General features: G+C 29.8%; 8 protein-coding genes and 1 pseudogene across 23 annotated transcripts; 5 read left to right on the plus strand and 4 right to left on the minus strand.

The window, feature by feature from the left end:
- Positions 1-3,798: 3,798 nt before the first annotated feature.
- LOC111279613 (putative disease resistance protein At1g61300) lies at positions 3,799-9,212 on the minus strand. Its single transcript, XM_089756207.1, has 4 exons — positions 8,905-9,212; positions 4,988-7,822; positions 4,274-4,439; positions 3,799-4,164 (listed from the first exon to the last, which is right to left on the minus strand). The coding sequence occupies exon 2, from the start codon at positions 7,808-7,810 to the stop codon at positions 5,057-5,059; it is 2,754 nt and encodes a 917-aa protein (XP_089612333.1). The 5' UTR covers positions 7,811-7,822; positions 8,905-9,212; the 3' UTR covers positions 3,799-4,164; positions 4,274-4,439; positions 4,988-5,056.
- Positions 9,213-10,863: 1,651 nt separating this feature from the next.
- On the minus strand, positions 10,864-16,318 carry LOC111279614 (disease resistance protein RPS5-like). The gene is made up of 4 exons (XM_089756208.1): positions 15,912-16,318; positions 12,054-14,847; positions 11,340-11,505; positions 10,864-11,230 (listed from the first exon to the last, which is right to left on the minus strand). Exon 2 carries the CDS (start codon positions 14,833-14,835, stop codon positions 12,871-12,873), a length of 1,965 nt encoding a protein of 654 aa, XP_089612334.1. The 5' UTR covers positions 14,836-14,847; positions 15,912-16,318; the 3' UTR covers positions 10,864-11,230; positions 11,340-11,505; positions 12,054-12,870.
- Positions 16,319-16,466: 148 nt separating this feature from the next.
- Positions 16,467-18,956, minus strand: LOC149510932 (uncharacterized). Of its 3 annotated transcripts, none has more exons than XM_089756209.1 (4): positions 18,647-18,955; positions 18,055-18,123; positions 17,337-17,388; positions 16,467-16,762 (listed from the first exon to the last, which is right to left on the minus strand). In XM_089756209.1, exons 1-4 carry the CDS (start codon positions 18,788-18,790, stop codon positions 16,557-16,559), a joined length of 471 nt encoding a protein of 156 aa, XP_089612335.1. In that variant the 5' UTR covers positions 18,791-18,955; the 3' UTR covers positions 16,467-16,556. The 3 variants fall into 3 exon arrangements, with proteins under 3 accessions (XP_089612335.1, XP_089612336.1, XP_089612337.1); XM_089756210.1 differs by having other exon boundaries at positions 18,055-18,105; positions 18,647-18,953; XM_089756211.1 differs by lacking the exon at positions 18,055-18,123 and having other exon boundaries at positions 18,647-18,956.
- Positions 18,957-23,985: 5,029 nt separating this feature from the next.
- Positions 23,986-25,746, plus strand: LOC111279787 (large ribosomal subunit protein eL38). The gene is made up of 3 exons (XM_022866841.2): positions 23,986-24,117; positions 25,184-25,367; positions 25,518-25,746. The coding sequence occupies exons 1-3, from the start codon at positions 24,115-24,117 to the stop codon at positions 25,538-25,540; spliced, it is 210 nt and encodes a 69-aa protein (XP_022722576.1). The 5' UTR covers positions 23,986-24,114; the 3' UTR covers positions 25,541-25,746.
- A 998-nt stretch (positions 25,747-26,744) lies between these two features.
- Positions 26,745-30,027, plus strand: LOC111280164 (protein TRIGALACTOSYLDIACYLGLYCEROL 2, chloroplastic-like). 5 transcript variants are annotated; one of them, XM_022867351.2, is made up of 7 exons: positions 26,841-27,038; positions 27,495-27,557; positions 27,649-28,148; positions 28,229-28,558; positions 29,109-29,224; positions 29,339-29,429; positions 29,546-30,027. In XM_022867351.2, the coding sequence occupies exons 3-7, from the start codon at positions 27,672-27,674 to the stop codon at positions 29,636-29,638; spliced, it is 1,107 nt and encodes a 368-aa protein (XP_022723086.2). In that variant the 5' UTR covers positions 26,841-27,038; positions 27,495-27,557; positions 27,649-27,671; the 3' UTR covers positions 29,639-30,027. The 5 variants fall into 5 exon arrangements, with proteins under 5 accessions (XP_089612753.1, XP_022723087.2, XP_089612752.1 ...); XM_089756627.1 differs by having other exon boundaries at positions 26,745-27,038; positions 27,495-28,148; positions 28,229-28,423; positions 29,342-29,429; XM_022867352.2 differs by having other exon boundaries at positions 26,783-27,038; positions 27,495-28,148; positions 28,229-28,423.
- A 3,177-nt stretch (positions 30,028-33,204) lies between these two features.
- On the plus strand, positions 33,205-38,514 carry LOC111279427 (protein CORTICAL MICROTUBULE DISORDERING 2-like). Of its 9 annotated transcripts, none has more exons than XM_089756091.1 (7): positions 33,209-33,317; positions 33,402-33,455; positions 34,138-34,270; positions 34,370-35,163; positions 35,669-35,977; positions 36,316-36,407; positions 37,361-38,514. In XM_089756091.1, exons 3-7 carry the CDS (start codon positions 34,201-34,203, stop codon positions 38,250-38,252), a joined length of 2,157 nt encoding a protein of 718 aa, XP_089612217.1. In that variant the 5' UTR covers positions 33,209-33,317; positions 33,402-33,455; positions 34,138-34,200; the 3' UTR covers positions 38,253-38,514. The 9 variants fall into 9 exon arrangements, with proteins under 9 accessions (XP_089612212.1, XP_089612217.1, XP_089612219.1 ...); XM_089756093.1 differs by having other exon boundaries at positions 33,408-33,455; positions 34,363-35,163; XM_089756086.1 differs by having other exon boundaries at positions 33,205-33,317; positions 33,408-33,455; positions 34,138-35,163.
- Positions 38,515-39,098: 584 nt separating this feature from the next.
- Positions 39,099-45,624, plus strand: LOC111279247 (calreticulin-3-like). Of its 2 annotated transcripts, XM_022866221.2 has the most exons (14): positions 39,099-39,346; positions 39,655-39,762; positions 40,752-40,944; positions 41,367-41,625; positions 41,889-41,945; positions 42,040-42,087; positions 42,335-42,421; positions 42,497-42,554; positions 42,947-43,014; positions 43,964-44,059; positions 44,142-44,198; positions 44,293-44,379; positions 44,926-44,958; positions 45,343-45,624. In XM_022866221.2, exons 1-14 carry the CDS (start codon positions 39,235-39,237, stop codon positions 45,352-45,354), a joined length of 1,275 nt encoding a protein of 424 aa, XP_022721956.2. In that variant the 5' UTR covers positions 39,099-39,234; the 3' UTR covers positions 45,355-45,624. The 2 variants fall into 2 exon arrangements, with proteins under 2 accessions (XP_022721956.2, XP_089612222.1); XM_089756096.1 differs by lacking the exon at positions 41,889-41,945 and having other exon boundaries at positions 39,127-39,346.
- Positions 45,625-49,030: 3,406 nt separating this feature from the next.
- Positions 49,031-53,756, plus strand: LOC111280150 (putative hydroxyacylglutathione hydrolase 2, chloroplastic). Its single transcript, XM_022867336.2, has 8 exons — positions 49,031-49,186; positions 50,260-50,442; positions 51,399-51,602; positions 52,170-52,293; positions 52,449-52,549; positions 52,639-52,713; positions 52,806-52,904; positions 53,467-53,756. The coding sequence occupies exons 1-8, from the start codon at positions 49,133-49,135 to the stop codon at positions 53,611-53,613; spliced, it is 987 nt and encodes a 328-aa protein (XP_022723071.2). The 5' UTR covers positions 49,031-49,132; the 3' UTR covers positions 53,614-53,756.
- An 11,259-nt stretch (positions 53,757-65,015) lies between these two features.
- LOC111279428 (cysteine--tRNA ligase, chloroplastic/mitochondrial-like) overlaps positions 65,016-70,438 on the minus strand; it is a 10,509-nt pseudogene continuing 5,086 nt past the window's right edge.

The raw sequence follows: 70,438 nt of genomic DNA on the forward strand, positions 1-70,438 counted from the left end.
TTAATTTTGATTGAGTTTGAAAAAATTTTAAGATCCAAAATTTCGGATCAAACCTGGACATGTATATAAGTTATTAATATCAAGTATGAGTCCTGACCAAACCCAACTCGGGTCGACCCAAGAACACCTCTAGTGACATGTTGTTAAATGGATGAACATGCAATAAATTAAATTAAAAATTCAAAGATGAAAATAAAATATTACAAAAAAATATGACTAATAATTAGGGTTTAATGAAATAATATTGGAGTTAAGTTGATACAACAAAAAAAAACCTAATGCACATGAGACTTGAAAACTTGGCTCAAAGTTTAGTTCAGTTTACTTCTACATTCGTACCTAACTCAAAAAGGTTATCAAAATTTTCATATTCAAGCTGGAATAGTTGCTTAATTTTTTCATATATTTTATATGCTACATGAGTGATTATACTCTTAAATATATTTTAAAAAAGAAAAATTATCTTATCCATCGTTAGTGAATTCTTTTCTACATTCTACAAATATGGTTAGTATGTGTTAGGATTAACTCAAAATTCATAAGAGTTTTGTATGAAATTAACTAAATATTACTTGATGAATAAAAAAACTTGTAAAAAAAAAAAGAAATTCTTGGTAAACAAGTTTTTATACTTATAAATAATGGAAGTTATAGGATTAGATATAAGAGATGTAATAGAATTATAAGGTTTTGTTGTGCAAATAACTCATAGGACTAGAGTAGATTTGAGAGAATCCTTATGAGTATGTATATTCATGAGTAGATTAGAGGCAAACGAGAGGATTCATATGATGTAGTGATTGTTATGTTTGTGAGTAGATTAGAGAAAAATAAGATGGTCCATTCAGGTATGATGAGTCACATAAGTATGGTAAACCACATAGATATGTGTTTATTTGAATTGATAATACTCTATAAGAATAAAAGAGAATGAGATTATCCATATTTATTGATTATGAGTGAGTATTGATTATTTGATATGTTTGTAATTATTTACAATTAATAAATTTTTTTTCTTATCCATAGACATAAACCAGTTTAATTAGACCAAGTTAAATTATTGTCTCTAATATAATTGATTAATTGTTTGATTATACTTCCATTGATTTGAGTATTTAATTGATTGACAAACTTTTTATCTAATAATTAAAATCAAAATTATCGTGATCCTAACAATAGAATATCAAAACACTCAAAATTGACATTGTTTGATTATTCAAGATAATTATTACTAAGCTCACTTTGAGAACAAACAATACCAAACAGCTTGTGATTAAGCCTGCACCACGGCAACCTGCACTTAGCAACTTTTAATTAGTAAACAAATCCCACCTTTCTTATTTCTTAATTTGTAGCATATGGTATAAATCTGTTTATAACAATCATTTTTCATTCCATATCTAAACATCGGTATCCTCTCCTATATTTTGGCACTTACATATGAGGAAGTTTAATAACATATAAATTTGATATTGTGAATCTTAACCCAGTCTTGAATTGTTTTCAATAATTTCTTTTTAATTGCAAGAACTGATTTTTTTAATTAAAAATAATAATTTGAACACAACTCTTTTAAGTGAAAGATGCATGCAATAGAAAAATTCTCATCCCAACATGTTTCCTTCACCGTTGTTCCATAGGTTTAGTTTATGATCGTTTTTCTAAAGACAAAAGTGGGATATAGGAAGAAAACTTCCAACATACTCCCTATATCCCTACCTCATACAAATGTATATTTATATATATATATATATATATATATATATATACATGTATGTATTGAAATTTGAATAATTAATTCTTTTATACATGTTTATAGGGAAATAAATTATTTTGAAAACTCTTTTATTTAGTGACTTTTTATACATGATATGATCAATACGACCGAGGATAAAATCTCGTTTAATTTTAATGCTATATGTAATCCTTTCCAAGTCTTAAATTTAAACCCTAAACTTGATATGTTCTTAAATAGAACCATTGAACAATCTTGAAGATAATCCAAACTTATATATCCAATGAAGAAATCCAATATCACCCTCTTGGAAGTTAATGTTAAACCAGAAGTGTTTGTTTTAAAGATGATCATGAACACATATATCAGATAAAAGAGGGAAAAATTGACATAAAGAAAAAGGAAGGAGGGAGGGGGGCAAGAAGAGACCTTGGTGGCAAACATAAGAATAGCAACTAAATCCCATATGTTTGCCGCTGTGTCTGTCTAGTCATGACTTGAATAGCATATTTTTTGGCTTTAGTTACCATTCTTGTGTTCTTACTTTGCTCCAACATTAAGTAGTGGAAAACAACTTTTCTAGATTTAGATAAGACCCTTTTCCTGTGATTCTTTGCTCATCATTTCCCCAATTATGAATTTCTTTTTTGCATAATTTTTCCTCCTAATTCACACAAAATTTGTGAAAAAAGAAAAACAAAAAAAATGTCAGAGCAATATTAAAAGCAACAATTGTCCTTTGATTAATTCTTAATAAAAAGCACCTTATTCGGTTAATATTTTTCTTCCAGATGCTATGGAGGACCCTATAATAAATTATTTTTAGACTTAATTTAAAGATTAATATGTGAAAAGGTCACTAAACCATTTCTAGTACATGGACTTTTTATATATTTGTAATCATACGTTTGTCTTTTGCTTTTGAAGAAAATTCACTATATGTAATATGGATCTTTTTGTTTTACCAACTTGCTTAATTGAGTACTTTTTTATGAAATGGAAACTTAATTCTAAATTTTTAATGTACATAACAGTGTGATCAAATACAATCATCTTAAAAAATTCAGGAAATAAAATATATATATATATATATATTAAATGTAAAAGTAAGGAATGGAAGGAGAATGATTGTGGATGGCAAAACTAAGAAAAGAAACGAGAATGGAAGGAGAAGAGACAACAAGAGTTAGGATTATTTGATACTTCTGAAAATCTTGACTAAAATAGAAAGAAAACAAGTATGTTTGGAGCAATGAAAAGATTGAAGGAGAAGTGTAAGCTTGTAGCAACTATGGGTTTTAGATTCCAGAAACGAGGAAGGTGACAGCTATTGCTTCTAAGGTCAAAATTGTTTAATTCAACTGCTCTAAATCATAAACAACATCGATGTCTGGCTTGGTTGTGAATCGAATTTGACTGTATATGTTTCTTTATTGTTTAAGGTAGGATACATGTGTTGGGAATAACCGCGAATCGATTAGTGGTACCATCATTTGAGGGCGATTATAGTAACCACTAATTAAATTAACTCCGGATTTTGTATTGTTTATATTAATCATTTATGTGATTTTTTACCAGGCCAAAAGTTACTCGATGATCACATTTCCAGGATGGTTACATGAACACTTTTCTGTCAGGAAAGCTTTATGAGGGAAATTGCTAGGTTCAATGGTTTTAGAGAAAAAAAAAAAAAAAACATCTTAAAAAAAATTGTAAGTCAGAAACTGGTTTTATATTTTATCAAAGACAATGGTGCTTTTCCCAACTCTTATGGATTATTTATTAAGCTTCAACATGACATTTTAACAAATTGCTGGCAATTGGCGGGGATTCCTTTGGGAATTTTTTTTCCTTTTTTTTTTTGTTTTACATTTAATGCACTTCAGGCAATGGTTGGCAAAATGAGCTGTATTTCACGAAATTGCAATTGAAAATAAAATGAAAAATTCTTCTTTAGGAATGACAGCTAAGCCATCCTTTACATTCTTTCTGATTTTTTTTCCTTCAAAAAATGAGTGAAAAGGAAAACCTAAAAATAAATTTTCAATAAAAGAACTACAGACTTGAAAAAAACAAAAGTTAACCATAGTTTTAAATTCCTTAGAGAAGAGTTAAGAAACAAATTTGTAACAGACATGGAAAGAATCTCATAGCATAAAACTCCAAATTCTCACAACCATACTAAAAAATTCACTCAAGTGGCAAAACCAAGAAATAAAAGAGAGAGACAAGCTGAAGTACATAGCCAAATTTACAACAATAAACAGCTGAAGTAGTAAAATGAGCTGAGGAACAGAGTACACAATTGGCTACTGCTTCTTGAATCATATATCTAGTAATCTTCTCATTCCTCCACACATCTTAATACCGTAGAAAGTTGAAGATCTTGGCACCAAATAATACTTGGCTTGCTAAGATGTCTAGGAAAACTGCAAAAGACAAAAACAGAGAAGCTTGAAATTAACATATAAGAAAGGGAAAAAGGAGACAGATGAACTATTAACAGTAAAAAAATAAGCTTTGATTTGAATTTTATACCTTAGTGTTTAGGCCTTTCAATAAATGGTTAACCAATCCTACATGAACGCCTCCAACGGCAACGTGGCATTGGGAGTCCGACTCCAACAACAGCAATCTGTCCTTCAGATGCATGAAGACTTGTTTCAAAATGTAGGGATCACTCCTTCGCCTTTGCTGCTTATCTCTAACGTTTCAAACAAATCATCATTGGTGTGATAAGAGAGAACAAAGGAATTCGTAAGAAAGAAATATACGAAAATGGGAAGGGAAAAGTGAGATGAAGATTAAATGGGAGGTGTCAAATTTAAATCATGCATGGACTACGGATTCGAGTCATATACACATGGTTTCATCAGACCGTATGATTCTCCAGATCTATATCAAGGAGGTTTTACATGAAGAATTTGCCTCAGCATGTTCTATTCGATGCAAAATAGGGAGAATTTGGTTTTGCATGATAAACACAGATAGAATTATTCATATTTTTTCATCCTTTTACACGGATGAAACCAAGCAGACAGCAAGCAAACATTACAATAGGAACAGCAAAAGCAAAAGATAATTCAGAGTAACTTGTGTAATCGTGTTACTTAGCCTAAGACTATCAGGAATTGCCACAAAACACCTGATGATTAATTTTCTGAAAAGAAAAATCTTTCATTAAGGTGCTTTAAAACAGAGGTCATTGTTAAGTAACATAGGTAGAAATAAACGTGGGATTGAATTGTATACCGTTATCATCCGGTATTTAACCAGATAATTTAATTGATATCAGGCATCTGAACGTGCAGGAATCCACTTTCATTGCACCTTATCATAGTACTCCACGAATGGATCCAATAGAGATATGGCATAGGAATGGTCCCACTCCATGTTTTCCCACAATTCTTGTCCTATCTGGATTTTTTGGAGAGAAGGTGGAGGAGATGGTCGGTCATCTTCAAGCAGGGGAAGATATAGAGGGATCCTCTTTAATTTTGGACAATAGTATATCTGAACTCGTTCAACAGAATCACAAACCAATGCTCCATTTGCACCACAAATGCTCTTCAATTTTGGTAGTTCACACAATAACAATTTCCTTAACTTGGGAAGAGCAAGTTTGATACTATTGCTGCTATCAGTTCCTTCTTCCTCCAATTCTGACTCTGATGCTATTATTTCCTTCATTTCCTTACAATATGAAACATATAACTGTACCAAATTTTGGAGATTTTGCAGTACACAGTCAGAAGAGAACAACTTCTTTATTCTTTTACAATCACTTATATTAATCTCTTTAAGACCCGAAAAAGGACCATATGGCACTGGGATAAACCATGAGAAAACTGGTTGTTCTTCACAAAACAAAGCAATGCAGCAATTAATACTCAATTGTTGAATATTGGAGGGAAGCTTAGCACCATTTCTGTAGATCTGACAACGATTTAATTCAATGCATTTTTTATAATTGAAATCACAGGTTAATAATTTACCACCAACACAAATGTAGTATTCACGAGGCCCGTGTGTTTGTCCATGCAAAGCTTGAACATAACTGCTCAGCTCCTTCAAGTCGTAAAACCTCCCTTCGAAAATTTCCAACTTTCTTAGTCGGCCTATCTCATCAGCTCTGGCGAATGTTTGACTTCTTTCAAAACGTTTATGTCCCACAAAGTGCTGAAGGCGTGAGAACTTTGATAATATTCCATCCGGTACCTTTGATATACCCGTGTCACTCAAATTAAGATATTTGAGATTTACCAACCTTTCCATCCCATGAGGGAGATTCTTTATTTTTGTTCCTTCAAGGTTCAACTTCTTCAAAGCTAGAAGTTTCGAGAAAGATGGCATATCCTCTAAAAATACACATTTGAAGAGCAACAATGAAATGAGGGTTTCCAAATCAGAGATGGAATTTGGCAGGCTTTTAATAGGATTCAAAGAAAGATCAAGAATCTTGAGTCCGTGCATTTGCTCAAAGAAACTCTCTGGAATACTCGTTATATAGGACGAAGGCAGCAATAAGGTTGTGAGCATATGACATTTTGGTGGCAGCATTTCTGGTGGAATTTGTATTCCCGAATTCTTCATCAGTGAAACCTTGTCTAGATCTTCAGCCCATTCTAGCAAATCTGGTATCTCTTTCAATTGCATGCCTGCTCTTACCAAGAATCTCGGTTTTAAACTCGTGATGCATAATGCCATGTCCCTCACAAGGTCATGTAGCTTCACAAAAGTTCCACTAGATTTCACAATATTTTCTAGCAAGCAATTGTTAATGAGTTTATTTAAAATGGTATGCCCTCTGTCAGTCTCTTCTTGCATGCTATCCAGTTCTTCCACAATCCCCTCAGCAGTCCAAAGTTCTATCAGCTTATTTGTACAGATTTCAGAATCTTCAGGATATAATGCACAACAGAGGAAGCATTGCTTGAATGTTTCATCTTCTAAACGGTCGTAGCTGAATTGGAGTTGTTGCAATACCTTCTCATCTGACTTGTTTACACTTTTTGCATGTCTATTCAATTCATTGAGTGCATTCCTCCATTCATGAATGTTAAGTACGCCCTTCATACTGCTTGCTACTGTAACAATAGCCAAAGGCAAACCAGCACATTGCTCAACAACAGATTCCACAATGGACAATATATTTGGATGGTCCAAAATATCTTGACCTACTTTTTGCAAGAACAAGCTTCGTGCATCTTGTATTGGAAGAGTAGGCATTCTAACTACTTGACAATTCAAATAGTGACAAATGTGCCTCAACCGGGTTGTTATCACTAACTTACTCCCAGCAGAAGGCTCAGGGATTCCAACTTCTTCAAGAGATAAATTGTCCCATAGATCATCCAAGATTAACACATACTTGCCTTTTCGAGCCAACATTTCATATAGCTCCCCTGATCTTCTTGTTTCATCATCATTAGAAAGAGATACATTCATTGCACTTGCAATGTCATTTTGTAATTTGGCAATGTTCGTCTCTTTTGATACAGTGACCCATATCAAAGGGTTGAACTTGAACCTCTCATTTTCTTTTAAAAGTTGGTTGTTAATATGCTTCATGATGGTTGTTTTACCCACTCCTCCCATTCCCCAAACTCCAATCTTCGAAACATCATCATCCATCAAATATGCCAAAATTTCTTTCTTAAGGTTCTCTGCAACTTCTCCACATAAGTTGCTTGTCGACAAAACCTGTCCAATCCATTGAGGATCGTCAATAACCAAACCATCATAACTCTTTCCTTGTTGAAGAAGTTCTTCAACTTCTTGTATCCTTTTTAAAACTTTTTCTCCAAGGAATCCACGTGAGAGAAGACTGCTTCCTCTAACTTCGTTTTCAAGATCATTAAGTATTTCACCATTGATCCGTTCAACATTTTGAAACCAAATCTCAACTTCTTTCTTGAGTTTCTTTCTTGGTTGCAGCTCTACACTCTTTTTTGATTCATTGTCTTCCTTCACGGCATTTAGGACAACCAATTTTCTCTTCAGGATAACCAAATTCTGATCGTGATTGCAGAGATTGTCCAAGAGTGTGAAAATCGTGTTTGCCAAAAAGTCCATTGCCGCAAGTACCTACATAGCACCCCATATGTACATTAGAATGCTTTGTTTGGTCCATACACTCCTTAAGAGGACTTCTATCAACAGATTTATCAAGTAAAGAAGCACATCCTCGTTTTACAAAAAGTTTGCTATCAGAAGTTTGACCATAAAGATATATTGTTAGTCCTATAAGGGAAATTTTTTCCCTTAGGAAATTAACAAGAAAAAAAAGAGGAAGAAATAATGCCAAAATAGACTACAAAAGCCATAAGCTAAAACACTATGTCTCAAAGTTCAGAAAAACAAATTGACTTGCAGTGAGATCTCTTCAAAACAGATATGATGAGCAACTTCTACCTTTCTATGGTCTTTTCAAGTTTCAAATTTGTTATTTTGGAATTAGATAGCTCTATACAAAGTTCTAACTTTTCATGTTTTACACATTTCTATTTGTCCCTTCACTGAATTAGAGTAAAATGGAGAAACTGCCTAATCATTTGGATGTCAACAGAAAAAAAATCTGTAGTTAACTCCATTTGTCACACTGAATTAAACTATTTGCTCAAAGATGGGCAGATATAACGCTCATCATAGGGCTGGTTTTCAAGGATTTCTTATTTGTAATCCAAACTTTTTAAGATTAACATTCAGATTTCATGACAATGGCTAAGTATTTTGGTCTAATTCTATAGCCTTTTATCTAATGCTGCTTGATCTTAATATCATGCGCCTAATGAGACCATGGAAAGCATGTGAAAAATATTTTTAACAAGTGAAAACAGAAACAATCATAAAGAATTTTGTCAAAAGCTAGGTAGTTTTACAAAAAGGGCCCGTCCAAAAAGTGGCAGAGAAATATGTCATTAGAAGTATAAGGATCATGTGCCAAATGAGACCATAGAAGCATGCCAATGAGTGAAAATGCAGATAATGGAAAAGCTTTATTTAGTACGGTTAATAAGTCAACATTATAGGGACAGAAACAAAACAAATAACACAACAAAATAGGAAAATTATATAAGAATAGATGCTTGAAAGAAAACCAAGCAAACAAATTAAATCCTAGCAATCAATCAGAATCAAAGAACCAAAGAAAGGGAAGAAAAAGTTACCTAACTTGACTGGCTGACACTTCTTGAGAGATTAGAATTGAAAAGAAAGCAGTGAACAAAGGCCCAAAAACCGACGAACCAGCAAGCTTCCTTGCAAATCCTTAAATAGATAAAAGCAGTGAAGAAAAGACTAAAACCCTGGTTGAAGAAGTGTATGGAGCAGAGAACAGTGAATCAACTACTGGTAGGAGGCTATGCAAATCTGTGTTAGCAACTTGATTGATATTAACTCAAGGAAAAAGACGAGGGTGGGATTTGGGAAGATGAAAAGAAAGTGCTAAGGGTAGTGCAAAGAAAAGCAAGAGAAAAATGAACCAAAATTATAAGTCAATTATTATGGTCTTCGTGCTACTTCCATGGTGGGTGCCACAAGGGCATGATTAAAGCAAATAGCAGACTTTGTTGAATTTTTTGTGCTATTGAACATTTTGTTAGCACGTCCAGGTTAAAAGCTAGTCAGTGCTAGTCAGTGCTAGTCACTGTCTTCACACTGACTTTTTTATTTCCAGTCCTTTCTTTTTTTTCCTCAAATTGCTAAAAGCCTCAAATTGACATTTGAATACCCCTTGGAAGGAGTACAAATGATTGAAGAATTTGTGAAAAAAGAAAAACAAAAAAAAAATGTAAAAGCAATATTTAAAGCAACAATCGTCCTTTGATTAATTCCTAATTAAAAAAAACACCTTATTTGGTTAATATTTTTCTTGCAGATGCTATGGAGGACCCTATAATAAATTATTTTTAGACTTTAATTTAAAGATTAATATGTGAAAAGGTCACTAAACCATATCTAGCACATGGACTTTTTATATATTTGTTTATATTTGTAATCATACTTTTGGCTTTGCCTTTTGAACAAAATTCACTACATATAATATGGATCTTTTTGTTTTACCATCTTGCTTAATTGAGTACTTTTTTTATGAAATGGAAATTTAATTCTAAATTTTTAATGTACATAACAGTGTGATCAAATACAATCATCTTAAAATATTCAGGAAATAAAAAAATATATTAAATCTAAAAGTAAGGAATGGAAGGAGAAGAGACAACAAGAGTTAGGATTATTTGATACTTCTGAAAATCTTGACTAAAATACAAAGAAAACATTTAAAGTTTGGAGCAATGAAAAGATTGATTCAAAGGTTATTGAAGGATAAGTGTAAGCTTGTAGCAACTATGGGTTTTAGATTCTGGGGATGAGGAAGGTGATAGCTATTACTTTTAAGGACGAAATTGTTCAATTCAACTGCTCTAAATCATAAACAATATTGATTTCTGGCTTGGTTGTGGATCGAATTTGATCCTGTACTATGTTTTTTTTATTGTTTAAGGAAGGATGCATGTGTTGGGAATAATCGAAAATCGATTACTGATATCATCATTATATCATCATTTGAGGGTGACTATATTAACCACTAATTAAATTAACTCTGGATTTTTTATGGTTTATATTAATCATTTATGTGATTTTTTACCGTGTCAAAAGTTACTCAATGATCACATTTCCACATGAACACATTCCTGTCAGGAAGCTTTTATGAGAGAAATTGCTGGGTTCAATGGTTTTAGAAAAAAAAATCATAAAAAAAAATATTGTAAGTCAGAAACTGGTTTTATATTTTATCGAAGACAATGATGCCTTTCCCAACTCTTATGCATTATTTATTCAGCTTCAATATGGCATTTTAACAAATTGCTGGCAATTTGCAGGGATTCCTTTGGGAAGACTTGGAGTTCTTTTTTTTTTTTTTTTTTGTTCTTACATTTAATACGCTTCAGGCAATGGTTGGCAAAATGAGCTGAATTTCATGAAATTGCAATTTAAAATAAAATGAAAATTTCTTCTTTAGGAATGACAGCTAAGCCATCATTCACATTCTTTCTGATTTTTTTTCCTTCAAAAAATGAGTGAAAAGGAAAACCTAAAAATAATTTTTCAATAAAAGAACTAAAGACTTGAAAAAAAACAAAAGTTAACCATAGTTTTAAATTCCTTAGAGAAGAGTTAAGAAACAAATTTGTAACAGACATGGAAAGAATCTCATAGCATAAAACTCCAAATTCGCACAACCATACTAAAAAATTCACTCAAGTGGCAAAACCAAGAAATAAAAGAGAGAGACAAGCTGAAGTACATAGCCAAATTTACAACAATAAACAGCTGAAGTAGTAAAATGAGCTGAGGAACAGAGTACACAATTGGCTACTGCTTCTTGAATCATATATCTAGTAATCTTCTTATTCCTCCACACATCTTAATACTGTATAAAGTTGAAGATCTTGGAACCAAATAATACTTGGCTTGCTAAGATGTCTAGGAAAACTGCAAAAGACAAAAACAGAGAAGCTTGAAATTAACATATAAGAAAGGGAAAAAGGAGACAGATGAACTATTAACAGAAAAAAAATAAGCTTTGATTTGAATTTTATACCTTAGTGTTTAGGCCTTTCAATAAATGGTTAACCAATCCTACATGAACGCCTCCAACAGCAACGTGGCATTGGAAGTCCGACTCCAACAACAGCAATCTGTCCTTCAGATGCATGAAGACTTGTTTCAAAATGTAGGGATCACTCCTTCGACTTTGCTGCTTATCTCTAACGTTTCAAACAAATCATCATTAGTGTGATAAGAGAGAACAAAGGAATTCGTAAGAAAGAAATATGCGAAAATGGGAAGGGAAAAGTGAGATGAAGCTTAAATGGGAAGTGTCAAATTTAAATCATGCATTGACTACGGATTCGAGTCACATACACATGGTTTCATCAGACCGTATGATTCTCCAGATCTAAATCAAGGAGGTTTTACATGAAGAATTTGCCTCAGCATGTTCTATTCGATGCAAAATAGGGAGAATTTGGTTTTGCATGATAAACACAGATAGAATTATTCACATTTTTTCATCCTTTTACAGGGATGAAACCAAGCAGACAGCAAGCAAACATTACAATAGGAACATCAAAAGCAAAAGATAATTCAGAGTAACTTGTGTAATCGTTTTACTTAGCCTAAGACTATCAGGAATTGCCACAAAACACCTGATGATTAATTTTCTGAAATGAAAAATCTTTCATTCAGGTGCTTGAAAACAGAGGTCATTGTTAAGTAACATTGGTAGAAATAAACGTGGGATTGAATTGTATACCGTATCATCCGGCATTTAACCAGATAATTTAATTGATATCAGGCATCTGAACGTGCAGGAATCCACTTTCATTGCACCTTATCATAGTACTCCACGAATGGATCCAATAGAGATTTGGCATAGGAATGGTCCCACTCCATGTTTTCCCACAATTCTTGTCCTATCTGGATTTTTTGGAGAGAAGGTGGAGGAGATGGTCGGTCATCTTCAAGCAGGGGAAGATATAGAGGGATCCTCTTTAATTTTGGACAATAGTATATCTGAACTCGTCCAACAGAATCACAAACCAATGCTCCATTTGCACCATAAATGCTCTTCAATTTTGGTAGTTCACACAATAACAATTTCCTTAACTTGGGAAGAGCAAGTTTGATACTATTGCTGCTATCAGTTCCTTCTTCCTCCGATTCTGACTCTGATGCTATTATTTCCTTCATTTCCTTACAATATGAAACATATAACTGTACCAAATTTTGGAGATTTTGCAGTACACAGTCAGAAGAGAACAACTTCTTTATTCTTTTACAATCACTTATATTAATCTCTTTAAGACCGGAAAAAGGACCATATGGCACTGGGATAAACCATGAGAGAACTGGCTGTTCTTCACAAAACTCGGCAATGGAGCAATTAATACTCAATTGTTGAATATTGGAGGGAAGCTTAGCACCATTTCTGTAGATCTGACAACGATTCAATTCAATGCATTTTTTATAATTGAAATCACAGGTTAATAATGTACCACCAACACAAATGTAGTATTCACGAGGCCCTTGTGTTTGTCCATGCAAAGCTTGAACATAACTGCTCAGCTCCTTCAAGTCGTAAAACCTATCTCATAAGCTCTGACGAATGTTTGACTTCTTTCAAAACGTTCATGTCCCACAAAGTGCTGAAGGCGTGAGACCTTTGATAATATTCCATCCGGGACCTTTGATATACCCGTGTCACTCAAATTAAGATATTTGAGATTTACCAACCTTTCCATCCCATGAGGGAGATTCTTTATTTTTGTTGCTTCAAGGTTCAACTTCTTCAAAGCTTGAAGTTTCGAGAAAGATGGCATATCCTCTAAAAGTACACATTTGAAGAGCAACAATGAAGTGAGAGTTTCCAAATCAGAGATGGAATTTGGAAGGCTTTTAATAGGATTCAAAGAAAGATCAAGAATCTTGAGTCCATGCATTTGCTCAAAGAAACATTCTCGCATACTCGTTATATAGGATGAAGGCAGCAATAAGGTTGTGAGCATAAGACATTTTGGTGGCAGCATTTCCGGTGGAATTTGTATTCCCAAATTCTCCATCAGTGAAACCTTGTCTAGATCTTCAGCCCATTCTAGCAAATCTGGTATCTCTTTCAATTGCATGCCTGCTCTTACCAAGAATCTCAGTTTTAAACTCGTGATGCGTAATGCCATGTCCCTCACAAGGTCATCAAGCTTCACAAAAGTTCCACTAGATTTCACAATATTAGCTAGCAAGCAATTGTTAATGAGTTTATTTAAAATGGTATGCCCTCTGTCAGTCTCTTCTTGCAAGCTATCCAGTTCTTCCACAAGCCCCTCAGCAATCCAAAGTTCTATCAGCTTATTTGTACAGATTTCAGAATCTTCAGGATATAATGCACAACAGAGGAAGCATTGCTTGACTGGTTCATCTTCTAAACGGTCGTAGCAGAATTGGAGTTGTTGCAATACCTTCTCATCTAACTTGTTTACACTTTTTGCATGTCTACTCAATTCATTGAGTGCATTCCTCCATTCATGAATGTTAAGTACGTCCTTCATACTGCTTGCTACTGTAACAATAGCCAAAGGCAAACCAGCACATTGCTCAACAACAGATTCCACACTGGACGATATATTTGGATGGTCCAAAATATCTTGACCTACTTTTTGCAAGAACAAGCTCCGTTCATCTTGTTTTGGAAGAGTAGGCATTCTAACTACTTGACAATTCAAATAGTGACAAATGTGCCTCAACCGGGTTGTTATCACTAACTTACTCCGAGCAGAAGGCTCGGGAATTCCTACTTCTTCAAGAGATAAATTGTCCCATAGATCATCCAAGATTAACACATACTTGCCTTTTCGAGCCAACATTTCGTATGGCACCCCTGCTCTTCTTGTTTCATCATCATTAAAAAGAGATACATTCATTGCACTTGCAATGTCATTTTGTAATTTGGCAATGTTCGTCTCTTTTGATACAGCGACCCATATCACAGTGTAGAATTTCTCATTTTCTTTTAAAAGTTGGTTGTTAATTAGCTTAATGATGGTTATCTTACCAACTCCTCCCATTCCCCAAACTCCAATCTTCGAAACATCATCATCGATCAAATATGCCCAAATTTCTTTCATAAGGTTCTCTGCAACTTCACCACATAAGTTGGTTGTCGACAAAACCTGTCTAATCCATTGAGGATCGTCAATAACCAAACCATCATAACTCTTTCCTTGTTGAAGCAGTTCTTCAACTTCTTGTATCCTTTTTAAAACTTTTTCTCCATGGAATCCCTGCGAGAGAAGACTGCTTCCTCTAACTTCGTTTCCAAGATCACTAAGTATTTCACCATTGATCCCTTCAACATTTTGAAACCAAATCTCAACTTCTTTCTTGAGTTTCTTTCTTGGTTGCAGCTCTACACTTTTTTTTGATTCATTGTCTTCCTTCACTGCATTTAGGACAACCAATTTTCTCTTCAGGACAACTAAATTCTGATCGAGACTACAGAGATTTTCCAAGAGTGTGAAAATCTTGTTTGCCAAAAAGTCCATTGCAGCAAGTACCTACATAACGCCCCATATGTACATTAGAATGCTTTGTTAGGTCCATACACTCCTTAAAAGGACTTTTATCAACAGATTTATCAAGTGAAGAAGGACATACTTGTTTTACAAAAAGTTTGCTATCAGAAGTTTGACCATAAAGATATATTGTTAGTCCTATTAGGGAAATTTTTTCCCCTAGGAAATTAACAAGAAAAAAAAGAGGAAGAAATAATGCCTAAAAAACTATCTCAAAGTTCAGAAAAACAAATAGATTTGCAGTGAGATCTCTTCAAAATAGATATGATGAGCAACTTCTACCTTTCTATGGTCTTTTCAAGTTTCAAATTTGTGATTTTGGAATTAGATAGCTTTCTACAAAGTTCTAACTTTTCATGTTTTACACATTTCTATTTGTCCCTTCACTAAATTAGAGTAAAATGGAGAAACTGCCCAATCATTTGGATGTCAACAGAAAAAAAATCTGTACTTAACTCCATTTGTCACACTGACTTAAATTATTTGTTCAAAGGTGGGAAGATATAACGCTCATCATAGGGCTGCTTTTTCAAGGATTCTTATTTGTAATCGAAACTTTTCAAGATTAACATTCAGATTTCATGACAATGGCTGAGCATTTTGGTCTAATTCTATAGCCTTTTATCTAATACTGCTTGATCTTTATACCATGCGCCTAATGAGACCATGGAAAGCGTATGAAAAATATTTTTAACAAATTAAAACAGAAACAACCATAAAGAATTTTGTCAAAAGTTAGGTAGTTTTGCAAAAAAAAAAAAAATAACCCATCCAAAATGAGGCAGAGAAATATGTCATTAGAAATGTAAGGATCCTGTGCCAAATAAGACCATAGAAGCATGCCAATGAGTGAAAATGCAGATAATGGAAGAGCTGTATTTAGTACGGTTAACAAGTCAACATTATGGGGACAGAAATAAAACAAATAACACAACAAAATAGGAAAATTATATAAGAATAGATGCTTGAAAGAAAACCAACCAAACAAATTACATCCTTGCAATCAATCAGAATCAAAGAACCAAAGAATGGGAAGAAAAAGTTACCTGACTTGACTGGCTGACACTTCTTGAGAGATTAGAATTGAAATGAAAGCAGCGAAGAAAAGACCAAAACCCTTGTTGAAGAAGTGTATGGAGCAGAGAAACATGAATCAACTACCGGTAGGAGGCTATGCAAATCTGTGTTAGGGATTTGGGAAGAAGAAAAGAAAGTGCTAAGGGAAGTGCCAAGAAAAGCAAGAGCAAAATGAACCAAAATTATAAGTCAATTATCATGGTCTTTGTGCTACTTTCATGGTGGGTGCCACAAGCGCATGATTAAAGCAAGTAGCAAACTTTGTTGAATTTTTTTGTTGTTGAACATTTTGTTACCACTTCCAGGTTTAATGCTAGTCAGTGCTAATCACTGTTTTCACAGACTTTTTTATTTCCAGTCCTTTTTTTTTCCCCTGAAATTGCTAAAAGCCTAAAATTAACATTAAAATACCCCCTTGGAAGGAGTACAAAGTAGGCAGGATTTAAGGGCGGTCCAAGACAATGATGCAGCTAGAATCTTGGAAAAGGATGAAATGGGAAAGAATCAGGAATGGCAGAGGGAAATAGAGAGCGTAACTATGCTTGAATTACATTAAATTACTTTCAAAATTAAGGATAAACAATGACCAGTGACTACAAATTAGAGTTTGCTAGTTACAAAATCGAACTAGATGGCACGTTTATTTGATCTTGAACATCATCATCATCATCTGGTAGCATTCTAAACTTTAGAATCTTGTGAAGTCTGGCAACTGGTTTTACTTGCTTTCTTGGAGCTTGATTTGGATCTATTATGCATTTTCCTGAGAAGAGATTTGTTTCTGATGGACCTGTCTCTTCATGTACTACAGGGGAAGTTTCTGTAAATCATAATTGGAACAACAAAATTCTTAATTCATACAACAAAAATGTTTAATAAACCAAATGAACATAAAAAACAAAGGGTTGGGACAGTAATAAAAGGGTCCATCCCGTAAACCAAGTGAGAAGATCATGGAAGCAACTTTCCCAGCAATCTTGATATGCAATTGAAACAGAACAAACAGAATGTGCTTACAACAGTATTAATAAATAAACTCCATGCCTTATTATTAAACTAATTATGCTTCAGGTGGGAATGCCACAAAGATTTGTTTGGAACCTGTGTACCTAAGACATACAAAAAAGGTAGCAGAAAGGAAAAAACTTAAAATAAAACAAATAAAACAAAAACGGTAACCAAGAAGTCTGTTCCAGTGTTACGTTCCCTGCAGACATAGTCAAATCTTCCATGGTTTTTCATTTACCATCAGATAAAAACTAATGAAAGGAAACTTGATCTTACAATCCTCCGATGCATAAGGGAAGCAGGTGTAAAATGATAGCAAAAGAAAAGGAGATAATTAACGACCCCCCAGTTAAGCTCAAAGTAAGTATGACAGAAATGTTGCTCACCATCTTCAGAGAAAACAAAGCAGGTCCCAATTGTTTCTTCATATTCTCCGATCTGTAAATTGGAAAAGATATTTACTTAAAAGATTAAAATGTCATGAATTAAAAACTTTCACATGTCAGAAACCACTTGCTGTTTATTAAAATTCAAATCAAAGAGTCAAACAAAGCAATAACTTAGGCCTATTGTGGACCACCAAATCCCTAGTTTATAGTAAAATTTATGACAAACTAACTTCTATTTTTGGTGCATATAAGTTTAGGGTGAGGAGAGGCCTCCCCATTCCAAGACCAGGACAGACCACAAACCTCATATAGAACTTAAACTGGATTTACAGATCATCACCAAAACGGACTGCTGGCAGTGAGACTCAAACCTAGGTCTTACAAGTGAAGTATTCAAACTTTACCAACTCAACCAAACCCCTTTAGTTACAAACAAACTACTTTGGTAAATGCATGAAAGGAATGAGTCTAACAGAAATGGTAAAGAAAAAGGAAGAGGGGCAGCAAGAATCCTTTAGATGCCAAGAATTCTGAAAGATATATTGTCTGGGCTGATTGTGAATACTAAAGATATAAACATCAATAAATCAATACAATGACAGTCCCTAGTTGTTGAGTAAATATGGTCATCCGGAAATAAAATTTTCAAAACATAAATAACCTGGAACCTTTCTTACTCAAGGTAAACTTGAGATTTTGCAAGCTAACAACTCACCAGCTTTACTTTTTCATCTATGATTAATATCGGATTCATTGTATCCAGACCCTGAAGTTCATTAACAACCTGATGATCATAATATGGTAAATAAAAACAACAAGGAAATCTTATGCAAAACGGACAACAAAATACCATTACATCAGGTAAAAAAATATTCCCAGACAACAAATATAATAAAGAAAACAAACACAATCCTCTACATTAATTGTAAAATGATCATCAAAAGCCACAACAATGTATCGCAATCAAACCAAATTCAACAATTTCATCCAAGGCAGAGCTCCAATCGGGGACACAAAAACATAAACAGGCCGAAATTTATTTCATCCAACAATTAAACAACGAAAGGCATACACATAAATACACACATTTGTATAAGTTGAGTTCTTCCGTAATGAAAGCAATTGCATGAACATTAGTACTAATACTAATCTCCTCATCTCAAGATTCGAACTCAGAGATTAAAACAATTTGAACATGCCTTTAACTTCCAACTACAAAAAAAAAAAAAAAAAAAAGGTAGGGAAAAGGAAAAACCCAGAAACCTAAAAGCTTCAGACAATTAAAAGACATGAGATTCAGAGCTTACTGAAAGAGTGTAAGTTGAATTTGGAGGAATGTCAATCTGCCCAGAAACAGCATCAAGATCAAGCAATACATACTCTGACTCTCCTTCTTCTTCTTCTTCTTCTTCTTCTTCTTCATGCTCATATGCCTTCTTATTTTCCTCCATTACTAGAACCCCAAAAACAAAAAGAAGAGTTTGAAATAGTAAGGGAAATTTGGTGGTAGCAATGGCGTTTTGTTAAAGGAGGCGAGTTAGGGTTTGGTAGAAAAAGGCTCGCTAGAGTTTGTTAAGAGGTAAAATGCTTTGTTTTATGGCTGCAGTTGCCACGTACTCGCGAGCGCGACCTAAGAATCAAAGGAAGTGGACTTATTTTTCCATGTGGCGGTTTTTTGGAGTTACACGTGTCATTCAATTTTCCAGGAGAACGACAACTAGTGGAATCCGCGACAAAAAACCAAAACAGAACAAACTCTCGTAGATTTTCTGCTGTGAACGAGAAAACGAGGCTGATCGAAGTCAGTTAGCCAATCATTGTCCGACACGTCATAATCACTGATACGTGTTAAAATATTATGGAATCCATTGATATTTATTGTAGGACTGACTTTATCAAATCTAATATTATTTCACAAATTTTTTTATGTGATGCTTGTTTCCCATAACATTAAATGCAAAAATTATCGTATAGCACATTTTAAATATGAAATTTATTTTATTAAATTTATACAATTTTTATCAAAATTTTAAATAAATAATTTTAATATATTTTTTTTCGTGTATTTCCTATTGATATTTTATCAAAAATTATCAATTTTAATTTTTTAAAGAAAAAAGTTAGGGTTGTCAATTTTTTTATGACTTTTTTATTTTTTTTTGCCGATTTTTTTTTTAAATTAAATAACAAACTTTTGAGCTCAATTTTCCACCTCCAATTTTCCAGTATAAAAAACAAAAAGCAAAAAATAATTTGCTTCTTTTGGTAGTGATTAATCTTTAACCAAAATTTTCTTTTTATTTTTGTTTTGGTTTTATCCAATTTCAAACTTTAATATAATTCCTATAATCCTGTGCTTTAAATTTATTTTTTCACAGATAAAACAATCAAATTCCTCATCCAAACGAAAATCAACGGTGATCTAGTGATCCGATCCATCCCATCTGATGATTAGTTTCCAATCAAAGCATCAACCGCAATTCAATTTCTCGATTCTCCTCCCTTCCGATGCTTTCTTTATTATTTGCTTTAATTGCTTAAGATTTCACCTCAAATTTTCATCTTTCTTTTTTGTTTTTTCAATCAAAACCCTATATCCCCCTGTTTCCTTTTCCCAAAAAAAAAAAATTATTGGCTGATCGTAATAGGTTATTTTCGATAGAGGACTTACCATTAAAATTTTTCTTAATTTTTTATTTATTTTCTTATTTGGTTTGGTTTTTTTTTTTTTTAACTAAAACTATTTTAAAGAAGTTTTGCTTATTTAAAAATAAATGAAATAAAAAAGGGTTTGAAATTTAATTTTTAAAAATCAATTTTGAGATAAGTTTTTTTTAACTATTGAAGAATTTTGTAATAAAATTTAATTTAAAATATTCTGAATCAATCCTATCAAATTATTAAAAAATTTAAATCTCAAGTTAAATAAGTTAAATTTTATTAAATTATTAAAAGATTTAATATTTTTTATAAAAAAATTCAATCCTACCAAATTATTGAAAATTTTAAATCTCAAAATTAAATCTTATCAAATTATTAAAAAATTTAATAATTCCTTAATAAATTTCAAATAAAAATTTCAATAAACTATTGCAGGATATGAATTGACATAAAATATTGTCAAATTATTGAAGAAATTTGTTTATTGTTTTTTAAAACAAAAATTATTTTTTTGAAAAATATATCAATGAATTCGATGATAGAATTTTTTTAGAATAAGACACTAATTTTTATAAATAATTCTAAGATAAAAAAATTTTCTTAAATTATTACAAAACTATAGAAATAATTTTAAAATTAATTTTTAATATTAAATTTATTCAATAAAATTATAAATAGATTTTAAAATTTGGATAACATAAAATTAATTTGTATTATTTTTTGGATAAATATTATTAGGGTGTTATAACATTCCCTTCACGTAAATTTACCCTTTTAAAAAATTTCAAATCAAGTTTGAGATTGTTTTTAAAAATGAGACAAATTCAGTAGAATTATCAATTATACTTAAATAAAAAAAAACGATGGTAACTCCTTTTATTATGTCTAGTAATAAATTTATAGACTTATACATTATAACATCTCTTAAAGACATAATTATCATTAAAAAAAATACTATTCACATTTTAAAGTCAATTTTTTTTAATTTTATTTCTATTCTCTTATTTATTTTTCTATTAATAACTATAGTAATTGGTTTCAAAATATTGTGAGGTTTCGGTATTTAATTATATTTTGGTATTAGTAATTGGTTTCAAAATATAATTATGTTTTGGTATTTAGTTAAAAAATTAATTATAACAATTTGAAATGATTTATTGGTATGTACACACACATTTAAACAATTTGAAATGTCATGACAAATTCTGTTAATATATACTAGCAACATGTAGTTGAATGGATGAATATGCAACAAATTAATTTAAAAAGTCGAAAATGAAAATGAAATATTACGAAAAATTTATGACTATAACTAGGATTTAATGAAATAATATTTGAGTCAAATTGATATAATAGAAAAAACTTAATACACATAAGACTTGAAAATTTGACTCGAACTTTAGTTTAGTTTACTTCTACAATCATACCTCACTCTAAAAGGTAATCAAAATTTTCAAATTCAAGCTGGATTGTTGCTTAATTTTTCATATATTTTATATGCTATATGTGTAATCACACTCTTGAATATATTTTGAAAACGAAAAATCATTTCATTCACCGTCAAGGAATTAGCTTTTACACTCTACAAATAGAGTTAGTAGGATGACACGTACAGCTGAATATCAAAACAATCAAATTTGGTATAGTTTGATTATTCAAGTTAATTATTACTAACTAAGCTCAACTTGAGAACAAACAATACCAAACTGCTTGTGATTAAGCCAGCACCACTGCAACCTGCACTTACTTATCAGCTTTTAATTGATAAACAAATCTCACATATCTCATTTCTTAATTGGTAGCATATGGTATATATCTGTTTATATCAATAATTTTTCAGTCCATATCTAAACAATGTTATCCTCTCCTATATTTTGGTGCTTATATATGAGAAAGTTTAATTAATAAGATATAAAATTGATATTGTGAATCTTAACCCAGTCTTGAATTGTTTTCAGTAATTTCTTTTTTATTGCAAGAACTAATTTTTTTTAATAAAAAAAATTAATTCGAACCCAACTCTTTAAGTGAAAATGCATGCAATAGAAAAATTACCACCCCAACAAGTTTCCTTCGCCCTTGTTCCATAGGTTGAGTTTATGATGGTTTTTCTAAAGACAAGAGAGGGATATAGGGAGTAAACTTCCTACATACTCCCTATATCCCTACCTCATACATTATATAAATGTATCTTTATATATATAAACACACATTTGTATGTATTGAAATTTGAATAGTTAATTTTTTATATATTTATAAGGAAGTTAATTATTTCAGAAACTCTCTTATTAAAATAATCATCGAAATTTTAATTTAGTGACTTTTTACATATGATATGATCAACGCGATTGAAGATAAAATCTTGATCAATTTTAATACTATATATAATCATTTCCAAGGCTTGAATTTAAACCCTAAACTTGATATGTTCTTAAATGGAATAACCATTGAACAATCTTGAAGATACTCCAAACTTATATATCCAATGAAAAAAATCCAATATCACTCTCTTGGAAATTAATGTAAAGTGTTTGTTTTAAAGATGATGAACATATATATCAGACAAAAGAGGGAAAAATTCACATAAAGAAAAAGGAAAGGGGGGCAAGAAGAGACCTTGGTGGCAAACATAAGAACAGCAACTAAATCCCATATGTTTTGCCTTTGTGTCTGTCTAGTCATGACTTGAATAGCATATTTTTTGGATTTAGTAACCATTCTTGTGTTCTTACTTTACTCCAACATTAAGTAGTGGAAAAGCAACTTTTTTAGATTTAGATGAGACCCTTTTCCTGTGATTCTTTGTTCATCATTTCCCCAATTATATATGAATTTCTTTTTTTTGCATACTTGTTTCTCCTAATTCACACTAATTTTGTACAAATGATAGAACAATTTGTGAAAAAAGAAAAACAAAAAATAAAAATAAAAACAATATTAAAAGCAACAATTGTCCTTTGATTAATTCTTAATAAACAAGCACCTTATTTGGTTAATATTTTTCTTCCATGTTATGGAGGACCCCCTAATAAATTATTTTTATACATAATTTAAAGATTAATATGTGAAAAGGTCACTAAACCATTTCTTAGGACATGGACTTTTCAGGTGAAATTACTATTTACCAAATTTTGAAGTCCTTGAACTTTTTTGTATAAAGAAAAATACAATTTTTTAATATATAGTGTGATTAAAAGATTAAAAGAGTTAATTTTTTTATATATAGTGTGATGAATTTTTTTTTTATTGAAGTTTGGTGTAATGAAATTTTTAAATTTTATAAGTATATTAAAAAAATTATACTGTATATATTTTTAATTATATTAGTTTTTTAATATATATGTGAGAACGCACAAAATTCTAATTACAATCAAATTTACTAATAAAAAATCATATCCATTCAATTAAAATATTTAAAATAATATATATATTTATTATAAGTTAAAATTTCATGATTACAATTAAACTATATCAAAAATAAAAAATTACTCTAAAAAATCAAATCCATAAAATCAATTTACTAATATTCTATTAGGATATTCGATGAAATTGATTTCAATAAAATTAAAAATAATTATAATAATTATAATTATAATTAAAAAAATTATTATAATTACAATTAAAAAAAATTTTAATAAAAAAATTATATTGAATAAATTTTACTGAAATTAACATATAAATTGAATTAATGACAATAAACTCAATTGCATTACATAAAAAAATGCAGTACAGTCCAAACTTAACTTAAAAAAGATCTAACATGTAATTTTTTTTTTTTTTTACTGAGCATAGCCTAAGCCTAATCCTCGTTCTTCGAATCAAGCCCTTCGTCATTAGGTCCAAAATCCGTCGTTTGAACCCACAATCAACGAACCAATATTCTATGATGTATGGCCGAACGATTAAAGCCAGCCCAATAGTCTAGGAATAGGACTCGAACGTCATATAGCAAATCAGTGAAGGGTAAAACGGGTAATGCAGGGAAATTCTCTAGGGTTTTTGTTGTGAGCCTATATATATATATAATCGAATATAGTAGAGGCTAGGGTTTGGAGCTTGCTTCTTGTTCGTGTTTCCGCTCGGTGAAGAAGCTCTCCACAAACTTCAATCGAAAATGGTAAAACCCATGTTTCTTTTAACTAATCACCTTGGATCTCAGAAACTAATCTTGTTTTGATGCTCTGTCAATCCTGTGATTATTCATGCTTTAGATCCTTGTTTATGTTTTCATTTTCTGTTATTGGCTTCCTTGTCGCAGTTTTTTCAATTTTTCTATTCTTGATGAAGTTGGAACGTTATCTGAAGTGTAATAGAGATAGTAGAATTGTGATGAGTAGTAATTTCAGTAGATGGGTTATCTTTGTTTTGCATCATTGGAATGATTTTGGATGAATTATTTTTCATAGAATATATCAGTGCCACTAGTTAGCACAGATGTTTATTTTGAGTGAGTTGCATGAATTTTTTATGTAAACTGAAAATGTTTCTGTATAAAAGACTCCATTGTGTTCAGGTTCTGAATGTTCTAGGATCATGACCTTGTAGAAAAATTTTAATCATTGTACAAGTTTTTAACGTTTTTATTACAACTGCACCTATCAATTCGTGTATTCATGTAGTGTAAAACATTGGTTAATTTTAAACTGTCACTTTCATGTCTTATTTCGTATCATGCCAGTATGTTGTGTTTTAAATTGCCAGGTTTAATTACAACTCACTTGTCTGCTGTTTAGATCTTTTCTTGTTTATTTCTCGGTGATTTTCTCTGTATTAGTTGGTCCATCTTAGGAATTCTGGATGCATATAATATAATCGATGTCTTATGTTGTCTTGATTTCATTGTCACCAAAGGCCTTGCTTAAATAATGAGAAAAACTTTTAATCTTAGACTGATCAGTGGTAGTGAAGTGTGTTTGAAGCTGGGACAAAGTTAAAATATTTGCATATGTCTTTACTGCATCCCTGTTAAGTTATGACATGCTCATCTATTATATCTGATTATATTATCTTTGTTAAAGAATGTATGCGCTGTTTTCAAATCTTTAGTCGCAATTTGTGTATTCCTTCTTAGCGTGTTTATCAGCTTGGCAGTGTCACCTTTTCAATTTCTAATGGCTGTGATCTCTGCTTTATTTTCGAAGTTTCTATGTTAAATGAATGTTTTTTCATGTTGTGATGCACAGCCTAAGCAAATTCATGAGATCAAGGACTTCCTTCTCACTGCCAGAAGGAAAGATGCACGCTCTGTAAAAATCAAGAAGAGCAAAGATGTAGTCAAGTTCAAGGTCCGCTGCTCCAAGTACTTGTACACACTTTGTGTGTCTGATGCCGAGAAGGCCGACAAGTTAAAGCAGTCTCTCCCTCCAGGTAAAACTAAACATGATTGAACCATCATCCCGTATTTGTACGAAACAAACAAAATGTAGGATTATGGATGGTAGATAAGTAGCAGAAACAAACTGTTGTTCTCAAGGTTCTTGATCTTGGCCATTTTTCTCATTCTTTTCATGTTTGCAGGTTTGAGTGTTCAAGACCTGTGAAAATGGGGCTGCTCCAAGTTTATCACCTGATTACTAGGGGATGAAAGCTAGATTTTAATTTTTGGTTTATTGTATTTCACGCCATTTTGAAACATTCAAAACTCAAAATTTTCTGTAATGGATTTTTATTTGGTGTTTTTATGGATATTAGTAGGATAATATGCACTTTTATGATGGTTAATGAATATTTGTGCTTTCTTTTGTCATATTTCCTGTATCAATTCTAAGTATATTTTCAGAGGATGAGATTGATTACAATGAAATTAAAAATAATAAAAAAATTATTATATAATTATAATTGAAAAAAAAAATTATTACAATTGTAATTGAAAAAAAAATTTAATTAGAAATTTATACTGAAGAATGAATCTTGCGGGGAATTTAATCACACTACCGGAAATGTGATTGAATCCATATGGGCACTTAATTAAAAAAAAATGTGATTATCCTTAAATTTTGTTTATTCGATTTTTTTTTTTTGTAATAAAAGATTTTAAAGTTTCATGCTGCATATTTGATTTTGGGTTGGTTCATGCATTGGTTTAAGGTTTGATAATTTAAAATATATTATAATAATTTGATATCAAATGATACACAAAAAAAATAAATATGATATGATTTAAAATTTTAATAAAAATTATAAATTTAATAAAATTAAAAAATATATTGTATTTTCATATTAATATAAATTATAATATATAAATTTATTTAAAATATAATATAAATATATAAATTATATGATATAGATATACGAATTATTAGATTTTTTTAAAAATTTGATTCAAATATATTTATTAAGTCTAATTTTGAATTTGGTTCAAACGTATTTATCACTATGTCAAGTATATTGTAACGAATCCTAGCACTCGAATTAGGGAAAGACCAAAAGAGTAATAAACTTTTCGCGATTTGAGTTTGGACTTGAAAGTTTTATTTATAAGATAATTTTTTATAAAAAGAAATCAACTTTTTAAGGAGAATTTCACCCTGCCAGAATGTTTTTTATTTATTTATCAAATTCATGAAGCTGTTTGCATGGACTTTTATAAAAGGTTCTTTTTCTAAAATTTTCTTTTTTTTTTCTTGAAATTCTCATTAAGATTATTTGTAAAATTGAATTATGTTTTCCACAATCTCCAGTTTTGGGTAATTTTCTCCTTTTCTTTTCAATTCTTCCATTCAAAAAAAAAAATCATTTGGAAAAAGGGCTGCTTCATAAATATACACGTTTTATTTGTGCTTATTAATACTATTACGAATTTACCCCCAAATTTTCATAAAAGAAACGTCGAGTTTGTCTAATTTGAGATCTGATTGGTAATTATATGGACTTCCTTTTTTGCTTTTTTTAATTATTTAATATTTAATAAAAATGTTGAAATTTCTCACACTCCGTTTTGTACTCTCGTCTTTTTTCATTGCCAACAAATTTCGGAATTGCTGCCTCTGATTAGATCCTTCGATTCGTGAGGGGAAGAACCCTGGCCAGCTCCAGAAGGTACTAACGAAGCCTTAATCTTTTCTTTAAGCTGTTTGGTTACCTAGAAAATCTTCAAGAATATTGAAAGATATCTGTTCAAAATTTTAAATTTCCTTTTGCTTCTCTCTGTGAATCTTAGGTTAGTATTAGTGAACCAAGTTGATATGAACTAAAGTTAATAGTGGCTCGTAATCGCACAGTGAAGTAAATTGATGAATTTTCTTTTTCATCTTAAGGATTTGAATTCTTTTTCCCGTTTTTCGGATTTCTTCTAGCTAGGTTTTTCCTTCTTAATTTCTTTTTTTAAAGTGGTGTTTAATCATTAATGCAACAGTGCGGAGTCACCTGATTTTCTTTTTTTTTCCAGTGTAATTGGTGGTATTTTAAGTATTTGATTGAGCTTCGATTTTGTTTTATTCAAAGAAATGGGTTCTTCTTTTAACTTATGGAATTTCATTTGTGTTGCCTTTTCAGTTAACGGAAGCCTTAGCTGCTGTAGATTTGGAGAGAAATTTTTTTGTTTCATTCTGTATTTAGGTAAAGGGGATAGTATTTATAGCATTTTGTTCACTGTAATATTCATTGCCTTTAGCTTCAAATTTTCTGAAAATGTTTGGAACTACTTCAGTCAAGATTTCAACATGCCCGTCTATGCTATCTTCTACTTTGACCACCATCCCACAGTCTTCGCCGAAAATTTTGCCATATCTTTCACTAAAACCAAGAACAAGGCTGACAAAAGTTAGAGCTATGTCTGCTAGTACCGAGCATACCCCACCATCTGCTTCTCCAGAGAAAAATAATCTACTTGCAGTTTTTTTAGATGTTCCTCAGAAAATTTGGAAGCAAACATTGTGTCCACTGAGTGATTTTGGGTTTGGTCGTAGAAGCATTTGGGAAGGTGGGGTTGGGTTGTTTCTTGTGTCTGGTACAGTACTTCTTGCACTTAGTCTGGCTTGGTTGAGGGGGTTTCAGATACGCTCTAAATTCCGGAAGTACTTGGCAGTGTTTGAATTTGCTCAGGCGTCTGGTATTTGCACTGGAACACCTGTAAGGATTAGAGGGGTGACTGTAGGCAATGTTGTACGTGTTAATCCCTCCTTGAAAAGTATTGAAGCAGTTGTTGAGGTATGTTTCAGTGTAATGATTTTGCTGTAATGTTTTGTTTTGGTTTATTTATGCACCAATATTGCTGTCCTCATTCATAGGTTGAAGATGATAAGATTATTATACCTCAAAATTCACTTATTGAGGTGAACCAATCTGGTCTTCTGATGGAAACTTTGATTGACATCACACCTCGGGATCCAATCCCAACACCATCGGTGGGACCTCTTGACACTGACTGTATTAAGGAAGGCCTAATTGTATGTGATAGGCAAAAGATAAAGGGACAACAAGGGGTAAGTCTGGATGCATTGGTAGGGATAGTCACCCGTCTTGCTCGTCAAATGGAAGAAATTGGTATTGCCAACACTTATTCACTTGCTGAACGAGTTGCTGCTGTTATTGAGGACGCAAAGCCCCTGCTCACAAGGGTGTGACATGCCTTGTTACATTTTTTGTCTTATTGATAAGATTTGTTTTTCTAAACTGTATTCCTGAAAGTTCTATTAAGCCCAAAAAGAAGTGTATTTTGTCTACTACATTAATCTTTTTTCTGTGAGTTCTGTTGGTTGGGAAGGGATCAGAAAAAAAAAGTAAAATATTAGCTTAAAATTGTTATGTACTTATGTTAGCATCAAAACCTATTAAATTTTCTTGGTAGAGTTAAAAATAAAGAAATACTTTTTTTAGTATTTGCTTTAGCAAGCACACTTCTGAAGGAAAAACTACATAAAGGTAAAAGGTTTGAGATCATATTAGTGATTTAACATGGAGAGCATTGTTTGGCATCCATGATCATGTAGTGTTGGAATTTCCTCATTGAATTAGATCCCGGAAATTGCTCAAAGTCATTATTTGGTTTCCTTGTATGGTTTATGCCTGTTTTTCCCTGCTGTCTAATTGACTGCATAAACATTTCAAACTGAAGTTGGGATGGATTCTCATGCTCAGAAATTTGAATTTGATGTAGTGATGTTTCAGATTGAAGCCATGGCTGAAGATGTGCAACCTTTATTGTCTGAGGTTCGTGATAGTGGTCTGCTTAAGGAAGTTGAGAATTTGACCAGAAGCCTAACGCAAGCCTCTGAGGATTTAAGGTGATTTCTTTATTCTCCCTCGTTAATAATTTTATTGAGATATGCTTATCACAAACTGCGTTACAGTCACATCTTAAATTTATAGCCTTACAACTATAATTCCTTTCTGTGCAGAAGGGTGCAGTCATCTGTTATGACCACTGCGAACACTGAATTGCTTCAAAAATCAATTTATAGTCTGATTTTTACATTGAAGAATATTGAGGTAAGTTTTGACTTACCAACTACTAGCACTCCTTTTAACAGAAAGAACTCAATTTTTTTTATTTAAATGTTAAATTCACACCTGTCCTGCCTCTCTTTCTTCATTGACCATTGCAGAATATAAGTTCTGATATAATGGGATTCACGGGTGATGAGTCCACAAGAAAGAATCTAAAATCACTTATCAAGTCTCTCAGCAGGCTATTATAGGGGGAGAAATTGATTAGGAAGTCCAAACCAAAAACTGGTTTGTCTATTCCATTATTAATTTCCATTACAATTTCTTAGAGAATCTTGATGCTTAAGATATTTGTTACATACCTTTTCCTGCTGGAAATGCCAATTGAATTTTGTCAATCGGTTTGCTTTGCCATAATTAGTAGTTGCAGTGGCTTTTAGCAACAGTTGCCGATATAGAATATTGATTTTAAGTAGAAAACATTCTTGAGGCATCTGGTTACAGGGTTGAAATAAGTACATTTCAACATTGTACAACTTTTGCATAAGTGGAAACCCTGTCTTTCCCTGTCTTGTTGACTTCATTGAACTACTATCCTTTTGTCAGAAACAAAGTATAATAGTTTTCCATTAATTTGCTATGCTTTTGATGGATCTTTTGAAACTATTAAATGAATACTACATTCCCTTTTCTTTTCCCCTTTTTTGCTCCACAGCTTGAGTTTCCTGCAAGCTTATGCAGAATTATCAGAATCTTAAGATCTCACATTTTCCTCCTTTAAATTAATGTGCTCGAAAATAAAAATCAAAATAAAAGAAAATTGGTATTTTACAGAGCTTGGATTCGTATTTTAGGTTGTAACTGATGTTTTGAGAGCAAAATCTGAGCTAAAAGATAGATGAACAGTGACAAACTACCATTTACAATTGATATTTCAACGTGTGAGTTTGGAATATTTTATAAGATAGAAAAACGTTAATGCTACATTTTCACGTGGTATAAATTTTTAATAGAAAATGTTATATTTTGTAAGCTAAATTTAAACCTTTTTTTTTTTTTTTTAATTTGGAACAATGTGGTTTGGTATGAAATATAAAATCATATATATTACCAAAAAAGAAATAGAAGACCATAAAAAAATTGTCCAATTGAGCTGTGCTTACTTTTTATTGTTTGTCCGGCAAATAATTTATTTAATCAAATGATTAAAAAATTTATGAAATATTAAAAAAACTTGAATTCTGAGTTCAAATAATTTTTAATCAAATGATTAAAAATTTATGACATATTCAAGGGTTTTTATTAGAAATTGCTCTTTTTTTTTTTATGTGTTTCGTAATTGGGAACAATTTTGTAAGAAAATCATAATTAGGTAATCAGTCAGTAATCTTTATGTCAGCCAAAGGATTAAGGGTTGGCAATTATTAGGATTGAAAAAGTGAATTTTAGTGCTTTGCAAGTGAAAAAACCATTTCCATGGAAGTTAAATCTAGTTGGTGAATAGTCTTACCAAAAAAAAAAGCACTTGGGGTTCTCTTCTTCCTCAAGTTAAAATTCTTAGGTAAACAACTGTGATTTTTTAATAATGTTAATTATTATCATTATCTAAGCTCAAGTATCCAATGTTTTTCTACAAAATCTTCCACAAAACGGTAGATGTTCTTCATTATTTATATTCCACATCGATGAAAACAAGAAGGGATTTTAAGTAGCTATTTACTTGTGTGTATGTACGTAATACTGCAGCAATGAAGTTCTGCAAATGAAAATTTGATATTATATAGTGTTTGGTAGAACAGAAAGAGGAAGTAGCTGGCGTAAAATCCATCTTTTTCTCCATCTTACATGAGAAAAAAAAATTTTTTTTTTAAATGTGAATTTGAAATTTTTTTATAATATTATAAAAAAATATCCTTAAATTTTAAATGAACTTAATTCTTTTCTTAAACAATTTAAAATTAAATAATTTAAAATTTTTTTATATCGATTCAATATAAGGTTATGTTCCAATAAAAATTGCTGATTATGATGATGGTTCACCATATAATACTGTGTTTACTGTAAAATTGATGTTTTATATGATTTAAAAGTATTAACATGATAATTTAAATTATAATATAATAATATGATATAAAAATAATATAAATGTAATTTAGTTTAAAATTTTAATAAAAAAATTATATGTAAATTTAATAAAATTAAAAAATATATTTTGTAATTTTGTATTTAACATAAATTATAATATATAATTTTTTACATAATTTTTATATAAAATATAATATAAATATATAAATTATTAATATTTTTTACTACATAAATATAAAAATTTCAGTATCCAATACTGCAATTACAATAAAAGACTAGATTGTAGATGTAGTACTAAAGTTTTTGACTTGGGAATGTCATAAAGAGTATGAAAGAGAGCTGAAGCATATATGTGTAAATTATATATTAATATTCGTAAATTATTTAAATTAGATTCGAATAAAATTTAAATTCAATTCAATTATTATTGAATCGAGTTTAAGTTTGAGTAATTTGATTTATTGATTAAGTCGAGTTTGGGTATTTATATACTCGACTCGAATAACTCGTGAGTCTAATTAAATTTTTATATTAAATATATTTTTATTATTTTAATTAATAAAATATCTCAAATTCAAGCTTAAGCTTAAACATAAATAATCAAACTTTTATCGAATATAAAAATTGAACTTATTTTTATATATTAATCAAACATAATTTAGCAAGTTTTAATAGTTCGATTTTTATCTCGTTTGAATTAAAAAAAATTTTAATCAAATTTAAATCAATTTTCGTGTCTCGAATTTCGAATCGAACTCGAGTTGACTTAATATTATATTGATTTCAACTTAATCAATTATACTTTTAGTACTGCATGGTTACTTACAAATTCAAAGCATTATTTGGAAAAGGATGAATTGCTAAAAATGTTGTAGGAAACTAAATTAAGAAATAAATACCCCAAATATTAAATAAAATTATTATTATGAAATTAAAAGCAAAATAAAAATTTTTAAACTTTTGATCTAATGACTAAAAATATTTAAGAAGACATCAAGTCTGATTTCGAGTCAAGTTTTTCCTTCTCTTATTCGTACTAAAATTTTGCGTAAAAAAAAAACAAAATAAAAAAATAGAAAGAGCAAGTATATTGGATGTGACAACTGTTTTTGAGGTAACCAACAAGCCATTGCCTTGTTCTTACAACCCTCATTACTGTGCACATGCAACCTTTTGTGTAAAATAAAATAACATTTCCATTAATCAAATTATTATTATTATTATTATTAAAATAAAAACCTTCACCATATCCAAAAAAAATTTGAAAATATTATTAAAAAATAGCTTATAGACGAATTTTTATGGATAACTTAGTCTCTCTGCCAAGATTCCTATTTAGTTCTCGCACACAAAAAAAAAATCTAAATATATATATTTTTTGTAAAAAATATTTAAGAGAAATAAATACTTAAAATTTTTTAATAAAATAAAATATGATATAATAAATTCTAATTAATTTTTAAAATTTCACAAATAAAATAAAAAAATCATCATGTCTCATTTTTAATAGTTGGTTTTAAATTTTAGGAGCATGAATAAAATAATTTTTTTATAAATATAATAATCATATAAATTTTAATATTTTTTTTGCTATTGACATAAACAACTTAGTTTTAATTGAACTCATTCCATTCATAAAAGAAAAATTCACCTTATTTAAAAACTGAAATACTGCTAATTAAAAAACTTTAAATGAATTTATAAATAACATACTCTGTCTGCCATGATTCCTATTCAGTTAGGAATTCTTGCAACCTACTTTGCGTCATCTAGCTCAAAACAGAAAAAAAAAAAAAATCTTTGTGCATGTGTTCCAAGTTTTGCATTCATGGTATGCCTGTGCAGGTGTGTCAGACTCTAACCCATATTTCTATCTCTCTCTCATTTCTTTCTCTTTTTTTTTTAACCTTTTTTCTGTTTCCTGCAAAGTTTCAGCAACCCATTCTCAAGCTTTGTATTTTCTCCTATCTTCTTCCTTAAAAGGTAACCTTTCTAAACTCTAGCTGGCGGGTTGAGTTGTATCATGTGACTTAAAACCAACCCATAGTTTTTCAATTTTGCATTTCATTTCCATTTCCATTCTGGGTTTTGGAAAGCCAATGGTTTGTCTGATGATATTGGAGGGGGTTTTCTCTATAAACTGCCAAGGGCACTTCATTATTTATTAGTTTCGTCCTTTTCTTATCTGGGTTAGTGCGTTTTTATAGTAATTTTTTTCTCTTTTGTTCTTTCCAAGTTGTACTACCATTTTCGTTGTTACTACTAATTTTGGATACATCTCATTTAATTAAAATTAAGGGGTCTATGATTAATGTGTTTTTTGTTAATAAATCTCTTCTGGGTTGTTACCTAACCTGTTGTTTTCCTTCTCTTTATTTGTTAAACTAATACTAAAGAGCCCAAAAAAGCTGCAGCAAAGCAACCACAGTGATCTGAATCTTGTACAATTTATTTCTCGTTAAGTCTTTTTATGGTAACAAATACCATTCTTCCATTTATATCTGTTGTCAAATTTCTTATCTTTGATTTTTATTCCTTGTTTCAAGTTTGGTTTTTTTTTTTTTTTTTTTTGGGAAAACTACTGTTTTTCTTAATCTGGGTATTGACCAAAATTTTTTATTTTTCAGTTTCTTTCATTCAACGTCTCTGTTATTTTCTCATACAGAATCTTTGAGTTCGTTTATCTGGGGTTTTTGTTCTAAGAATAATGTAATTGGAGGCACCCAAAATGGCAAATCTTGTTCCAGGGGTCCTTCTGAAGCTTTTACAACATATGAACACAGACGTGAAGGTTGCTGGTGAGCACCGGTCATCTCTATTGCAAGTAGTGAGTATAGTTCCTGCACTAGCAGGAGGTGAGCTATTCTCTAACAAAGGCTTTTACCTGAAGGTTTCAGATTCATCTCATGCTACATATGTATCATTGCCTGATGAACATGATGATTTAATTCTTAGTGACAAGATCCAATTAGGTCAGTTTATTCATGTTGACCGGTTAGAATCTGTTTCTCCGGTCCCCATTCTTCGTGGGGTTAGGCCAATACCTGGGCGGCACCCTTGTGTAGGGAGCCCTGAGGATATTGTTGTAACTCGTTCCCACGGGTTCCTTAATAATGGTAGTAAAAGTGCCTTGGGTTCAAAATCTGGAGAGAAAGTTAAGTCACCATCAAAAGCAGTGTTAGGTGGTGGTCATAGTGGAGAAAAAGAGAAATCTGTTGGGAGCAGATCAAATGTTGGTGCAAAGGAAAATCAATTGGGTAAGAAAATGGCTTCTTTGATTAGATCAAAGTCTCAATTGACCAAACCAGCATTGAGTTTGGATATTAAGAAGGCATCTTTGGGGAAATTGAAGGCACAAAGTTTGCAGTCAATACCTTTTTCCCCCGCAAGTTGTTACTCATTGCCAACTTCATTTGAGAAGTTTGCCACTGGGATTAAGCAGCAGGCAGAAATAAAGAGGCTGAGGAAGGGAAGTCCCAAGGTGGGATCTGTGGAGAAGGGAAGTCATTTTCATGGGGTGAGTCCAACTGAGAAAAAAGCACCTGTGATCAAAACTTTGGTTCAAGGGATTGAATTAGGAGCTAAGGCTTTAAGAAAGAGATGGGAAAGGAATATGGAATCGAAGGGTAGGGACCATTCAAAACTTAGGGCTACCAAGCATGACACCATGCAAGAATCTCGGAGCATTTCTGTAAGTTTCTTGTTCTTGACTTTTAATTTGGCTAATCTGTTGCTTCTAACTGAGTAAAGCATAAGGAAGTTTAGAATACGAGATAATAAAAAATATTTGGTTCCTTTGTCTTACATCAGTTTTTACTGTTTTATATGACTTGTTCAAATTTTGGACCGGTATTTCTTGAAGGATATAATTTATGTTGATGTTGAACTCTGGTTTCAGTTTAGGATGTGGCATACATGTGTGACATGGTTCTGTTTGATTTGTTGTTAGTTTTTCCTGTTATTTGGAGCTAGATTTATTGAAGGGCTTGATATGTGTTTGACATGTACATTGGACAAGTGGAAAAGTTTAAGCAAAGCAGATTCATTCAATCTATTTTTGGGAATTTGATTAAAAGAGTTTAAGTATTGAATATGATTTCTGCTTTATCTCATAGTTTTCATAGTTTTCTTTCTTTCTTTTTTTTGTTTTAAAGCCATTTTTCCCTTTCTTCTTTATAATTAAAATATGATGCCAGGCTCCTAGAAAGAGCACATCAAGCAAAAAGTTGCTGTCCAGGGAGGAGAATAAGCTCCAGACATCTACCAGGTCCTTAAAAAAGGAGAGTAAATCTCTGTTGTCAACTAAGAAAGTCTTATCAATTGGAATGTTGGATGATCAAGAGACACCGAATAAGCCAAGAACTTATGTTGGGAAGAATTCTGGAGAACTAACTAATAATGGTACCCTGGGGAAGTTGGTTAAGTTTCCAATAAATGGTAAAAGATTGACAGATGGAAGTGTTTCATGGGATTTGCTACCCTCTTCTCTTTCAAAGCTTGGCAAGGTATGAACCTATGACTCTTTGCATCTTGAAAACATTCTTTGTTTTTATCTGAATGTCTCTTTCCCTTCGGCATTGCCTTTCAGAATTTTATCTTGAACTGATGCTTATGAAGGATCTTTACATGATAATTTGATTTTTTTTTTTAAACTGTCTCTAGGCTATGTGGTTAACAATCAACATTTTGCATGCTTACGAGATCCATTAATCAATACATAAGGGTCATAGCTTGTCATTAATAGTTTATAGTGCTTGTATTGACTGTTTATTTCACACTCTGGCATTCTGAATTCACAGTTGTTTAAGTGATTCTCATGTCAAATTTGTATTTGTTGTTACAGGAGGTCATAAAACATAGGGATGCAGCACAAACAGCAGCAATAGAAGCTCTACAAGAGGCTGCTGCTTCAGAGAGTTTACTTCATTGTTTAAGGTATGACTATTTAAAAATAAAAGAAATGTTAGCAAGGAAAATGATATGAATTGACAGTAAAAGCTAAGTCTCTCTTAATTTCAAAACTAGGAAAGATTAAATATTTCAGATGTCTGGACTTTGATTCTCCATAATACCTTGGTCAAACTTTTTAATGTTGTATGCAATTTGTAGAATCTTAAAAATTACAGGTCTAACTCTGAACAATCTCCGTGTGTTAACTTATGTTTGTTATTGAAGCCTGTAGAATGTGTTAACTACAATATTGTCCATCAAGTTAGAATTACCACAAAAGAAAATTTACAGAGAGTTCACCAGAAAATTTTCAAGCTATACATTGCTTGATCCTATCAACTATTAAGTGATATAATAGTTTATAAATTGAAGTCCTAAAACTGATTCCAAGGGGTTATGGATGGCTGAACTTGAGGGGATGGCTTTAGATCCTTCAAACGGATTAGTGCACCTCTTAGCATTGTGGAGCCTGTTGGAGATATTTTGTTGCATAGCTGTAGATCTAGTCGTGAGCCAGATTCTGTTGTTGCCAGTGTATTTGTCACTGTAAGCTATGTAGATAAACCGATGCTGACTTGGTAGAATAATATTATCCAAATAAATTTAATGAAGCCGCAAGTATAACTGATGAAAATGAAAGCATATTGCAGCTTAATAAAAGACACTGGTGGATGCTGGGGAATTGTTACTTCTAGATATCTGTTAAAAATAAAAAACAAATTTGGGGTGGGGAGAGAGATGTGTGACAGCTTTGATGAAACTGTAAGTAGAATTGTGGGATAAAAGTAATGTGTGCTAGAAAGTTGAACCGTTGTAGATTTTTTGGTCGTAGTTAATGATATATTTCATGATGTTTCCTGATCTATTGTAGTACATCTATAACTGATTGTTCTTTGCTTTCTTATATGACATATTTGGTATACTATTTTTTCTTGTAGCTTATATTCTGATCTGACTACGGCTGCTAACAAAGACAACCCTCAGCCTGCGGTTGATCAGTTCTTGACCCTCCATGCTAGCTTGAATAATGCTCGCATGACTGCAGATTCTTTATCAAAAACTATTCATATCAGTTCATCTCCAGAATCCAAAGGAAACCCATCAGGAGAGGCAGTAAAGCTCACATCGGATAGACGGAAACATGCAGCCTCATGGGTGCAAGCTGCGTTGGCTACTAATCTATCATCCTTCTCTGTATTTATCGAAGAACATAATTCAATGCTGAGTCATGCTTCAGCTTCTGCACAAAGCCAGAAGACTATCCCTGCCAAGCAAAACATATTAACCATAGAAAATTCTGCTAAGAATGCTTCTGCAAAAGCCCAAGGGAAAACCCGTTCAGTAGTTGGCTCTAAGCTTGTAGCACAGGGTGTTCTTCGGAAAGCAGGCAAAGGTTCAGGCCTCAGTCCGAAGGCACAGGTCCAACCACCACCAGAATGGACAAGCGGAAATGGCCTTAATGAGGCTGTTGACTTGGCTGAAATGCTGCGAATTGAATCCCAGGATTGGTTCTTAGGATTCGTGGAGAAATTCTTGGATGCTGATGCGGACACATCGGCTTTATCAGACAATGGTCAAATAGCTGGGATATTGACAGAGCTCAAGAGTGTCAATGACTGGTTAGATGAAATTAGTTCGAGCAAAGATGAAAGAGAGACGCCCCAAGTTTCATCAGAGACAGTTGATCATCTAAGGAAGAAAATATACGAGTATCTTCTTACACATGTTGAATCTGCTGCTGCTGCTCTAGGTGGTGGGTCACAGTCGTCACCACCCAACCAAACACCTGAAACAAGAAATGCATACATGCAGTGCGTTGATGCACAGTAGTTAGGCGAGGAGCTTACAATTTTAGCATTATGTATATAAATCCTACATGGGTTTTGAGGTATAGATACAAAGTGCAGTTATTTTGTTTTTTTTTTTTTCCTTGGAAACAAACAAAAAAAAAAAAAAGATCACATTGGTATTTGTTGCCAGAAATTATACAAAAGAAAACTGTCATGAAGAGTTGGGAGGTGAGATTTTCCTCTATCCAACTTGAATATGTATCTTTCAAAATTCACTTAAAGAATCCAACTTTAATATCCAATTCAAGAATTCGGTGGTATTTTAACACGTTTGAATTCAACTTTTCTTTCTATTTCAAAATTGCAATCTCTTTTATAAAAAAAAATTGTGGATAGAATTTTAGGAAAATGATAATAATTTTTGTAATTTGCTATTATAAATATAAAACGTTATAAAAATTTCTATTAAGTTAGGAAATTTATGTAACTTCTCAATTTTTTTCTTTCTACAAATTAAGATTAAATAACCCATCCAAACATATTGTTCAAGTTTTTTATGCATTTTTTTTCAAAAAATTAGGTTTGAATTAAAAATTAAAAGAATAAAAAATAAGTTAATTTATTTAAAAATTTTAACAAATTTTTAAAACTCATAAGTTCCATTATTTTGTTAAGAAAGAAATACTATTAAATTCAATTGAGAGTTTCTAATAGATATCAACATGTACCAAAAATTAAAAGAAAAAAAAAAAGGGAGGGAGGGAGGGATAACTAGGAAAACATGATAACCGTTGGGATATTTCTGTAAATATAAGTATAATTGAGGGCTTAAATGATATATCATTTGTCTGCATTAAAATAAAAAAATAGTTTTTTTTTTTTTTTTGAATTAGTAAAAGAAATATCATAAAGAAGAAGTGAATGGAGGGTCGGAGTCGCTCACTGGAACTTTGTTATCTTTCTTTGAGATCAAAACTCCTAAAAAAGAAAGCCATTTTAACGAGTTAAAATCCTTACTGGAAATGGGAGAACTGACCGCCAAACAGTCGCTTCTCCTTTTCGTTTTCCTTTTTCTTCACTCTCTCCTCTTTGATTTCGCTTTCTCTGAAATTTTCTTCGAAGAACGCTTCGAAGGTAAAAAATAAAAATAATAAATGTTTAGTAATATTTAAATAAAAATATCATTCAACATTTTTTCTTCTGTTTTATCTTCTATAACTTCTTTCTTTTGTTCTTTTGGTGATAGAAAGAAGCTTCTAGATGGTAGTGATAAAAAAGAAGGTTCTGGAAGTTTTGGTCAAACACTTTGACTGTGATTTATAGTACTAGTTGTTATCAATGAATGAATGTTGTGTTTTTCAATTATTTGAATTGAGTTATTTGAAGTAAAATGTGATTGCTTATGAATGTTTTCTTCTTTTTTTTTTGAAATTTGGAAACAGATGGGTGGAAGAGCAGATGGGTGTTATCAGATTGGAAGAGAAGTGAGGGAAAAGCCGGTGCCTTTAAACACACGGCCGGCAAATGGTCCGGTGATCCTGATGATAAAGGTATTGTTTTCTTATTATGCATTTTTATACATATTTACTAAGATTTTAGATGTTTAAATGCTCAAAAATAATATATATATATATGATGAATTAATGGTGAAGCGTAGTAATTTAAGATAAAAGATGCACCTTTATAGAATCATACATTTGCTTGTTTCTCGTGTGTTTTAGCTTTTGGTGTTACTCTTCGCCATTTAAGACTGTTTGAGTAGAATTGATGGGATGTTCAAGGCTTAGAAGTGAAGCTTTGAATTGTGAAAGGGTGTTAAGTTGGTAGTGAATCTCATAACCGTGCCCAAAAAAAGCCATAGCTTACTGTGAATTATGTCTTCAATCATTTATATCTGCAAATTCTCATGTAATTGGATAGAAACTGTAACTATTTTGTTAAGGTGATGACACAACAGTTATTAGTTCCTTTTTTTGTTCCCAGTGAGCTATTTATTGTCTGTAATTTTACTTCTAAACTGTTGGCCACGAAAAAACTTGATGTGCAGAAATCATGAATGATGAAAGTTGTGAAATTTGTGAACTTGGATGAACTTTGATGATGGTAACATCTGGTTATGCAATTCTATTGGACAATGTATGAATTTTCAGCTAGGCATCCCAAATTTACCACCCAAAGTTGAATTGTTCCGAATTGACTGTTTTCTATCAGGTTTTTTTTTTTTTTAATTATAAATGTATGGTTTTCGGTAGACATTACTAGCAATTGTCATTTGTTCAGATGGATTTGTGTTTGACTAATTAGGTGTAAAATAAGAATGTCTAAAAATCTAATGCTAAATGGAACACAGTTACTCTACAGGAGCCACCAGGCCTATATGAAAATTAGCTGAGAATATCCATTAATACACTGGCATAAACTTTGTCAGTCTTTTTCCTGGTTATTCAAAAGACTAACCTGATTAGAGTCTCTGTGTGTCTATTGTATGTGGAAAAGCATTCCTGATTGTAGCTGAGTTTTATGCTTGGAAATCGTGCAGGTATTCAGACATATAATGATGCCAAACATTATACTATCTCTGCTAAGATACCAGAGTTCAGCAACAAGAACAGAACTCTAGTGGTTCAGTATTCTATTAAGTTTGAACAAGACATTGAATGTGGTGGTGGTTACATTAAGCTTCTCTCTGGTTATGTAAACCAGAAGAAATTTGGTGGCGACACTCCTTACAGGTCTGGCAATTTGTTTAATCGTATAAATTTCTCTCCAGTGACAAATTCATATTACTACATCTTAGATAATCACCATGCAAATCTAGACTAGACTAAGATGACTCAGATAATTAGTTATCTACAACAGATATGCAGACTGTTTACCTGTATTTTGGTTTTTCAAAGATAGGTGGAGGATATAAAGCAACGTAGAAGTTGACTTAGTGAAGAATGATGATATAAAAATATCTTATGTTTTATGTCAGTCATTTTTATTGCTTTTTTCTGTATATTTTGGTATCACATCATTTTGTGGTTTTAGATTGCATCTTTTACCTGTCCTGTTGGAGACATTTGCCTTTGTTGAGTTGTTATTGATGGCTTTCAAGGCTTGTCTCATATTACCTTAAACATTAGCTGATTGGTCTTTTGCCTTGGTGCAGTTTGATGTTTGGACCAGATATTTGTGGCTCGCAAACCAAAAAGCTCCATCTTATACTATCCTACCAGGGACAGAATTATCCTATTAAAAAGGATTTAGAATGTGAAACAGACAAGCTCACTCACTTTTATACATTTATTCTAAGGCCTGATGCCTCTTATAGCATCCTAGTTGATAATAGAGAGAGAGAATCTGGAAGCATGTATACTGATTGGGATATCCTTCCTCCACGGAAAATCAAGGATTTTAAAGCCAAAAAGGTAGGACCCCAAGAGTCAACATGGGTATTCACGGACAGACAGGAACATGATATCTGATATGATGCATCAATACTCTACCTGTATTTTTTAAATTTAATTTTAAGAACTTTTTCATGCAAAAGACCTTGAAGAAGCATTGATTTGTACAAGTTATTATCATGAAAGAATCAGAATTTCCCGTTTTTATTTTTAATTTGCTGGTGTTTTATAGCCTAATTACCTGTTGCCACCAAAAAATGCACTCACTTTCATTCTTTTTCCAGCCTGTAGACTGGGATGATAGAGAATACATTGACGATCCTAATGATGTTAAACCTGAGGTAGCATGTGCTGCTTATCTTTTCGAAATGTGATGTCTGAAACGATTTTATGATTACTATGAACTAAACACTTCTATTATATGGTTGAATGCAGGGATATGATTCAATTCCTGCTGAGATTCCAGATCCAAAGGCAAAAGAGGTTTGTACTCATTATTTAACGTCCAAAGGTCTCACTTTCAGATGCCCAAAACAGTTTCAAGATGATATAATTTGGACCCATTACATATTCCTTTTCTTTTGTTTAAACATGATGCCTCTCAATTAATCATGTGTTTAGCCTTTCTTTTTCCCCTTGAAGGATGGTAATTGAGCTTTAATTTGCTACTTGATATGCTTTCAATGATAAGAAGTTCCTTTCTTTACATGCTTTGACTTTGTTCATATAGCCTGATGACTGGGACGACGAAGAGGATGGTATTTGGAAGCCACCTAAGATCCCAAATCCAGCATACAAAGGACCGTGGAAGCGTAAGGTGCTTTCAAGCTACTAATATTACATTGAATGCTAAATCTCTGCTGCAGTTCTAACTTTTGCATCCCTTCTGCAGAAAATCAAGAATCCCAACTACAAGGGAAAGTGGAAGACTCCATGGATTGATAACCCAGGTATGTCTTTTCCGCTAAATGTCAGTAGCTTGATGGTGGAATTACACATTTGAAATTAGAGCATGAGCAGGGGACTTTAACTTGTCGGAAATGCTTGAATATAGTCTATAAGTAGTCATTGAACCGCAGTCCAAACTACTCTTTGCTTATCTAAACATTGGCCTATCAAAGATTGGAAAATAAATTTTTTCTTTGAATTTTTGTCTAAAGAGAGACTGGGAGGGAGGGAAAAAAGACCTCCAAGTTTCAGTGCAGACATTTCTGATATGCTTTTCAGATGAGTTTTGATGTATTCATGCATATTTTATTGATTCCTGTCTTCAGTCCAATGTGAACTTATACTGTCTAATTTCATTATTCATTTTTTGCTTCCATTTTCTGTTCTTCTTTAGAGTTTGAAGATGATCCAGATCTTTATGTGCTGAAACCAATAAAATATGTGGGTATTGAAGTCTGGCAGGTAAGCTGTAAGCATCAAACTTTTCTTCATATTCTTCTAGTGGTTGAAGATAGAACTTTTCTTTTCAGGGACAAAAGAAATAATACTGTTGTTCCAAAAACTGACTACCAGCAATAGTATTTCTTTTGTCGAAAGAGTTTATTGAGTGACATGTTAATGAGGTCAATAATATATCTATTGTTACACTCAACAGTCAACATATTAAGTTCTTGTTCTGAACTAAGTCGGGTTGGATGTGTGGATTATTTCCACTGATTCCACCCAATGCATGCTCATGCTCTTTGTAAGATTATCAGACAGCAATTTTTTTGCTTGCTTTAATCAGTTTTACTGGCAGATGCATATTGCGTCACTTTTCCAAGGAGCTAGTTTGTTTTAGCCAGTGTTGTGCTGGTATCCAAATGTACCATAAAAGACAGTGAACCTTTTCTACTATTTTGGCTTGTGTTTTTAGTCTAAGCTTGTCATCAACTTCCACCACCCTCCTTGAGTGGTTTTCAATATTAACAATGCCACATCCCTATGCACAAGCATACCATTTTAGGCCCTATTGTCTCTATTTCCTCTTGGTCAGTGTCACTTGTACATTTCTACAGATTAATGTTTTTTAGTTAAATTATGCTTTTGCAGCATCAATCTCAGTTTTATTCACATTCATTTTAAATTTGTTCCTATATTTTTGAAACTTGGTACTATAATGCTTAACTAATTGAGCATATCATGCAATGAAATATTTAATATTTTAAGACATTATGCTGGATAAAAAATAAAGAGTTCTCTGCGGGGAATGGGGAAATAGTATTTTTGCCTGTTGGTTGGAAACCTACAAAGAAGACCTAATGCTCTGACAGATGTTAGCTTGACTTCGAAACCTACTAGAACATATCTTTTGGGGGGAACAGGAGATCTGCTAATTGCTTAACCACATGGATTGGATTTCATATTGCAGGTAAAGGCTGGTTCAGTTTTTGACAACATATTGATTGGTGATGACCCACTCTATGCAAGACAAGTTGTAGAAGATATGTTGGCCAAGAATAGGGGGGTGAGTTGTTACCTTTCAGACGCTATACTTATTTTTAATTGAAGTGTCTAACTAGCTAAGTGATTTGCATGAAAAATTTCAGGCTGAAAAGGAGGCCTTTGAAGAAGCAGAGAAAGAAAGAAGAGCTCGGGAAGAGGAGGTTGTTAGCCCAATAGCTTGGGGCTTTGAATCTGATTTTAGCTGTATTCTTTCTGAATATTTGTTAAAGTCTTTGAATGGCTCTATTTATGCAGGAAGCTAAAAGGGCTAGAAAGGAGGGTGAAAGGAGGAGAAAAGAGAGGGACCACCGATATGGAGACAGGATGAAGTACCGAAGAAGGGTATCTTTTTTGGTCTTCTTTGTTTATTTTTCTCTAAAACTATTTTTTTTCTTTGCGAATTTATTTAATCAACAAAAAACCAATGATACATTGCTTGTTTATTGTTCAAGATGTTTTTTGGGAAGTGAGAGTTTTAATCATAAATAAGCCAAGACTATGGTAATTTTAGTTGCTTTTTTTACCAGTAGCTGTGCCCTGGGCTGCATATCTTAAGTTGCAAAAAGTTCTTGACAGCTTGTAACTGCTTTGCTTCTGTTTAATGGGTTCTGATTGAATGTTTATATCCCAATGAATTGGAAGAAAGCATTTCTAATCTAGGTTGCTTAGAAAGATAATGGCGACAGATGCAATCACGGGTTAGTTTGAAGAGTGAGGTTGTCATTGTTGCACCGTGTTAGAAAGAGAGGTCTCTTTAAGTGCAAAACTGTTGGACTGTGATTTAGATTATTACAATTTAGGTTTCTTTGTACAAACAAAAAAATTATTTAGTTTTTGTTCCATCTTGTCCTAGCTGCAAGTTTAATGGCTTTTTTTTTTTTTTTGCAGCATGATCACCGCGATTATCTGGATGATTACCATGTAAGTGCATTTACATTTTTGTTTCCTTTCAATAATTTCCATTTATGAAATCATTTATTCATTTGAGCTTTTCTCTAAATAAATCAAACCAACATTAGTTAGGTTGCAATATTGGCTTCCCTTCCCCTTGTATAGATTATCGCAAATATTCAGAAATATGTTGTATCCTTGCATTTAAGATTGCACAATCATAGCTTTTGCATGAACTAGCTGGTATAACTTTGGCCCCACTTGGATCTTGCGATGGATTCGTAGTTTTGCCTATTATTGTTCAATGGATTCTTCTCGGGCATGAAGTAGCACCAAAAAAATTTTTGATCTAACTCGAAAGCATTCCAACCAAACTTCTAACCTACCCTTGATTCTTCTTTCCTTAACCTGCAGGATGAACTATGAGGGTTCTTGCCTGCTATTTCAAGAATTTTAAGATTCACTTAAATAAGGAAAAAGAAAAAATAGAAGCAAGCTGCCACCTTGAGAGAGGTACCATTTTTATCTTTGTCCGAAGCATGTCCAGTCTCACTTATTGTTGTTGTTGTTGTTGTTGTAAAACATTATTGTTGTACTAATAAGAATCCCTAAGCTGAAACTACTAATTCAAATGTATGGATGCTTAATTTTGCTGAAAAATTGTGGAGCTTGAAGAAGCATGCAGTTATTCTTATACTTTGCATCAGCATTCAACTTATAAATAGTAGTTTTAAATGAGGTTGTGAATCCAAGCATGATCGTGTAATAACGTATGAAATTTATCCTTTGCATTTGCATTAATTAGGAGTGTACACAAATAAAACATGTTCGATATTTATTTATTTATATTTGTTCGTTAAGTTTAACATACAATCACGAATAATGTTTTAAGATTCATCAATTAAACAAATAAATTATGAATATAGTAAAATTTATTCATATTTAATTCATTTGTGAAGATGTATTAAATGTTCGATGAATGGTCTAGGAACATGTTAGGTTTGGTTTTGGTTTGTTAATTAAGCTTTTCAAATAATCACAATTGACATTTCATAATTTATTAATTAAATAAATAAATTATAAGTATAATTATATTCGTTCATGTTTTATTTATTTATATTTTGGCTAAATCATTTGCCTTGTTGCACCCCAATTAGTACTTTCATAAACTTCATCCAGAATTTAGTACACCTTTTGGTTGCCTTGTTGCCATCCCAATTAGTACCTTCTTAACTTCGTCCAGAATGTTGTAAACTATTTGGTTTGATTGTGAAATTTAAATATCAAAGACTATTAAATATTTATTTACTTTTTTTTATATTGAAAATAAGAATTTAAATGTAATTTTTAATTTAGTTGATTTTTATAATTATTTTTAAAATATGACATTAGTATTTTTAAATTTAAATTTTTATTTAAATTTTTTTTTATCTTCTTAAGTTTTATTGTGGTTTTTTATAAAGAAGAATATTTAAAATAAAAAGAAATAATTTTTTAGAAGCTTCAATTAAATGTGCAAGCATGTATAATTGATTATTACTACTAATTTAACGAGCATGGTTATCAAAATTGGGTCCGATCGGATGAATCGGTTAATCAATATTAAATCGAATTAGTTCTATAATTAAATCAATTTTGCATTTAAATCATTATGAACCAATGATTTATGTAATAAATTAGTAAATCAAAGAGTTTTTTTAATCGTATTGGTTTAATATCAACTAATTAAGTAAAATATGAAAAAAAAAACCTTCAAGTATTCAAAATATTCTAATTAAACCTTTATACTACTATTTAATCTAAATAAACCCCCCAATTCCTATTTTTTATTATCAAAACCTTTGCATTGTTATATTAATGATATGTTGACATATTTTGACATATAGATAATAATATTATAAAAAAATTTATACACTTATAAAAAAAACAATTTTTAAAAAAAGATCTAACCAAAAATTTTTATTAATTGATACCATAATTAAAAATAATTATAAAAATAATAATATATAAAATTAATAAAAAAATAAAATGTTAATAAAAATAATTAATTATTTCATCATGATAGAAAATAATTTAAAAAAATGTATATATGTAAAATTACAAAAAAAATCTACATTCATATAAAAAATATAAAAATGATTTTAATTTTCTTTTTACTAATTTTCATATAAATATAAATATTTCCTTTCTATTAATTTTATATATAAATATTTCTTTTTTTATTACATAAAGATTAATGATTATATATTAATAAATAATATTTATATTTTAATAAATATAAAAAATATTTATTTGTAATTATTTATTACTTATTACTTATTATATTTATTAAAATATGAATGTTATTTCTAATTATTAAAATATAAAATATTATTTTAATAAAATGTTAAGTAATTTCATTTCTACTAGTAATTAATTGTTCTATTAATTTTATATTTTAAAATTTACAATTTATGATATACATTAAAATTTATAATTTTATGGTTGAATTATTAAACTATAACTTTAGTTAAAAGTTTAAATTTTAAAATTTTAAAATATTTAAAATATTTAAAATATTTTTTATTAAATTGATAATTAACCTATTAATTTTATGGTTGAACCATTAAACGAATAACCCAAATCTTGAAAAGTTTAATATCTGATTCAATTCTAATAACTATGTTCATGAGTTTAAATTTCCTTGGATCTATCAATATTTAATATATACATTCACTGTTATCGTTCATATGTGTAAAATTAAATATAGCATGAACATGACAATGAAAATAAGTATTATTAAATTTTCAACATGATTTATGATAAAAAAACGTTTTATTTAATTTGATCTAAATCTTTAAATTGTATATCCTTTAAATTTCAATTTTTCTTTTAAATTATACAATTTAATCTTACTTTTTTGAAAAATAAAAATTTAATTTACTAATGAGATGTTGGCTTAGTAGTAAGCAATCTGACCCCAAACAGACTTTGTTTGTTAAAAATAGATATTCGAAACTTGAAGAAGGTCTTCATTAAGAAAGAAGATAACCTTGGTGATCACTATTCTTAAATCAATAATATTTCACTTTATAAAATAATGACACCATTTTAAAAAAATCTTACAAAAAAAAAAAATTTACTTTAATAAAGTTGTTTGTCAGAGACTGTAAGGGATCATTGATTTTATTATTTAAAACAAAAAAAAGAGAAAGAGCTTAATTGAAACAATCGAAATGTTGAAGGATGAAACTAAACTTTTATGAAAATGATACGCGTTAAACTTGCAATTTAAATTTTTACTACAAAAAGAAGGCTTAAAAAATAAAATACGGTGGGGAGCCCATTTCAATGGCGGGTGTAGCTAACAATGTCCCCCAAAAGGTGACAGCAATCATGACACAAACATGGACAACTTTACTTCCACGTGTGATTCCATCAATGGATTTTGCGTCTTTAAATCCTCACGAGTCTGTAATTGTATCATCACCAGTATATGGTCAAAATTAAAATATTGAAATAAAGAAAAACGTTTCCTTGTATTCTATGTTCTATCAAATTCAAAGCGATGAGAATTAAAAAGGAGGGAAAATATAAAAGGAAAGGAAAAAAAAATATTTATATTTTAATTTTCTTTCTTTTTTTATTCAACAAAAAATTTCTGTCACCAAAAAGCGAAAAATCTTTTAAAATAAATTTATAATTTTTTTCTCCATTACGCAAAAAATTTTATTTAATTTTTTCTTGACAAATAATTTTTTATTTTTATAAAAAATCACAATATGTGAATAAAAAAATAATTATCATTTTTAAAAATAATGTAAAAAAATGAATTAAATTATGAATTTTTTTATTTTTACTAACAAAAAGTTTTTTTCAAAATTGGTTGATCATTTTCTCTTTCTTTATCTAAAAATCAATAAAGTTTTATTTTAATTTTCTTTCTCTTTTACACACAAAAAATATTTCTTTTACAATTAATTTATCATTATTTTTTTTCTCCTCCACAGACACAAAAATTTTTTTATTCAATTTTCTTTATTTTTTCTTACCTCAATCTTTCATTTAAAATTATTAATTTAATTTATTTTTTATTCTACCACACAAACACAAAATGAAAAACACTTTTATCGAGTGACAGCCAACAAAGATACACTTTCTCTCTCTGTAAAAAGAGAAACTTCCTCTAAAAGGAGAAGAGCCATTTTAGATAAGAGAAGTTGATATGCAAACGCTTGCTAAGGCTTCATCGGCTATGGCCTCCTTTCCTTGTTCTAGGGTTTGCTGCTTTCTTCCTTTTTCAGTTCCTTCATGGGTTTTTTTTCTGTCTTTTTTGTTTGCATGTTTGGCTTCTCTTCTGTTGAATTTGCATTTTTTTTGGAAGAGAAATGAAAATATAATGGTGAAGATCTGATTTTTTTTTGGATAATTTATAATTTTATTGCCTAAAACAGTTATTCACTGCTACCAATATACAACTCATATAATTTAATCTGACTTCTATACAAATATATCCCTTCTTAAACCCCATTTCTCACATAAATCTTTATTTACACTATCAAAAGGAATATTTTTCAGCCCCATCGAAGATCTGATTTTTTCTTGTACCCATTTCAGGAAAATGACAATTCTTGTTGTGGCTAATTGAGTGAATGGGTGTTTTTGTTTTGTTTTGTTTTGTTTTCCCTTTTCTTGTATTACCTCTTCCTCTGGCCTATATTTACTCTTGTTTTGCTTCGTGGGAAGTCTGAGTTTTGGCTTTTGTGATGTTTAATTTGTTTTATATTCCATTCTTAACTATCTTTTTGTACTTATGTTTTTTATCTTCCAAAATTGAGTCATGCTTTTCTATAGTTTTGCCTTGTAATAAAAATTGAAACTTGTATTGAGAAAGCAAGCAATTATTTTGTCACCACATGTTGATATGAATCTTGTATTGTCAACTTCATGGTCTATGCAAATGGGATGATTTTGTAATATAGGATTTTTGGTTGGTTGTAAAGAGTTTTAATCTTCTGAATTGCATGATATGAATCATTTCCTGCAAGTCATAGAATTAAAGGCTTCACTTTGATATGAACTTGTGACCTTTCTCTCTGTGCATTTGTTTCTATTGTATGTGGATATCCATGCGATGAATCATTTCAATGTAGAATATTGCTATGTATTCATGAAAAAAAAGATTGGTGGTTTACAATCTCAATGATAATTCCAAATCTTTTTATGTAATTTTGCATTATTATTTGCTATAGAGCTTCTCAAAAATCTGTTGATTGTTATTGAGGGAATTTTTTTTTAATACATGTTGGCTTATGGTATTTAAGTTTGAAAACCTGTTTTCTGATGTTTTAGGTGAGGAGTGGGCTCTGTGTGTGGCCAAGCATGAGGCAACTTTGCATAAGAAAAGGTCTCGTGTATGGCTTTATGCGGTTATTATCAACACCCTTCAAAACCTTGCGTGGAGCAAGTCGGTCTCTTAGAGTTGCAGAGTTTTGCAGTGTGTCTAACTTGTCTTCCTCATTACAAATTGAATTGGCGAGCACACCTCTTTCTATCTTTCTGTATTGAATGGTTTTAATCATTTTCACTTTTTTTATTTTGCTTGACTGTTTATTGGTTTTAACTCATAATTTTTCATTTGATATCATTTCAACCTTGTTGGTTCCATACTGTATTTTGTTTTATGTTGGATGTCTGGCCATTTTTAATAAGAATGCCATCAATGTTGGGTTTTTTAGTGAAGTTGCTGTGATTCACATTTTTTTTGGGGAAAAGAGAGGGGGGTTTTTAAATATAGAGGAATGTTATGTGGCCCTAAGTGGTGTAAAAAATGTGGTCTAGTAACCATTGCCCCCTCTTTTGCTGATAATTCGAAATAAGGGATTCAGGGTCTTCTTTAGCATTCGCTGCCCACTGTTTCATTCACTTATTACATGGTAATAGTGCAAACTGCAAAGAAACTGACTGATGCATACAGCCTAGAATTTTGTCCAGAGAATTTGTTGGTTAGTGGGGGCCAAACTTCCTTCAGCTGTCTACTTTTAACTAGCTGATGTTGCACCACATATTTTTTGCACCCTTCTTGTTGCATGAGGTCAATTATCATGACATTGAATTTGCACAATGCAGTTACAAGTCAATGAGGTAAATGTGGAAGAATCATGCTTTTTATTGTCACACCTGATTGGTGTCAATGGGCCCTTGCAAAAGTAGCCTGATTCCTTTAATGATTGAGAGCTATAATTTCGTTAACAGAGCTGAAAGGAATTATAGTTGCCTTCTTTGAGGAACAAAGACCCTGAAATGTATTACTCTTAGTTTTGAGCTGAAAGAATGATATTGAATCTTCTGTTGGAATAACTTTGTTCAAGCTTATAACTTGAAGAAAGAGTTCTTCAATTTTTTGTTGTTGAAGGTTATAATAACTGAATTTCATTTACATTACCCACATATTAGATATGAACTTTTCACTAACTGTTTTGTTTTTTTAGGTACCGTGTCTCAGAGACAATTATGCATATCTTTTACATGATGTGGACACAGGCACAGTTGGAGTTGTTGATCCTTCAGAAGCTGTGCCAATTATTAATGCTTTGAGTCGGAAAAACCGGAATTTGACTTATATATTGAATACTCACCACCATCATGATCACACGGGTGGGAATGTTGAGTTAAAAGCAAGGTATGGTGCAAAGGTATGAAAATGACATCTTCTAGTAACCTTTCTGTCACCTTTTGAGCTCATATCCGTTAAGTTCCTCTTGAATCACAACTCCTAAATGGAGAACTAGCTGAAGTCTGGTAGGGCCTTTGCATCTTGCTCATAATGATGGGTATTAATTGTTCATAGGGTCTTCTTTGTCCGAGATTGTTAGTTTGCAGTGCATGTGGAAGTGGAGCTGAGGCATGTGTTAAGTCCCATGCGTGGCACCGAGAATAAGGCTCAAGCACCAAGTCTGGGCTGTGAATCGAGCCTAGGTGGTTCTAGAAGGTTTCGTGCCTGGTTCTTGTTGGAGGTGCCCCTTTGCATGTTCTAAGGCTTGATCCCACACCTTGACCTGGTGCCTGAGCCTTAGTCTCAGTGGTGCACGTGTGGGACAACACATGCTTGCTCTTCTTTGCCCCTTTTTAAATAAAGCTTCTACTTCTTTGAGGAATGCTTTTTTTTCTAATTTTTTTGCAAACAGTTCCAGACAATGACATGTATAAGAAGAGCAATGACCTATATAATAATGATATAATAATTGTTCTTTTTCATATAGGTGATTGGTTCAGGAATAGACAAGGATAGAATTCCTGGAATTGATATTGTTCTAAATGATGGGGACACGTGGATGTTTGCAGGTCATGAGGTGCATGTCATCGAAACTCCTGGTCATACCCGAGGTAAGATTCAATAGCCAACACCATAAAAAATTGCTTGAATTAGATACTTTCTATTATTTCAAAATTTAATGAAAGAATACTTGAGTAGAAAAGTCATTATCTTCTCATTCTCCTTTCTTTATTATTATAATTCAATTGAATTTTTTCACATGCAGGCCATATTAGCTTCTACTTTCCGGGTTCTGGAGCAATATTTACTGGAGACACTTTGTTCAGCTTATCATGTGGCAAGCTTTTTGAAGGAACCCCGGAGCAGGTAGGTAATTTGGCTTCTATGTTTTATAATCTGGCAAATCTTCTTCATTGTTCTTTATACTATCTTAATGTCTGAAATCTATCCGGCAGATGCTTTCTTCCCTTCAGAGGATCATGTCGCTGCCTGATGATACAAATATATATTGTGGTCATGAATATACTTTGGTTAGTCTATTTATCTTTTGGAGCCAACCAATTAATTTTCCCATGCTCGTAATTCTGAAAGGGACTAACCATTTATGTACCCATTTTGGCAGAGTAATTCTAAGTTTGCATTATCCATAGAACCCAAGAATGAGGTGCTTCAGGCTTATGCAGTCCATATAGCTCACCTTCGCAACAAGGGATTGCCTACGGTAATTTCTGAGATTTTCTTTAATATCTAGAACCTTTTAGGAGGTACAATGTCAAAATTCTTGGATTAGATCATGAAATTTATCTCAGATGACCATTATTTTTTTGACTGAGCTAAGGGTCATTTGTTCACTGTATATTTTTTATGCATAAATGTAATGGCTTTTGCACTTGCTCTCTATACATCTGCATGCATGTGCTAAGGACTTCAACACAACATTGTTTGTGTGAGTGTAGCTGATCTGCTTACATGTTTGATTGATAATAATAGTTCTTGAATCATATGGTTTTTTTGTTGTCTTTCAAGTAGGACTGTCTGTCGGTTCAGCACTCACCTACTTAGATCAGGTTGTTTAGAGATAGTCTGATAGTCTACATTTTGTGATTTTGGTATGAGCTATTCCCCTAATGATTTGGCTGTGTAGTGTGTACATCATTTTTCTTGATTCAACAATATATGAAACTGCATCCAGGGCTGTGGCTTGATTTGATCCTTTGCCTGATGTAGCATTTTTAATCTAAATATTGCATGATAAGTTGACTATGATCAGTGTGCTGTTTCAGATCCCAACCACATTAAAGATGGAGAAGGCATGCAATCCCTTCCTTCGGACATCTAGTACAGAAATCAGGCAGGCATTAGATATTCCAGCCACCGCGAATGAGGCAGAAGTCTTGGGTGTCATCCGCCAAGCAAAGGATAATTTCTAGGATTAGTTATACTTGTTTTCAGTTGGTTGTGTATAGGTGATGATGTTAGGACTTAAATTTGTTAAATAAACACTACAAAACGTTCATCATGTCCATATGCTTTTTTGATTTTTCAAAGCTATTTCGAAATTTAATTCTCCTAAGCTAATGTGATCAACATATAATGTATGATTTTCTTATTGATCAAGAAAACTTTGTTTTTTTTTTTTTTTTTGGTAAATATATTTGAGCCATTATCTTGTAACATTTTGACTGAGGGTGAGATTTATGGAGAAAACGAAGAGCCTTGGAATCTTTTTAACAAAGATGAAAATAAATCTTTCTGGGTTTTCACCAAGTTGAAGAAAAAGAGTAAATCGAGGATTGATAAGAATGCAGGACGCGGATGTTGGCTTGGCCGAAGCACCAAAAATGTAAAGAATGCAAGTGGTCAGCTGTTAGGGTTGGACAAATGCTTCTCGTTTGCATGCAAGAAAGGTAAGTCAAGCCAAGGCAATGGCAAGTGAATTATGCATGAGTATTCTTTAATGGATGAGGGTTTCAGTGACTACGTCATTTGTGAGATTACGAATAAAGATGTTGCTGATCGTGGAGAAGACGAAGAAGAACCCAAGAACAAGAAGCGTAAAATGCTTGAGGTTAACGATGAAGAGGCGTCAGCTCCAACCATGAAGAAAGGAAACGGGGTGAAGACCCCACCACACAAATACACTAATTCCCGAATATATTTGTACAATTTTTTCTCCCATTTCTCCTATCAGCTAGATCTCCTCTTCTGAATCAAAAGATTGCTCTAATAATCCTTCCATAAAACTAAATGAAATCCTATCTAAATGATTGTCAAGCGAATAACGCATACTGGTTTCAATTCTATTTGACCTTGCTTTTGAGAACAACAAATTAAACCCTAAGCAACCTAGATTCGATTCAACTTACCTACAAATTTTCCTTCCCTAAAGCTTTCTTTCAACCAAATGGGTGAAACTCCTGCATCATAGCAAACATTAACAGATCATCAATGTAAAATGTTTAGGGGCTAAAGACCATAGATTGGTTTAAAAAACAGAAATGTTTACCTATGATATTTTAAGCTTTTGCATACGTTTTGGAGACGGAGCTTCTGAAACCATTTGGATCAGAGTACAGACTAGAAAGAGACGATCAAAGAGCTCTTTATGTTCTTGGCGCCATTTTTTTGTGGATTTGAATTTCAATTGGGAGGCTATTTCTGTAATTACAGTAAATTTTAAGTCGTTCTTTTGGTGCTAAAAGTTTGCAATCAATAATATATGAAGCACGTGCGAGCTATGATATTTTTATTTCCAAAAAAATTGCTAAAAACTAAAAAGGAAAGCCAAACATAGAAAATTAAATAAAAAAATATTGTAAACATCTAATTTATATATTCAAATAAATAATTATGCATAAGTTAAATTATGCCAAAGATTCCTTTGGTGTGTCATAATTTATTGAATTTTTATATTAAAAAACTATATTTCTAATTTAATATTAGTTTAGGGATTAAATTTTAAATTTTATTTGAGTATAGAAATTATTTGTATAATTTAATATTTAATTTTAAATTAATCAAATTATCATATCAACAAATCAATACTATGTCAACAAAATTAATACCCACGTCATCAAGTTAATAATCACATCAACATTTTTAATGTTAAAAATTTAACAAAATTAGTAATTAAATTAAAATTACCATATCAAAATAATATAAAAATTATATTTATATGAATTATAATATATAAATTTTAAATTTTCACAAAGCATAGACACCTATGACATAATTTGACCTTAACCATATAATGGATTTAGTAGGTATCAAGAAATTAGATGGTCCACGTCATTCTTCTTTTTTCATGTTTTTTTTTTTATTTTAGTTTTTTTAGAAATTTAGAATTTTGGTTAAATTTATTTTGTAAAAAAATAATTTAAGTGATTATGACAAGATAACTCATATTCAATAATTTTAATTCATCTTAATCTAATAAATATATTTATTTTATTGGATGTTGGATTGCATTTTATTTATTTTGAAATTGGGGTGAGAAAGTAGCAAGTTTAAGTTTATGTTTGGATTGAGGTAAGGGAAGAAAAGGAAAGGAATTAAAAAGAAACAAAAAGAAATAGGAAATATTTTTCTTTGTTTGTATATGACATAAATAAAAAAAAAAAAAGGGATGTTTATCTCCTCTTAATTTCCTTTAACTTTTTTCATTTTTTAATTATCCTAAATTGGGAGAAAAGGAAGGGAAAGGAAAAGAATAAAATTTTTAAAATATAAAATAATTATTATATCTTTATTAATTTTTCTAAATTAAAAGTGTATGATTTGAAATCTAGAATCATATTGAGAATTATAAACATCATTTACCAATAAATTTATTATCTCCAATCTTTTTCTCTTATTTTTATAAATTTCATAAATTTTATTAATGACTATTTCTATGACGAAATAAAAGAAAATTAAAAATATGGAATGCGTTAACATAAATATGTAAATATTATAGTAAAAATAAAAATTATCAAATGTTATAATCGAAAAAAATAATATAATAAATCATTTCATTTCCTTTCCATTATTTAACTAAACAATGATTGTTAGAATTATTTTATTTTTTTTTATTAATTTTGTCTATAAAAACAAATGGTACATATATCTTTTACTTTCTTTTAAAAAGCCTTCCATTCTTTTCCTTTACTTTTCTTTCTTTTACTAATATTTATTCAAACATGATATAAAGTATAAGACACAAAACATATGTGTTCAATTAATTTTAATTCACTTCGATCAATTAAATGTTTTTTTAAAAATTATGAGATTGGGCTTTTTAAAAATAATTAGATGCAATTCAGAAAAGATCAAGTTATGATGTAAGTATATATATAAATTATATAAATTATTTTTTTATTTATACTTTAATTTGATTAAAAAAATTTATATTTATGCATATATACATTGTATTAAAAATTATAATTTAATTTCTTGATTTTGCAAAAAAAAAAAAATTGAAATACAATATATGCAATTAATCTTTTTTATGTTTTAAGACAAATTAAATTGTTTTATAAAGCAACTACAAAATTTTTTAACCTTTTATCGATTTTTGTACTTATTACATTAAGTTATGAGATTTTGACTTCATAAAAGAAAAAAAAAAAACTTATTTTGTTTCATTGATAAAAATTATGACATAGGATTGGTGAAAGCAGTTGGTGAGAAATAAAGTTATAATAAGATTTTGCTATTTGCTTTGTTTTTTCAATACATGATTTTTTTTTAAAATATATTGAAAATTAAAAAAAATTGATTAAATGAAAATATATAGATTAAGTTTGCAATGGGATTTTTTAAAAACTAGTTTTATTTCACGTGATTGTTAACCAAATTATAAGTATAATATAATATCATAATTTTGATATTTTATAATAATAAAATTGAAATAATTATCATCATACTAAATTAAATTAAAAATGTAAATTTAAGTTTTAAAAAATAAATATAACAAAAAATTAAAATTAAAATTCCAATGAAAATAAATATTTAATTTTTTTTTTATTTTGATTCTTTTTAGAAGTTTTCTTTTAAGTCTTCTAGTGTTAAGTCATCATTTTCATTCTTTTTTTATATTTTTTCTTTTTTAAAAATTTTTTCAACGATAAAAGATTATCTTCTATTATAATCAAATTGGATGTTGTACTTTTCCTTTTATTTATTTTATGTTTTTTCTAGAGCTTTTTAAAGCTTTTCAAGTGGTGGATTTTTATCTTCAATTTAATAAATTTTTTAGGCAATTGATCATTGCCGAATTCATTCAAACTATTACTTTTTATCTATTGATTATTGAAAATTTAAATTCGTTACTTTGATTTGAAACCAAATTGTTATAAAGTTTTTGTTACTTGAAATAAAGTAAATATATAATTTTGTTTCATTACTAACTTTTGTTTTTAACATGTACTTATTTATGTAATATAAATTATTTTGTAATTTCATTTTATGGTAAAAAATGCATACTTACATGAATTTTACTAATTAAAAATATTAATTTGTAAACATATTCCAAAAAAAGGATATGAAGTAATAAAAAATTATCAGTATCTCGATGTAATAATTAATGATGTTTATTTATGTATTTATAAGAGATATTGACTAAAACTACTTTTAGTATCGAATACTGATTTCTTAAAAAATAATTAAATATACAAAACTTACTAAAATATGTTATACTAAAAGTTTAAATGACAAACTTTACTTAAAGGACTAAAATATGTTATACTAAGAGTTTAAATGACAAACTTTACTTAAAGGTATACTTTATCCAAATCAAATAGTTTTTTATGTTGTTCTTTAAATATTCAAATACTTTTTTCAATTAACTTTGGTTCAATATTATTATTGTTTGTTAAATAATGAAATATCATAATTTTAAAATTAATAAGCTATGATCTAGTTTAGACAAATATCGAAAGATATATTTTAAAGGTAAACTATGTTTTAAATCTTAGACTTTAAAATTGATAGTGAATATATTTTTAATATTTGAACTCTTTTTTAATTAAAATGGAGTAATTTCATTATTCGATAAACACTTAATTATATATCAAGTATAACTCATACAAAAAATTCATCATTTAAACAATATTGTTTTAAAATTATAATTTATAGAATTCACACTACTATTAGTATTATTAGATCATATGCTTTAATTTAAAATATTATGTACTTGAGAAAATAACTAATAGGTAATTTTTCTATGGTGTTTTCCAATAAATTTAGACTCATTATTTTTTTTTTCATTTTAAAAATATCTTTAAAGACAATAATTTTTTGTATAATTGCTATCAATGTTATAAATGATACCATAAAACAAAATAATTTATTTTAGTAAAGATATAGCATTAATCTAGTTACTATTAACATATTATCAAATAGATAATCAATGGCATACAAATATAGATAAAGTTATTCAAAATTTTCACTTCAAAATTTGATTTTTTTTAATAAAAATATGTTGTTATAGTAATTGGTACATGAATATTGTTTTAATTATGTATATATGTGTATAATATTCACAAATATTGTAACTCAATACCTTAGTATTAAATGGCAATTAGTATAATTTCTTAAATGAATTAAATATGTTAGACATATTAAAAAATATAGCTGTATATCAATATTTAACCAAAAAAAAAAACTACTAAGTTAATAATGATTTACTACTATATGTTATTGATAATTTGCTACTAAGTTATATCACTAATTTATTATTAAAATAAGAATAATTTACTATTAAGTTATCTAGACTTTACTACTAAGCTAAAATTGATTTACTAATAAGTTATCATTGATTTATTATTATCACTAGTTTACAACTAAATTATAAGTGATTTAGCATTTAGTTATTAATAAATTACGATTAAGTTAATTCTAATTTATTATTATAACTGATTTATTACTATGTTTTTACTTCATTTTTGCTAGTAATAAGAGTTTAATCCCTAAAAGCTTTAAATATAAAAATACTTATCATCGATTGATAATTAAGTTATTACTAATTCATTACTCTGCTATTAGTGATTTATTATTAAATTGTTAATGATTTACTACTAAATTATTAATGATTTAGTATTAAGTTATTGATAATTTATTATAAAGTTAAAACTAAGTTGCTATAAAATTATTAATGATTTACTACAAAATTATCATGGATATATAAGTAAGTTAGGAGTGACTTATTACTATGTTATTAGTGATTTACTGCTAAATTCAGTTATTTACTATTATACTATTATGCATTTACTAATTACCATTGATTATTATTAAGTTTTCAATACTTAGCTATTAAGTTATCAATTATTTACTACTAACTTATTATTGAATTACTACTAAGTTATTTATCATATACTATTAATTTTATCAATTAATTATAATATATGAGATAATTTTCTTTTTATATAATACAACATTATTGTTTCATTCAAATTTAAAATATTTTTACTAAATTTTTTTAATGAATAAGTTCATGGTAGGTTCATCCTAATCCTTTTCTCTTTCTAGTAACCAAGGTTCCATCATTAGTAACTTTGAGTATAAAAAAAAATGTTATCACTAATTAACAAATAAGTTACTACTCACTTACTACTATCTTATCACTGATTTACTACTAAATTATCATGATTTCTTACTAAGTTATTGATGATTTACTGCTAAGTTATTGATGATTTATTACTAAGTTATTGATAATTTACTATTAAGTTATTAATAATTTATTATAATGTTATTACTTATTCACTATAAAGTTATTGATGATTTATTATAAAGTTATTAATAATTAACTAATTTACAACTAAATTATCATTGATTTATAACAAAATTACCATCGATTTACAACTTAGTTATCAATATTTTACTATTACATTATTAGTGATTTACTATTAAATTATCAATAATTTACTACTAAATTATTAATGATTTACAACTATACTGTTATGCATTTGCTACTTTATTATTATTAATTTATTGCTGAGTTTTAGTGATTAGCTATTAAATTATGATTGATTTATTACTAAGTTATTTATAATTTACTACTAAATTTTATAATTTAACTACTATGAAACTAAAATAAAAATAACTATTATGTTATCACTAATTTACTACTAAGTTTTTATTGATTAACTACTAAATTATCAATGATTAACTATTAAGTTATCATTTTTTTATAAAGTTATCATTAATTTACAATTACGTTATTATGCATTTATAATTATGTTATAATTTATTTATTATTAAGTTATTATGCTTTGACTATTATATTATTACTAATTTACTACTAAATAATAATTGATATACTATTAAGTTATATCTCTAATTTATTATACTAACTTATTACTAATTAACTATTAATTTATTGATGATTATTATTAAGTTATATTGATTTATTTTTAATTTTTAATTATTAATTACTACTTAATTATAAATTATTTACTATTAAATTATCATTGATTTATCACTAAGCTATTTATGATTTATTACTAAATTTATCAATTAATTACTACTTCCTTTATTTGTTCCAGTTAAATTGTCACAATTGAATTTTTTGGTTAAAATTTTTTAACTTTGACAAATATTATTTTAAATATTTTAATAATTAAATTTTACAAAACATATATTTAGAAACCACTTCATTTAAAATTTTTCAAATATTTTTTTTTTCATATTTTTATTAATAATAAATAAAAAATAATAGGTAATTAAAATTGAAAAAAATTGACCAATAAATATTAAAATGTAACAATTTTATTAGGATGGAGAGAGTATTAAACTGAATCTTATTTAATAGATTATTAAAATTGAAAAAAATTGACCAACAAAAATCAAAATGTAACAATTTTATTAGTATAGAGGGAGAAAGAAACTGAATCTTATTTACTATTAAGTTATCATTAATTTACTATTAAGTTATTATTGATTTATTACTAAGTTATCAATAATTAACTACTAAGTTATCACTTATTTCTTATTAAATTATCCTTAATTTACTAATATGTGTTACACATTTACAATTATATATAAATGATTTACTATTAAGTTATTTGTTATTTCCTACTATGTTATTATGTATTTATTATTATGTTATCATACATTATTTTATCAATTATTTACTACTAAATTATTATTTATTTACTATTAAGTGATTATTATTTTACTATTAAGTTATTCATAATTTACTATACAGTTATCATTAATTTAATATAAAGTTATTATTGATTTTGTCTAAATTATCACTAATTTATAACAAAATTATCAATAATTTGCTACTATATTTTACACATTTATGACTAAGTTATAATTGATTTACCATTAAATCTTCTATAATTAATTTAAATGTGTAAAACATATTAATAGGTATAATATATTATAAACACTAAATTATTCATTTGTAGAAAAATTATTTTAAACCTTCTACCTGTATTGCTTGTGTTAACTGGGCATAAATGACTAAACAAAAAAAACTATTTTAAGTAAAAAATAAATAAAAAGTAGATAATATTTTAATTTACTAAAAAATATTAAATAAAAATAAATAGAGATAATTTAATAACTTATCACATTTTTTATATAATATAGATATATATTAAACATTTTCTTAATTATAAAATGTTTTATTCAAGATAGGCTATAAAATCTAAAGTATGTATATGTGTCATGCCTCGAGATCAAGACACAACACGACCATATTACCTTGAAGTAAAATTCAAAGTAATACGAAGCCTTCTTTCTTAATCATTTTAAAACTGATATAGTCTATCAAGTAAAATTCATATCTTTAATCCAACTAATGATACATCTTTATATATCCAAATACAAATCATATAAAATACAATACCGTCTCATAAGATCTCATTGGCCAACAATTTCTTCGATGACTAAGTAATCTTTTCTATTTGATCTTTTAGCTTTTCATAAAACTAAGCAAACTTATCACTTACTCATCTGTAAAGAAAAAGTAAAAAGGGAATGAGCAAATCACAGCTCAGCAAGTATAGGCTTACAAACCTTACCAAATCAAGCATTATTTTCATACGTATTATATAGATCATTCAAAACATTCATCAAATCATAATATTAAAATATTTCAAGATCATCGTTTTACCAAATATTTCATAAATTCATAAATCAATGTCAAAATATATAACTTAATAAATCATTACAAAATATGCTATCATTCAAATATCGTAATCAAACCAAATCATAGATCAATCATTAAAATCATCATAAATCATCATCATCATAAATCATCATTATCAATCGTTTATCATTAGCTACGGTCATTATTATAACCCGTGACATTGGCTGTATCGATAATTTCATTTTCATGATCATTGCTAACTATTATAACCCACTAGCCAGGGCCTTATGCTAACTACTATAACCCGTTAGTAGGGTCGTATGATCATGTCTATGCTAACTACTATAACCCGTTAGCCAGGACCGTAGAACTAGTTCTGGTATCGATGATCCCACTTCACAGGGATGTAAAAACGTAGCCATCACAAAATTATTCTTTAAACATAAATCATTTTCTCATTTCATTCATAAGTATGATCCATCATTTATATAGAAAAACACAAAATAATTATATGCTTGATCCTATTTTCATACATCAAAAATAATGAAATAAAATAGTCATTCATTTAGAAACATACATATATATATATAGTTTTGAAAACAAGTAAAGTGTGTGAGATTCTATTTATCTCTTTTTGATTCTACCACTTAGTTTTTCCCCAAAATAATTAATGGCCTATTCAAGATTATTTCAACACATCAGAATTTAATCAACCTTTTTTGAGACTATTTATACAAAAATCAACTAAGTTACACAATGGTTAACTCAAGTAACTAATTCTAGTAGCCTACACTACTTTCACTTAAATGATCATATCTCAAGATATCCAATTCAAAATTAAAATCTTTTTAATGCGTTATAAATTAGACTCAATAAGCTTTCTAACCATATATGGCCCATCTCATGATTCTTAGTCGATTAATTATAACAGTTTTTTCAATCCACGTCATATGCTATTGCCAAACAGCCTGTATACCTTCTTATAAAAATTACATATTTATTCATAAGAAACTCCAAATTCCATTTTTCTTGTTTCATTGGAAAGTAGACTCAATAAGCTTTCCAAAAATATATGGCTTAATCCATAAGTCCTTGTATGAAAATTAAGAAAAATTTCGTAATTCCTCCCTACTGCTGCTACTAGGCTGCCTGCACATCCTTAGGTACAAATTAGATAACTCTTCATAAGAAACTCGAATTCAACTCCTGTTTATTTCATTAGAAAGTAGATTCAATATGTTTTCCAATGATATATAACAATCATAGCAGTATTTAAACATTTAATACAGAATATAACCTTAATCTATTATTGCAAACATATGATTCATATCAAGATTCATACGAAACAAAAATTTTTCTTTCTATTCCTATCAAATTTCTGTTTCAGCAGTAAATCACATTACCAACTTTCTCAACACTTAATTTGACCCTAATTAAAGCCTAAATCATCTGCCCAAAGAGGGATAATGAAAACCCTAAAATTTTAAGGTTTCTCGATTATAATTTATATTTCAAGACTTAGTAATTAATACTTCAAAATTGAAAAAGATTATTTACTCACATCTGACAGATAATTCTCCTTGTAGATTTGTTCTTTCCCTTCACTTGGAATTCTTCAATTTATCTTTTTTGTATAAGAAATAGAGAGAAAATAAGTTTGTATTTTTTTTTCAATTAGTCGTCAACTGAAAACTGAATAAGTTAACCCTATTAATAAAAATTAGGTTATTTGTTAATAGGTCATCTACATTTCTCAGTCTTTATTAAAGAGTCCTTTCACTTATAAAAATAATTGAAATAGTCTTTTCTTTTAAGAATATTACATTTTCCCTAACTTATAAAAAGTTTTATCCTCGAAACTTGATATAACTTCATTTTTGAATAATTGAAGATGTTGTTTCTTCATATCATCTAACATTTTCCAAATTGCTTAACTTTGTGTATGATTGCTCCATTGAACTTTTATAAAGGGAATAGTTCTTTGCCTTAAAACTTGCTCTTTTTGATCAATTCTTCAAATAGGATATTTCAAGTATTTTAAATCTTCTTGAACTTCTAAAAGTTCATATTCTACCACATGACTTAGGTCAGAGACATATTTTCTTAACATGGATACATGAAAAAATTGTGCACACCTGATAGTTGAGGTGGCAAAGCTATCCTATATGCAACTTCTCCCACCTTATTGAGAATTTCAAACAGTCCTATATAACGTGGGATTAACTTTTCTCGCTCAAACCATATAACACTTTTTATGGGTGACACCTTTAAAAAGACATAATCTCTTTGTTGAAATTCAAACTCCTTTTTCTTTTTATCTGCCTAACTCCTTTGATGATCTTGTACTACTTTAAGTCTCTCATTAATCACCTTGATCTTTTCTACAGTCAGTTGCACTATTTTTAGCCTCAAAAGTTTTCTTTTCCCAACATCATCCTAACATAAAGGGGATCTACACTTTCTATCATACAAAGCTTCAAAAGGAGCCATCCCAATGCTAGGTTGGTAACTATTATTATAAGTGAACTCTGCTAAAGGTAAGTAATCATCCCAACTACCTTTTAAATCGATCGCACATGCTCGAAGCATATCTTTCAGAATCTGATTTGTTCTCTTTGTTTGCTCATCCGTTTGAGGGTGAAAGGTTGTTCTCAATTTCAAATTTGTCCCCATAATTTGCTGCAAGCTTATCCAAAACTTAAAGACAATTCTAGAATCTCTATCTGACATAATACTCACTGGAACTCCATTCAATCAGACAATTTCATCCATGTACAATTGTGCTAGTTTATCAAGTGGAGTAGTCGACTTGATAGATAGAAAATGAGCTGATTTAGTGAGTTTATCAATAACTACCCACACTGCATTATTCTCTTTCGATGACCTAGGCAATCCCATCACAAAATCCACAGAGATGTGCTCCCAGTTCCATTCCGGTATCTCTAAAGGTTGTAATAACCCTGATGGTCTTTGGTGTGCAGTTTTAACTTGCTGACACACTAGACATTGGGACACAAACTGAGCTATTTCATGTTTCATGTTATTCCACCAAAAATTTTCTTTCAAATCTTTATACATCTTAGTGCCTCCAAGATGTATAGTAAATTAAGACTCATGTGCTTCCTTCAAGATCTCTCATTTTAGCTCAAAATCATTTGGTACACACAACCTATTCCTAAAACGTAATATGCCATCCTCATGAAGTTTAAACTCTGGCCGCAAACCATTCTTTAATGAACTAAAAGTCATCAACCATTTGATCCATAAATTCAAGAAATAAAAGTTTTTCTTCTTTGTCCTTATCCCAATAAGTCTAAGACTTAAATATATTTCTATACAAAACCTCAAAATGAATCATTGAATATTTGTCTTATGATTATCGTTAGAAAATATTTCTCTTCAAGTTATGACATAAGCACTTCTTAAAAGAATGTCAATCAATGATAAAGCCTAAAAAACATAAAAGGAACACTAAATATTTTTACCCAAAATCTGTTAGTCCTTATTTATTAAAGATTCATGACTTTCTCCATTAACAATAGTATAAAAATTCAGAACTTAAAACAAATCAAGCTCCTACTGTGCACTCTGATATTTTCTTTCGATAAAATTATAACAAATTAACTTTTATAACTTTGTTTTGTAACAAGAAAAGCATGTGTCAAAAAAATTCCTGTAATCTGCTTCACACCATGTGTTCATAACCATAATAACCTTGAATAATAATATCAATAAATCATTTAGTCACCAAAAAGATATCACATAATACTTTAATTTTCTCTTCTTTTCTACCAACAATATGAAATTTTCTATCAATTAACCATTATAAAATATATGAAATCAACGCAATAGATCATATCCATAAATTTACACCATGTAAATTCAAACATAAATCTTTGGTTACCTATGTTGTCTCCAATTTCGAATATTGTTCATTCAATTTAATAGACCAATTATCATATAACAATTGATTCTTCATAATCCCCACAAACATTATAATATCTCAAATATATTTTTACTAACTATATTGCTATCATCTCCAAGTCAAATTCAAAACCTATGCATCATAATCCATAAGTAAAACTTGTGGAATTTAAACAATAAAAACTCCAAGTACTTGAATTTGTGCCCAAAATATAGTTATAAACAACAACCAAATGCATCACATTATTTTGGAAGTTCTTTCAAACTTCTCTAAAATCGAATACTTGCTCAGCATCACCAAGTACACAACATCATCACTTGTAAGATTTCAACTAATCTTTTACCCTTGTAAGATTTCAAACAATCATTCTTAGCCAAAACATATATATTTTTTATAAATTGATTACTCTTTCAAAACTAATTTCCTTACTAAATCATCTAGATAACCACAATTTTAATTTTTATCCACAAATTTAATTCCTTGCTAAGTACACAACTTTGTACCATAATAGGCAATGTTCTCCATAAATATAAAATTCAAAGGAATCCAATAGTATACTTTAATTAGAAACTATAACCACAAATTAATCACTTTAGCCATTAAAAAAAAATTAGTACACCCCAAATAGGAATTTAATGATCAAACTTCAAATTAATTATACAAACGTCCAACTTGCATAATCAAACCTTAAATACTTTCTCAATAAAAATGCAGAATCAAATCAAGTGAATATCTTTTTTTACGAATATAAAACTATTTACCACAATTATATTATTTTGGACTAAATCCATCAAAATAAATTCTCAAACACTATAATTCATAAATAATTACTTCAAAATTTCAACATATCATTTCATTCCAACTCTAATATTCTATACTTTTAATTCAAACAATGTACACTCCTATTTTAGTCTTAATCCATGATCAAGGATTCACTTAACACTTATCAAATAATTTTAAAACCTAATTAAGTCGAAGGTCTTTTCCTCTAACCCATAGGATTTCCAATGATCAAATCATTCTCTTGAATAATCCTTTAACTCATAAAATATGTCTCATTATAAGTTGCATCGAAAATCTCTTCAACTTATAAAATCGAACGATATCAAAGTAATTACACTTTCTCTTAACTATAAGATCTAAAAGCAATATGTAGATATCAGCAAAAATAGTTACACCAAAAATTCATTGAATCATTGATTCCTCAAAATTCATTGAAACTTTAACTACTCCAAAATTTACCAAATCATTTACTTATAATAACCACTATACTCTATGGATCAAAGTTATATCCTTAAAAAATCATCACATTATCCAAATGTCATCATCTAAGTTCTTAAAAATCTTCACATAATATATAAATCATAACCATGCTCATAGAACATCTATTTCAATCCAAGAATCATAAGCTACTTTTTTTGAAAATCATTATCAATCTAATTATCATAATTTAACTTCTTGAAAATCTCCAAAGATCATAATCATAGTTCTTAGAAAATTTTCAATATCATACTATAAGCTCTTTAACATCTCACAAAGTTTAAAGATCATAACTTGAACTCTTAGAAAATCTTCAAGAAACATAACTTAGGCTTTTAAAGAAAATCTCACCATAGTCTAACTTTTAAAAATTCTTCAAAGATCATAAACTCTGATATCACTTTTTATCACGCCTCTAGACTAAGATGCAACACGATCATATTACCTTGAAGTAAATACCAAAGTAATACGAAGCCTTTTTTCTTAATCATTTTAAAATTTTTCAATAAACTGATATAGTCTGTCAAGTAAAATTCATATCTTTAATCCAACTAATGATATATCTTTATATATCTAAATACAAACCATATAAAATACAAAACCATCTCATAAGGTCTCATTAGCCAACATTTTCTCCGATGACTAAGTAATCTTTCCCATTTGATCTTCTAGCTTTTCATAAAACTAAGCAAACTTATTATTTACTCATCTGTAAAGAAAAAGTAAAAGGAAAATGAGCAAATCATAGCTCAGCAAGTATAGGCTTACACACCTTATCAGATCAAGCATTATTTTCATACGTATTGTATAGATCATTCAAAACATTCATCAAATCATAATGTCAAAACATTTCAAGATCATCGTTTTGTCAAATATTTCATAAATTCATAAATCAATGTCAAAATATATCACTTCATAAATCATTACAAAATATGCTATCATTCAAATATCATAATCAAACCAAATCATGGATCAATCATTAAAATCATCATCATCATAAAGCATCATTATCAATCGTTTATCATTAGCTATGATCACTGTTATAACCTGTGACATTGGCCATATTGACAATTTCATTCTCATGATCATTGCTAACTATTATAACCCACTAGCCAAGGCCTTATATTAACTATTATAACTCATTAGCAGGGCCGTATGATCATGTCTATGTTAACTACTATAACCCATTAACCAGGGTCGTAGAACTAGTTTTGGTATCGATGATCTTACTTCCCAAGGATGTAAAAACGTAGCCATCATAAAATCATTTTTTAAACATAAATCATTTTCTTATTTCATTCATAAGCATGATCTATCATTTATATAGAGAAACATAAAATAATTATATACTTGATCCTATTTTCATGCATCGAAAATAATGAAATAAAATATTCGTTTATTTAGAAACATACATATATACATAGTTTCGAAAACAAACAAAGTGTGTGAGATTCTACTTACCTCTTTTCAATCTACCACTTAGTTTTTTTCCAAAATAATTAATGGCCTATTCAAGATCATTTCAACACATCAGAATTTAATCAACCCTTTTTGAGACCATTTATACAAAAAATCAACTAAGTTACACAAGGGTTAACTTAAGTTACTAATTCTGGCAGCCTGTACTACTTTCACTTAAATGACCATATCTCAAGATATCCAATTCAGAATTAAAATATTTTTAATGCGTTAGAAACTAGACTCGATAAGCTTTCTAACCATGTATGGCGCATCTCATGATTCCTTGTGAATTAATTATAACAATTTTTGAAATCTACGTCATATGCTACTGCCAGACATCCTGTGTACCTTCTCATAAAAATTACATATTTATTCATAGGAAACTCCAAATTCAATTCTGCTTATTTCATTGGAAAGTAGACTCAATAAGCTTTCCAAATATATATGGCTTAACCTGTAAGTCCTTGTATAAAAATTAAGAAGAATTTCATAATTTCTCTGTACTACTGCTACTAGGCAGCCTGCATATCTTTAGGTAAAAATTAGATAACTCTTAATAGAAAACTCAAATTCAACTCCCATTTCTTTCATTAGAAAGTAGATTCAATATACTTTCCAATGATGTGTAACAATCATAGCAGTATTTAATCCTTTAATACAGAATATAACCTTAATCTATTATTGCAAACACAGGGTTTATATCGAGATTTATACGAAACAAAAATTTTCCTTTCTATTCCTATCAAATTTATGTTTCAGTAATAAATTCACATTACCAACTTTCTCAACACTTAATTTGACCCTAATTAAAGCCTAAATCATCTGCCTGAAGAGGGATAATGGAAACCTTAAAATTTTAGGGTTTCTTGATTATAATTTACACCTTAAGATTTAACAATCAATATTCCAAAATTAAAAAAGATTATTTACTTACCTCCAACAGACAATTCTCCTTGTAGATTTGTTCTTTCACTTTACTGGGAATCCTTTAATTTATCTTTTTCGTATAAGAAACAGAGAGAAAATAAGTTTGTATTTTTCTTTCAATTAGTCATCAATTGAAAACTGAATAAGTTAACCCTATTAATAAAAGTCGGGTTATTTATTAATAGTCTTCTACTTTTTTCAGTCTTTATTAAAGAGTCCCTCTACTTATAAAAATACTTGAAATAGTCTTTTTTTTTTTTTTTTAGGGATATTACATTATGTTTGTTAGTATTCTAAATATTTAGCTAAAATTTAAGTAAATCTTTTTATTGTAAAGTTGGCTAAATTTCAAGTGGAGCACTTTTTACACATTAAGAGAAATAAAATTAAAGGTTACGTTATCATTTGTCATCCAACACCTTTATTTTTTTTAATAATTTTCATATATATTATGATACATCGACCCATTAAGTAATAAAAAGACTAATTTAATAATTTTACAATATATATGAAATATTAGTTGACTTATTTGTTTTATTTTTGTATATATATAATTTAACATTATTAACTAAATTAATTTCTGATCTTAATTGTAAGATTATAT

Source organism: Durio zibethinus, chromosome 27, assembly GCF_047325235.1.
Source record: "Durio zibethinus cultivar Kanyao isolate XHJ-2024 chromosome 27, ASM4732523v1, whole genome shotgun sequence".
Classification (NCBI taxonomy): Eukaryota; Viridiplantae; Streptophyta; class Magnoliopsida; order Malvales; family Malvaceae; genus Durio; species Durio zibethinus.

What these genes read in the sequence shown, in the direction of transcription:
- LOC111279247 (XM_022866221.2), top strand. Translation starts at nt 39,235, where the DNA reads ATGGGAGAACTGACCGCCAAACAGTCGCTTCTCCTTTTCGTTTTCCTT. An exon ending in CTAATGATGTTAAACCTGAG is followed by an intron (nt 41,946 to 42,039) that starts GTAGCATGTGCT and finishes GGTTGAATGCAG; the next exon opens with GGATATGATTCAATTCCTGC. An exon ending in AAGGACCGTGGAAGCGTAAG is followed by an intron (nt 42,422 to 42,496) that starts GTGCTTTCAAGC and finishes TCCCTTCTGCAG; the next exon opens with AAAATCAAGAATCCCAACTA.
- LOC149510932 (XM_089756209.1), bottom strand. Translation starts at nt 18,790, where the DNA reads ATGGAGGAAAATAAGAAGGCATATGAGCATGAAGAAGAAGAAGAAGAA. An exon ending in ATTCAACTTACACTCTTTCA is followed by an intron (nt 18,124 to 18,646) that starts GTAAGCTCTGAA and finishes TATGATCATCAG; the next exon opens with GTTGTTAATGAACTTCAGGG. An exon ending in TAGATGAAAAAGTAAAGCTG is followed by an intron (nt 17,389 to 18,054) that starts GTGAGTTGTTAG and finishes TCCAATTTACAG; the next exon opens with ATCGGAGAATATGAAGAAAC.
- LOC111279613 (XM_089756207.1), bottom strand. Translation starts at nt 7,810, where the DNA reads ATGGACTTTTTGGCAAACACGATTTTCACACTCTTGGACAATCTCTGC.
- LOC111280164 (XM_022867350.2), top strand. Translation starts at nt 27,630, where the DNA reads ATGTTTGGAACTACTTCAGTCAAGATTTCAACATGCCCGTCTATGCTA. An exon ending in CAAGCCTCTGAGGATTTAAG is followed by an intron (nt 29,225 to 29,338) that starts GTGATTTCTTTA and finishes CTTTCTGTGCAG; the next exon opens with AAGGGTGCAGTCATCTGTTA. An exon ending in TTACATTGAAGAATATTGAG is followed by an intron (nt 29,430 to 29,545) that starts GTAAGTTTTGAC and finishes TGACCATTGCAG; the next exon opens with AATATAAGTTCTGATATAAT.
- LOC111279427 (XM_089756086.1), top strand. Translation starts at nt 34,201, where the DNA reads ATGGCAAATCTTGTTCCAGGGGTCCTTCTGAAGCTTTTACAACATATG. An exon ending in AAGAATCTCGGAGCATTTCT is followed by an intron (nt 35,164 to 35,668) that starts GTAAGTTTCTTG and finishes ATATGATGCCAG; the next exon opens with GCTCCTAGAAAGAGCACATC. An exon ending in CTCTTTCAAAGCTTGGCAAG is followed by an intron (nt 35,978 to 36,315) that starts GTATGAACCTAT and finishes TTGTTGTTACAG; the next exon opens with GAGGTCATAAAACATAGGGA.
- LOC111279614 (XM_089756208.1), bottom strand. Translation starts at nt 14,835, where the DNA reads ATGGACTTTTTGGCAAACAAGATTTTCACACTCTTGGAAAATCTCTGT.
- LOC111279787 (XM_022866841.2), top strand. An exon ending in AAAGCAGTCTCTCCCTCCAG is followed by an intron (nt 25,368 to 25,517) that starts GTAAAACTAAAC and finishes TCATGTTTGCAG; the next exon opens with GTTTGAGTGTTCAAGACCTG.
- LOC111280150 (XM_022867336.2), top strand. Translation starts at nt 49,133, where the DNA reads ATGCAAACGCTTGCTAAGGCTTCATCGGCTATGGCCTCCTTTCCTTGT. An exon ending in CCTCCTTTCCTTGTTCTAGG is followed by an intron (nt 49,187 to 50,259) that starts GTTTGCTGCTTT and finishes CTGATGTTTTAG; the next exon opens with GTGAGGAGTGGGCTCTGTGT. An exon ending in GCAACAAGGGATTGCCTACG is followed by an intron (nt 52,905 to 53,466) that starts GTAATTTCTGAG and finishes GTGCTGTTTCAG; the next exon opens with ATCCCAACCACATTAAAGAT.